Genomic DNA, 72,089 nt, shown 5'->3' on the forward strand with positions numbered 1-72,089 from the left:
CACTCGGGGGTGATGAGCAGGCCCGGGGTGGGGCACATGCTCACAGGCCCACAGCCCATGACCAGGTTTCCCACGAGCTGCTTCCTGGCTGTTCGTGGTGGGCTCTGCTCCCCTGCTGAGGACAGCAGGGAGGGGACTGACCTGAAGGAAGAAGGCCCCAAGGACAGGCCCTGCCCTGTGTCACAGATGACCCCTCCCCCCGACACCAATGTGCCCAGCTCCTCCAGCCTCAGTCCAGGATGGTCTTGAAGTCTGCGGTCAGGGCCGGGTCAGCTGCAGCCTCCAGGGCCTCCTGGTGGACGTCACCCAGGCCCAGCACAGAGGCACCCAGCAGGCTGGGCTGCTGCACCCGCTCGTAGTTGAGCACACTGAACAGCGTCCTGATGTGCGAGGTCCAGGGCTGGGCCTGGGGCACACAGGATGCAGCCTCAGGGGGGCTGCAGAGGGCAGGCAGCCACAAGCCCACCCAGCTTCCCAGGGTCCTGGGAGAGCCCAATGCAGAGCCGGCCCTCAGCCCACTGGCCGGGCTCCTCAGGGTTCCTGTCACTGCACCCCAGGAACCCTCACCCGGCAACACATGTGATCCTCAGGGATGCTAGGCATCCATCCACCTCCAGCTGAGCAGTAGCCTGGGGCTGGGGTCCACAGCACCCCCCACACACACACACACACAGAGGCTAGGTCCTTGGAGTGACCGCAGCAACATTAACTGATGACAAAATCACCCCACCGTGGCAGAGGCACCAGCAGCCATGGGGACAAAGCCACAGAAAAGGCCATGGGGGGCAGGGGGAGCCATGAGATGAGTCCTGCAGTCCTCAGGGGGCAGTGACAGCTGTTCTTCCCTCCCCTCCATGTGGCGCCACGGCAGGATTCCAAGGGACCTGGCCAGCTGCCCCCTGTGGGCTCCCAGGCCCAGCTGGGCACCTCCCCCAGCTCCTCATCCACTCACAGCAGGACCCATCTTTGGGCACACAGGCACAAGCCCGTGAGCTTTTGTGTGGGGCAAGATGGAGGCCAGGTCACCTTCTCCCTGCGGAACATTCTGGCTCCCACCAGAGTCCGGGTTCACAATGGGCTGCAGTCCGCTGGGCTTGGGGATGAAGCGCAGTCTGGTCATGGGCAGGGCTGACCTGGCCTGCTGCTGGACCTCTGCATCCGACAGCTTCCGCAGCTGTACCTGCTCCAGGTGCTGCCTGCAACACATCTGGGGCTGGGGTCAGGGCTGGGGTCAGAGGGGTTCAGGGCCATGGGCAGGGCTGACCTGGCCTGCTGCTGGACCTCCGTGTCTGACAGCTCCTGCAACCGCACCCACTCCAGGTGCTGCCTGCAACACACCCGAGGCCAGGGTCAGGGCTGGGGTCAGAGGGGTTCAGGGCCAGGGTCCGGGCCGACCTGGCCTACTGCTGGACCACTGCATCTAACAGCTCCTGCAACTGCACCCACTCCAGGTGCTGCCTGCAACACGCCCAGGGCTGGGGTCAGGGACAGGGTCAGGGCTGACCTGGCCTGCTGCTGGACCTCCGTGTCCGACAGCTCCCACAGCTGCACCCACTCCAGGTGCTGCCTGCAACACGCCCCGGGGCTGGGGTCAAGGAACCTTGGTCCCTGTGGACACAGCATACTCTGCGGGGTGGGGTGGGGCCTACAGATGCCCTTGCCCACCACAGACACCTCCCAGGAACCCCCACATGGGGGTCTGAGGCTCCCATTCCACACCTGGCATGACTCGGCGTAATCAGTCCTGATCCCTCAGTCTGACTCAGCAGAACCAGGAGCCAGCATCTCTGTCACTCAGGCCCCATCCCCTGATGCCACCCCCACCAAGGTCATCCAGAGGGGATGCCTGTACCCCCAGGTGTCAATGCAGGAAGGGTCTCTGAGACTCATGACCCAAGTCCCTCAGAAGCACCCTGAGGGGACTGAGCCCAAGCATACAGGGCCGCAGGCCAGCACAGGGTCTCTGCAGGCCAGCACAGGGCTACCGTGGGCCAGCACGGGGCCTCACAGCCTGTGGGGAGCCGGGACACAGACACCACATGTGGTACCTGATGCTCACGTTTTGCAGCCCAGACGCTCCTGCGGTAGAAGAGGAGCTGGTTCTTCTGGAATGTGGTCTCCATGACGTAGAAGAAGGACCTGAGCAGCCCCACCACATAAGTATCCAGCAGCCAGAACAGGAACCTAGCCAGGATCCCCTCCCTCAGTCTGTGCTCCATGGTCGGGATGTGGCCACGCCCTGGAATGAGGCAGACCCCGCATGTGCACCCTCACAAGGCAGCCATGGTGGGAGTGCAGGGCACGAGGGGCCCTGCAGTCCTGAGCTGGCTGCCCTGGCTTTGGTGAACATGTTGCTGCACGTGTGCCGGCCCCTGGCACCCCATTGCACATGCAGCTCACGGGCAATGCTCGGGTTGGCACGCAGAGCAGACAACATGGAAAGGGCTCCCACATGCAGTGTCAAACTCACAGCCTACAGGCGGAAGACCAGGGGCTGGCGGGACACACAGTGTGGTTACACAGCTGGACCCCTGGGGGCCCTGGCATCAGACATCGCAGGCAACTCAGGGCCCACCAATAACTGGCTCAAGAGAAACTGGGGAGGGGCTGGAGCGGGGCAGACCCTGACCATGGGGAAGGCGGCTGGGCGAGCAGGGACAGCAGCCAGAGTCCAGGTCCCTGGTCTGGAGAGCCAACAGCACTGGGCCGGGTTTAATGCCCTCAGCCACCCACAGGTGGCTTACAAGGACCCGAAGGCAGAAGACAGCAAAGCCTGGGGAACAGGGACACCAAGGAGGCAGCGACGACGGTGCTGGGGACCTGGAGGCCACTCCTGGCTCCTGGCTTGGGGGCCGCTGCAGGCATTTCAGTGGTGAGCCAGAGGACGGACGCTGTCTCACAGTCTCTGACTCTCAAGGAAATGAGAAGCACACTCAGGCCAGCCTCTCCCTAAACGCTGTCCAGTGGGCTGGAAGTAATGGAAACCTCACCCGTGTGTGTGGCTGAGCACCAGCTAAACCAAGGAACCCGGCAGAGTAAAAATCCAGGAGCAAATGGCACCGCAGGAAAACACCCAGCCGAGGACGGTGCTGTGGAGCCGTCAGCTGAGCCAGGAGGTGGCAGGGCACATGAGATGGCCCCCAGGGCCGAGGGTCCCACCACGCGCCTGTGTGGAGACTGAGAACTCGCCACCCCACGTCACCCCTGCGGTCGACCATGCTGAGCAGGCAGAGCTGGCCCTCGGGAGCCCGGCACAGGAGCCATAGGACACCACCCAGGCCTCACGGTTCATGTGGGGTCCGCGACCTCAGAAGTCACCACAGAGGAACTGGTGCTGTGGAGTTGCAGGTTAAAGGACTGCGTGAAACGCCGGCATTCATGTGAGAGCCGGGTGCCAGTCCTGGCTGCTCCACCTCCCTGCTAATGTTCTTGGGAAAGCAATGGAAGATGGCCCCAGTGCTTGGGTCCCTGCACCCATGTGGGAGGCCTGGAGGAAGCTCCTGGCTTCAGCCTGGCCCAGCCTGGGTGGTTGCAGCCATCTGGGGAGTGAACCAGCAAATGAAAGCTCTCTCTCTTTTCCTCTCTTTCAAAATAAATCAAATCTTTTAAAAAGTAACTGATATCAAAATAACTGCATATTACTACACAAGGTGCAGCCAAAGCAGTACTTAGAGGCTAATGCATCACAGCCACACATCCACCATCAGAAGTTTATACAGAATGACAGGAAAGCCTGAAAAAGGCATTAGGAAGAAGATAAACAGAAATCACTGAAATTCAAAACAAAGGCTCAACAGAGAGGACCCCATGGGGACAACAGAACTCAGTCACTCTGAAGGTCAAAGGGCAATGGGGGAGGGGTGACAGGAGGCTGAGCCAGACACAGAGCCGCACTCAGCGGCCTGGGTAAGGCCATCAGGCCGATGCCGCAGACAGAGCGAGGGAGACAGGGTCCCCACACCTGCAGCGAGAGGGACCAGAAACAGGCCAGCACCAGCAGCACCACCTCTCCCATGTGCAGCCCACACTGGGAAAGCCGGCCCATCATGCCCCATGCAGCAGGAGGCCAGCTGGCCTGGCAGGAGGCAGATCCCCAACCCTGGCATCCCTGATCCCTCTGCGAAGGCAGTAGAGTGGCCACTGCCTGAGCACACAATGTCCGGGTGGGTGCACAGAGCAGTGCTGGGGGTGCCCGGGGCCGATGTCACGCCTCCCGCTGTGGGGGCATTTCCACGACACAAGGACAGAGTGGTCACCGCATATCTCCATCACTGGCCTGGTTTCTTGGGGAGCCTGGCAGGGCATCCACCCCCACAAGCCCTTCCCATCGGGTCCCTAGGGAGGCTGCCATCTGACTCAAGCCCCACCCATCCAGGAGCAGCCCAGGAGGGGGCACCTGCACTGGCAGAGACACTGCCACAGTCCCCTGGAGCTCAAATGGGAAACATGACAGGGGCGCTGGCTCAGCCACCCAGCGAGCCAGGGCAGGAGCCCCATTCCCTCCTCCTGGGCAGCACTCATAGGAAGTCTAACCTCGCTCCTCTCCCCTGCCCAGCACATGACCTGACATCCCCCACCCCACCCCATCAGCAGCTGACCTTCCAGTCCAGGGGGCGTGGGGCAGCCTTACCCACCACCCCCTCAGCTCCCGGCTTGGCACTGGCCAACGTCCGTTCACCTGAGCTCACGAGCAGCCAGGTGCAGTCCTGCACCCTCACCTTCCAGGTCAGCTCTTGCAGGGAGAGTTTGGCATGCTTCCCCAGCGAAATGAACTTCTTTGTATTCCTTGGGAAGCAGAGCTTGTTGGGCCTGGAGCCCCAGAGGCCGGGAAGAGGGGGTCACCAGGCAGCGCAGACAGGCCTGCAGGAACACGTGCACCTGCCACGGGCTGCTATGCTGCTGCAGGAGCCGCACCAGGCGCCAGGCGCCGGGAGCCCGTGTCCTCCTGGGGGTCAGCGGCTGGCCTTGGGGACCATACCTGCATGGCCGGCTCCCACAGCAGGCAGTGCATCCGGAGAAGTGAGCCGTAGGGGCACCGTGTGTGGTTCGCAAGCGGCTTCCGGAACATGGGCCGCATCCTCCAGTAGCACAGGAGCAGCTGGCGCGGACTGCGGCTACCCCCGGGCCTCAGTGTCCAGCCCAGGAAGATGGCCTCCAGCAGCCTCCAGGCACCCACCAGGCTGGGCCGCAGGGAGCTCAGTGGGAAAGACGTGTGCAGCCGCTCGCCGTAGCCCAGGTAGTAGAGGAAGCGCTTGGGCTCCGCATACACTTGAGCCTGCGGATGTGGTGACCACCGGGCGGCAGAGTGGCCAGGCTCCGGCTTAGTCCACTCCCGTGGAAGCCCTGGTGTGGTCTCTGAACACTCTGCAGATGTCACCGCACAGGCCGGGACACACCCACGCCCCGAACTGCAGGCGGGCAAGCCCAGGGGTGCCCAGGCCTCGCCACCGCTGCTGTTCGGAACCTGTCGCGTGGCCGCGGGGCCCACCTGGGTCTCACGCATGGTGCAGGAGGGCCAGGCCTCGGCAATGACGCCGAGCTCGTACAGAGGCGGCCCACACACCTGGTAGGGGCAGCTCGGGGCCACCAGCAGGTAGAATGCGTAGTGCACCAGCAGGAGCATGAACATGTTTCCCATGCGGCGCAGCAGCAGCCCTCACGCGCCGCTGTCGTGCAGCATCTCAGTCACCGTGTTGGGCAGGTAGCTGCTCACGCAGGTGGTGAAGGCCCAGGGCAGGCCTCCGCGGGCACCATCCAGCAGCACGAAGCTGAAGGCTACGGCTCGGCCTGCAGCGCCAGTATCCCATATGGGCATTAGTTCATGTACCAGCTGCTCCAATTCAGATCCAGCCCTCTGTTAATGGCCTGGGAAAACAGTGGAGGATGGCCAAATACTTGGGCCCCTGCACCTGCGTGGGAGACCTGGAAGAAGTTCCTGACTCCTGGTTTTGGATTGGCCCAGTTCTGGCCATTGTGGCCAAGTGGAGAGTGAGCCAGCAAATGGAAGACCTAGTCCGTCAATAATTCTACCTCTCAAATAAATAAGTAAATCTTTAAAAAAATTAAAAATGGAACAGAGATGGCCACAACAGGTTGTTCTAGGCTAGGCCAAAGCCAGGTACTCCATCCAGGTCTCCCACATATGTGGCACAGGTCCAACACTTGGGCCATTTTCCAAACTTGGACCAGAATTATAGAGGGGACATAAATCAACACTCCAATATGGGATGTCAGCACTGCAAGCAGTAGCTTAACCACCGTGCCTCAAAGCTAGCCCCAAAACGATTCCATTTAAAATCAAATGTACAACATCATAAGATAACTATACAGATCTAGTTGAAATTCAGAAAATTCTTGTACAAAATAACTACCCTGGACTTAACACAAATTTATCAGCCTGGAAGTAATGAGGAACAGTTGCCTCAGATTTTGCCCCCTCACCTTTCTGTTTGCATATTGAGGCTGTCCTGTAACAGCCTCCTCACAAAGATGTCTTTATCTCCTGAACCTGTGAATGTGTCAGTTTACGTGGCAAAACAGACTGCAAGTGCGATTGTGTCTAAGTTCTTAGGATAAGAAAATTAACCCAGATAAAGTAGGTAAGACCATTCTCAGTACATGAAGTCTTTAAAAGTGAAGAAGCTTTGCCGGCGCCGCGGCTCACTAGGCAAATCCTCCGCCTTGCGGAGCTGGCACACCGGGTTCTCTCCCAGTTGCCCCTCTTCCAGGCCAGCTCTCTGCTGTGGCCCGGGAAGGCAGTTGAGGATGGCCCAAGTGCTTGGGCCCTGCACCCCATGGGAGACCAGGAGAAGCACCTGGCTCCTGCCATCGAATCAGCGTGGTGCGCCGGCCGCAGAGCGCCTACCGCAGCAGCCATTGGAGGGTGAACCAATGGCAAAAGGAAGACCTTTCTCTCTGTCTCTCTCTCTCTCACTGTCCACTCTGCCTGTAAAAAAAAAAAAGTGAAGAAGCTTTGCCAGCTGTGGTCAGAGGAACATTGGACTGCAGAAGGACAATGAGATGGTGGAAAGAGCCTCTAGTTAAGGAATGCAAGCATCTTCCAGGGGCTCACAAAAGCAAGCAAACAGATTCTCCCATGGAATGTGTAAAGAACTGTGGCCAGCAAAAAGAAACTCAGGCAGTGAGTACTGCCTTGAGCACTAATAATGAGCATTTGGCACCAGGAGTGCTCCCCAGACACTACCATAACTGAAAAGGCCCTCCCAGACTTCCAATGTCCCTGAGGTAGTGCAACCCAGTCCTAGCTGAGAATCACTGCATTCATGAACAGCGGCTTGTCAGAAACATTGAGAATGAAATAATCAGATTCTAAGACAGAAACTAAAATATTCTGATTGATGTTAATAATTACTTTTAATGTACTCATAGGCCTTATTTTCTATTATAAATAAAATATTCAAAATTAACACACATCATATTATCTATGTACTTCAATGAAATATTCCTAACTTTCTGATCAATTTCCTTACCAGGTCAGCCATTCATAACCCATCACTAGAATGGAATCTACACTTATCTTAGCCAAAAGGCTGAGAAGCAATTAGAATGGAATCTAATGGAAGCCAAAGGGAGATATATTTTTTGACTCTAAAAGAATATACGGTGGGAAATGTGGTACCGCAGGTAAAGCTACCATTTGGGACACCTGGTATGTCATATATATTCCTTCTATACCTAATGTGGGGAGGATTTTTATAATAAAGAGGTTTTAAATTTTTTAAGGTTTATTTTTTATTTATTTGAAAGTCAGAGAGAGAGAGGGAGAGACAGAGAGAGACAGAGAGGTCCTCATCTGCTGGTTCACTCCCCAAATGGCTGCAACACCTGGGGCTGGGCCAGGTTAAAGCCAGAAGCCAGGAGCTTCATCCAGGTCTCCCAGGTCAGTGCAGAGGTCCGAGCAAAACTAGGCCATTTTGGAGTGCTGGCTCAAAGTCCTAGCTGCTCTGCTTCCGATATAGGTTTGTGCTGATGCACCTTTAGAGGCAGCAGGTGTTGTCTCAAATGTTTGTGACCTGACCCTGACAGCCACTGCCAAAACCCAGATGGAATTCCAGGCTTCTATCTCTGGCCTGGCCCAGCAGAAGCAGTTACAGTCATTCGTGGACTAAATAAGATGTTGGAAAATCTGTCATTCTGCCTTTCAATTACATTAAACTAAATATTTTTAAAAAAAGAAACACATTCATTTAAAACCATTTAAAATAAATTCAGAATGATGAACTTCACTCTCAACAGTATGATTTTGGTATTGTGCTAAATTATAATTTCACATATGAAATACAAAGTGGAAGATTTTACTGTAGGGGCTGGCACTGTAGTGTGGTGGGTTAAACTGCCACCTGAGAAACCAGCATCCCATATGGGCACCAGTTCAATTCCAGGCTGCTCTGCTTCTGATACAGCTTCCTGCTAATCCACCTGGGAAGAATGAGGAAGATGAATTTGGCCTGGCCCAACTCCTGCTATTGCGGCCATTTGGGGAGTGAACCAGTTGATGGAAGATCTGTCTCTCCTTCTCCTTATGTAATTCTGCCTTTCAAATAAAATAAATAAATCTTTAAAAAAATAGATTTTGTTGTACTCACCTAAGGAGTTAAGAAGGAATAATACTTTGATATTTCAAAGATGAATAATTTTTTTAAATATTAAGTGACATAATATATGTGAGGGCTTCAAAAATTTCTTCAAAAAATGCAAATTGAAAGGGAGGGTAGAGGAGGGAAGTGGCACTATGTCCTTAAATCTGTATATATGAAATTTGTATAACTTAAATTTTTTTTAAAAAAATGCATATTTTTCATAAATGTATTGATGGAAATTTAACTTCTGTTAATGTATTTGTATCATCTTACAATGAAATAATTATTTTTATGGTCTTGCAAATAATGAGACTTTAGGAACTTTAAACAGCTTAGAGGGAAAAGGAGAGTCAGTCAGTATCAGCACTTCAAAACTCTGCCAAAGAAGGATTCCATGAACAAACAATAATTTGGGGCTTGGTTGGCACTTTTGGTTGGTCATTCTGGTTATCTGAAGGTTTTATTTCATTATTAGCATTTGTGACTCTAATACTATACCAATGAAAGTACAGGTAGGAAACAGCATGAGACAGGATCAAAGCATCAGGTCGAGTCAGGAGACAGCTGCAGCTCAATTAGGGAAGCAAAGAGAGAGAGGAAAATTCCAAGAGCTTCAAAAGGTAAAAACTTGTTCTACTTGCTTCATATAGGATAAGTTACTCAAAGTTACCTATGTAGGTTTAATTTTGGGAAACATCTGTACAGTGACATTTCCCAAGGATCAACAGATGTGACAAAACTGCTAATTAAGTTAAATCCTGAGGAACATCTCTTCAGACAAAAAAGGTTATACGAAGATCCTTATGTATCACAAAGATCAAAACAGAAAAGCCCATCAACTAAAACAAACAAAAATAGATGCCTGGGATCCACCTTGGTACTGTAAAGAGAAAAAGCTATGGCCACAATCTTCCATGAGAACTTCTAGAAAAGAGAAATCGGCTCCATGACAGCATCAGCCCACCTTCAAGACTCCTTACCTAACAATCAGCCTTATAGAAACCTCTGCCCCAACAACCTCTAGGATCCTTGAATTCTTTCAAAATAAGTAAATCTAAAAAAAGTTCTTCCTGGCTTACTCTTCTCCCAATCTACACAAATGCACATATCAGTTAAATTTGAGCAAGTGGCTGCTTGAAAGCATGTCTTCAGCCAGTGCTACCTGTCCCTTTACCCTTATTCAAGAACCTGCAGTGCTTATTGCCAGAAACATTTTCTTCTTTATTTACCTGTTTATATAAAGGCCTCTTACAGGTTGGAGAGAGGATGTCTCTCTCTGGTTCAATTGGACAAGCCTCAAAAGATTCTGGCACAAGGAAAACACTAAAAAGATACATAAAAATCAATAAATTAAAAAAATAATTAATAAAGTAATATTGTAAGAGGCTCATCCAAAATATGAAAGGTGAGGCCAGCATTGTGGCACAGTGGGTAAAGCTGCCAACTGCAGCACTGGCATCCCATATGGCTGCTGGTTCAAATCCTGGCTGCTCTACATCTGATCAAGCTCTCTGCTTAATGCCCCAAATACTTGGGCCCCACATGGGAGACAGGGAAGAAGCTCCTGGCTCCTGGCTTTGGACTGACCCAGCCCAACCACTGTGGCCATTTGGGGAGTGAGCCAGTCAAAGAAAGATCTCTGTCTCCCACCCCCCCAACTACACCCCATAACTTCACCTTTCAAATAAATAAAATCTTTAAAAGGAAAAAAAAATGGTTTCCTCATAAGGGTTCCTTCCCTTGCCCTGCCAGCAAAAAGAAACCAATTTCTTCAACTTTGTTATATATCACCAACTACATGCAAATTGTTTTTTGAGAGGACAATTGCTGCTTATTTCAAAAATATCTCCTAGGACAGATGTGTCCAAGTGTAACAATGCAAAGATACGCTATCACTGATCACAAGACCAGATCACCTGGGAATCTTCCAGTGCACAGAACAAACATACAAGGCCATTCCTGAAAAGCCTGAGACTCCTCTTGAATTTCCCCCAGCTTCTGTTCTGTGCCTATGGCAAAGCCTTCCCTAAGCAACAAGGAAACAGGTGGTTTGGAGCAAGAGCCCTTACCTCCTATGCTGGCCACCCAAGTGAACTCCTTTTTGTAAAAACTGGTGTCTTGGCCTTGCCCTCTCATTCAGTGGTAGAATATGAAGAAGACACACAGAAGTAACACCTCACAAAGAGAAGGAAAATAACAGGTCATTAGCTGGGATACCAGGTTTCTGAAAGAGAGAGTATCTTTGGTATCTGTCACTTCTTTGCATCCTTCAATGACACCTTTGTCCATGTCACTGTTTGTCAAGGAAACCATTTGGCAAGTGACAGGTGGGACAAAGGTGAAGGCTGACCTAGATAAATCCTCACCATATGCTGCCATGTTGGCTGGCCAGATGTGGCCCAGAGGTACAAGCAGTCAGGCATCACTGCCTTACAAATCAAACTCTGGGCCACAAGAGGAAACAAAACCAAGACCCCTGGACCTAGGGCCCAGTCAGCCCCCTTGGATATGATTGAGGACGTCACCCCAGACGCTCACACAGCACCCACAGGAAAGGCGATAGTTGTGGTTGCTGACTCACCAGATGGCTTTCTGTTAACAAACTGCCATGATGGAAGCTAAAAACAAACTGGTGTCACTAACTATGCCTTATAAAGAGCACCAGTGAGAGATGCCCTTCATTCAGTCCCACATGGACTCTGACACTGACAGCTTTAAGGCCAATGACTTTTACAAATCATTTTCTCCTAAATAATGTAAGTTGTGATTCAGTTTAAGAGTTTTAGACTTTTAGACTACCTAGCCAAGGAACATCTTTAGAAGAGTTTTCCTGATGCTAATTTCTAACTTATTGAGATATTATGTGAGGATATTTACAGGTAACCTGTATTGATTTGAATTGCTGATTTTCACTTTTCAGATCCTAGGCCTTCTAAGATTCTTTTTTCTCAAATGCCTAAATCTGATAAACTTAACCAAAACATTTTATAAAAGAGAGAACTAATGCTGTAAAAAGATTATACCAAAAATGTTGCTTTTGCATCTATCTGGAAATACGAATAAAATGTAATAAGACAGAATGCTGACACTAGAAAAAAATCTGAAATTTATATCTAACTTTACTACCATCAATGTTCAGTAATTATATCAATCACACATTATTAAACATTATTCTTTCTAAATCCTTGAAGTCTTAACATATCAAGAATTATAAACAACATACAAATATTTATGTAATAAGGACACAAATTTATTGTACTATGACTTTGATTTAAATAGTCCCTTTCCAAATGTTTTATTTTTAATATATAATCCATTTTGGTATACATTTATATGTATATATACATATATAAATGTATATATAAAATATATATGTATATGTACATATACATATATACACACACAAATGCCTGTGAACAGAACTTTTTTAAAAATTTATTTATTTTACTTGAAAGTCAGAGTTACACAGAGAGGAGAGGCAGAGAGAGAGAGAGAGAGGTCCTCCACCCACTGGTTCACTCCCCCAATTGGCCACAACAGCTGGAGCTGAGCCGATCCAGAGCCAGGAGCCAGGAGTTTCCTCTGGGTCTCCCATGTGGGTGTAGGGGCCCAAGGATTTAGGCCATCTTCTACTGCTTTCTCAGGCCATAGCTGGATCAGAAGTGGAGTAGCCAGGTCTTGAACCAGTGACCACATGAGATGCCGACACCACAGGTGGTGGCCCCACCTGTTAGGCCACAGCGCCTATATTATTGTAGAACAACTATGCATGACTCATTTCAAGACTTTACTTTTGGGCTGGCACTGTGGTACAGCAAGTTACATATCTGCCTGCCAGTTTAAGTCCTGATTAGTTTTTTTTTAATATTTATTTATTTATTTATTTGAAAGGCAGAGACACAGGTAGAGGCAGAGAGAGAGAGGTCTTCCATCCGCGGGTTCACTCCCCAAATGGCCGCAATGGCTGGAGCTGTGCTGATCTGAAGCCAGGAGCCAGGAGCCTCCTCCAGGTCTCCCACAGAGGCACAGGGGCCCAAGGACTTGGGCCATCCTCTACTGCCTTCTTAGGCCATAGCAGAAAGCTGGATTGGAAGGAGCAGCTAGGATTTGAACCAGTTCCCATACAGGATGCCGGCACCACAATCAGCAGCTTCATCCACTATGCCACAGCGCCACTCCCTGCTTTGCTTCTGATCCAGCTTCCTGCTCACACACCTGGGTGAGCATCAGTTGATGCCCCAGGTGTTTGGGACCTGCTACCCACATGGAGACCCAGATGAACTTCTACTTTGCCCAGTCCTGGCTGCTGTGGTCATTTGGAGAGTGAACAAGTGATGCAAGATCGCTCTGTCTCTGTACCTCTGCCTCTCAAATAAAATAAATAAAATAATTTTAAGAAAGATTTCCCTTTTCTGTACCTTAGTTGGAAATGCTAGTTTTAAGAGAAATGAGGTAAAGACTGGGAATCATTTGAAAAGAGGTGAATGGAAACCTAAGGAATAACTTGGTAATGTTTTTGCTTTACACTGAAAAAAAATCACTATGCTAAAAAGCTTTTGAATGATGTAAAACTACAGTGATACTACAGGGAAAATACAGGGGAAATATGAAATATGATCATTTATATGATTACAATTATACATTTTTAAGTCAATATGTAAGCATCTCTTCAGGAGAATTTCTATCAATCCAAAGACTGATTGCACCATGAATTTCTACAGGCATGTTTGATAGGCAAAGGGATGGGGGTGGGGAAGAATGAAAGAAAAAGAAAGACAGCTCACATCTCTTGACTCACTTACTAAATGCTGCAACAGTCAGGGCTGTATTTGGCCAGAGCTCTGTGCTGGGAACTCAATCCAGATCTCCCACATGGACAGCAAGGACCCAAATACTTGAGCTGCCTTCCAAGGCCCATACTGGCAGTAAACTGGAATCAGGAGTCAGAGTCTGAATCTGAACTCAGACCCTCCAATGTGGAAAGCAGATATCGTAACTGGCATCTTAACTACTATTCCATTGCCCATCCTCTACATGCATTTTTAGATTTTGCAGACTTTTATCTTTGCTGGATTCTTAACTTCATCACTGCATATTAGGTTACTTTATTAATTCTTAGAATTAAAATAGTACCCAATTTCTTTATAATGTGGTCTTTCAGTTGCATGTAATTGTGTGGGTACAAACTGATGAGGTCTTTACTAATTATATACTGAATTGATCTTCTGTATATAAAGATAATTGGAAATGAAAAAAAACAACCTGGCGTTAAATTGGAAATGGCATAGAAAATTAATTAATTTTTAAAAAATATTATGTAGGATCTCTGTCTTTAATGTGCTGTACACTCTTATTTAATGCTATAACTAGTACTCCAACGGTAGTTTTTTCACTTTGTGTTGCTATATGGGGCAAACTGTTGAAATCTTTATCTAATATATACTAAACTGATCTTCTGTATATAAAGAGAATTGAAAATGAATCTTGATGTGAACGGAAGGGGAGAGGGAGTGGGAAAGGGGAGGGTTGCGGGCGGGAGGGAAGTTATGGGAGGGGGAAGCCATTGTAACCCATAAGCTGTACTTTGGAAATTTATATTCATTAAATAAAAGTTTAATAAATGGAAAAAAATTTCTTAAAACCATTAAAATTTATTAATCCTGATAAACAATCCTTACTAGAAATAAATCATAGTAGGATTATCTTCTAAACATAATCTACCTGAAACATGTGTAAGAGAATAAAGGGTGGGGGAAGACAGGGAATAAAATATCCAAAAGAATCTCTATCAAAAATCAGTATTTTGGGGTCTGGTGTTGTGGGGTAGCAAGTAGCATCACTGCCTGCTATGCCAGCATCACTTATGGGTGCCAGTTCATGCCCCAGCTTTTTCACTTCTGATCCAGCTCTCTATTAATTACCTAGGAAAAGCAGAAGATGCCCAGGTGTTTCAGCCCCTTCCACCCACATGGAAGACACAATATAAGCTCCTTGCTCCTGGCTTCAGCCTGACTCACCACTGGCTGTTGCACCCATCTAGGGAGTCAACCAGCATATAGAAGATCTCTGTGTCTCTCCCTCTTTCTCTGTAACTGACTTTCAAATAAATTATCTTTTTTTAGAAATCCAATAAACCTCAATATTTACATCAATCCTTATTTTGTAAACGAGCCTATCTGACTTCCTGATATCAAGATCCCCTGCCTTATACACCTCAGGTCTCTTTGTAAATGAGTAATATGTAAGGCATTCATTGCCTTGTCATTTTTAATACAGAGAGGGAAATGTCAAAGAGAATGTCCCACAACAAAGCACTTTAGCAGGATCACTGAGCTATTGGATAATATGGGCAAGAGCAGAACTGACCAGAAGCTTCCCATTGGGAGAAACTGACTTTGACTAAGAGGCCTCCAGAGTTACAGAGGGAGGAGTGTTTTGGTTCTTTCCACATTGCTGAGACCAAAAGAGATGAAAACCACCCAACAGCCCAGGGAGCAGTGGTGACTGAACAGAACTGCTTAATTCTTCCACAAACCAACTAGAGGGCTTTAAAAGTTAAGCAGCTAAAAGCAAAAGATGTAAAATATATATACACACTAAGTATATATATTCTCACTAAGTAGAATTATGAAGACAACCAAACTTCTTATATAAACTACTTTGAGGGGCTGACACTGTAGTATTGTAGGCTAAGCCTCCACCTGTGGCACTGGCATCTCATATGGGTGCTGGTTCATATCTGGCTGCTCTACTTTTTTAAAAAAAATTTATTTATTTATTTTTTTGACAGGCAGAGTGGACAGTGAGAGAGAAACAGAGAGAAAGGTCTTCCTTTGCCATTGGTTCACACTCCAATGGCTGCTGCGGTAGGCACGCTGTGGCCGGTGCACCACACTGATTCGATGGCAGGAGCCAGGTGGTTATCCTGGTCTCCCATGGGGTGCAGGGCCCAAGCACTTGGGGCATCCTCCACTGCACTCCCGGGCCACAGTAGAGAGCTGGCCTGGAAGAGGGGCAACCGGGACAGAATCTGGCACCCCGACCGGGACTAGAACCCAGTGTGCCAGTGCCACAAGGCAGAGGATTAGCCTGTTGAGCCACGGCACCGGCTCTGCTCTACTTCTTATCCAGCTATCTGCTTATGGCCTGGAAAAGCAGTGGAAGATGTCCCAAGTGCTTGGGCCCCTGCATTCATGTGGGAAACCTGGAAGAGAAGCTCCTGGCTCCTGGCTTCAGATCAACCCAGCCCCAGCCATTGTGATCATTCGAGGAGTGAACCAGCAGATGAAAAACCTTTCTCTCTCTCCCTCTATCTCTGTATCTCTACCTCTTAAAAAAGTAAATAAAATCTTTCAAAAAATAAACTACTTAAACTATAACACCTTCAGGTTAAACAATATTTCCTTACACAAGGCCAAAATACATTCTGAAATGTGTTATCTATAACAAATATCTACCTTTTCTACAGTATAGAAATATATAAGATGATATCATCATCATATATTTTAAACAGAGTATCATGAAGATTATATAAAGTGTATTATGAAGATTATATAAACTGCAGCATTTAAATAAGACTAATTAATTGATATTTATTTTACAGAAAAATCTATTTAAATTTGTGAAGCCGGCCAGCGCCGTGGTTTAACAGGCTAATCCTCTGCCTTGCGGCGCCGGCACACCGGGTTCTAGTCCCATTCAGGGCGCTAGATTCTATCCCAGTTGTCCCTCTTCCAGGCCAGCTCTGTGCTATGGCCCGGGAAGGCAGTGGAGGATGGCCCAAGTGCTTGGGCCCTGCACCCACATGGGAGACCAGGAGAAGCACTTGGCTCCTGGCTTTGGATCAGCACGATGCACCAGCCGAAGCTGCCACTGGAGGGTGAACCAATGGCAAAAAGGAAGACCTTTCTCTCTGTCTCTCTCTCACTATCCACTCTGTCAAAAATAAATAAATAAATAAATAAATAAATAAATTTGTGAAGCCATTTTAAGAGTACACAATGTTGGCCAACGCCACAGCTCACTTGGCTAGTCCTCTGCCTGCAGCACCAGCACCCCGGGTTCTTGTCCTGGTTGTTCCTCTTCTAGTCCAGCTCTTTGCTGTGGCCTGGGAAGGCAGAGGAGGATGGCACAAGTGTTTGGGCCCTGCACCTGCATGGGAGACCAGGAGGAAGCACCTGGCTCCTGGCTTTGGATCGGTGCAGTGCACCGGTCATAGTGGCCATTTGGGGGTTGAACCAATGGAAGGAAGACCTTTCTCTGTCTCTCTCTGTTTAACTCTGCCTGTCAAAAAATTAATTAATTAATTTTAAAAAAGAGTACACAATGTTGGCAAATTCAGCTACATTTTGTTATAAATGGCACTCATACCACCCTGAAGAGTGTTCTCTCTGGTACAGGATTTACAGAGATCATCCTTGTTATTTTTGGATTTTACAATTCCCTGCATCCTGATTGTCCTCATTGTCATAAGAATATAAACCATGACACTTCTGGCCTCCTGAGATCGAGGATCTAGTTGGAGCATTTGATCTAGTGATTGCCCTAGTGATTAAGATATAGGTTTAAGATGCCCCTGTCCCATGTTAGGTTACCTGAGTTCATATACTGTCTTGGCTCCCACCTCCAGCTTCCTGCTAATGCGCACCCCAGGAGACACCAAGTTAGGGCTCATTTAATTCTGTCTCTGCCACTTACATGGAAGAGAAGGACTGTGTTTTCAGTCCTTGGCCTGTGCACTGCAGAAATTTATATGTAAGTTGGGTTGGAAGGAGGGAGACTTCTCTGTTTCTGTTTCTCTTATCTCTCTGTCTCAAATTTTAAAAAAAAGGTGTCAATTGTCTGTAAGTACCTTCCAGCTCAAAAAAAATTTTTTTTGACAGGCAGAATAGACAGTGAGAGAGAGAGACAGAGAGAAAGGTCTTCCTTTTTCCATTGGTTCACCCCCCAGTGGCTGCTGCAGCTGGTGCACCACACTGATCCATAGCCAGGAGCCAGGTGTTTCTCCTGGTCTCCGGGACTATAAACCAGGGTGCTGGCACCACCGGTGGAGGATTAGCCTATTGAGCTGCAGCACCGGCCACCAGCTCAAAATTTTAACAAGAGTCAAGAGAAGTTGATTGTTCACTAAGCCTATCATCCTTCGCAGCTGCAGATCTTATACAGATCAATGTGCTTAGTCTTCTAATTTCCAGCTTTTCAAATACATCCACAGCTTTTTTAAATTAACACTTTTGCTTTTAAGGCTTACCTATGGCCCCCAAACAACTCAAGTTTAAATATTAAACAGATCAGGGCTGGCATTGTTGCACAGCAGGTTTAGCTGCCACCTGCCCCACTTGTGATCCAGCTCCCTGCTAATGTACCTCAGAATGCAGTAGAGGACAACCCAAGTGCTTGGGCTCCAGCATCCACATGAGAAACCTGAAAGAAGCTCCTGGCTCCATGCTTTGTGTCAGGGCTAGTGGCCCTGGCCCGACATAAGATACAGCAGGCTGAGGCTGTCCCTTATCTAATCCTGTTTCCTGTGCTTATTGTTCTGAAGGCACAAGACTCTTTGTCCCACATTCCTGCAGGCAGGATGTGACTTCTGATGAAGGGTTATGATGTTCTTTGCTCTATCAGCAGAGCTTGTACCCTGATCTTTGCTACCTTGTAAACTTGTTTTGTTCCTGTGCTATGCATGATTGCACACAATGAATGTTATCTGTATGGGGTCTGGGGTATATATCCTTGTCTTTCTGTGTGCTCGGGGCTGGAGGTTGAAAAGTTTCCCCAGGGAGATGGCCTCCAGATCCTCATCACTGGGCCCCCTACCTTGGCCTGGAACACGATGAGGCAATAAATGTGGTGATGAATTGACTGAGTGCTGCATCTCTGTGTGGTTTGTCGGGTGGCCTCCGACAGCTTTGGACTGGCCCAGCTCTAGCCATTGCAATCATGTGCTAAGTGAACCAGTGGATAGACAATCTCTGTCTCCCCTTCTCTTTGTATAACTCTGACTTACAAATAAATAAATATTTTTTAGAAAGCTAAGCAGACCTTAATGTTTGTATTTTTAAAATTATATTAATTAATCTACTTGAGGGACAGAGAGCTTCAGATAGAGAGAGGGAGGGAGTCCCATTGGGTGGTTCACTCTTCAAATGACTATAATGGCCAGGGATGGGCCAGGCTGTATCTGGGAGCCATGAACTCAATTCAGGTCTCCAAATGGGGCAGTGAGAAATCAATGATAGGTGTGCATCAGCAGAAAGCTGGAATTTGGAGAGAACTAAGACTCAAACTTAGACACTCTAACATGGGGTTTAGGTGTCTCAGGTACCATCTTAACCACCAGGCCAAATGCCTGCCCCAGATCCTAATTTAAATCATATTTTGGCTGCTTACTAACAGTGATCATTGATCATAATCTGTACTCTCTTTATCTAGTTCTTACTATCTGAATGAGATAATAGAGGTATAGTTAAGCTCAAAATATGCACATAGAAGTCCAGTCAATAGGTAGTAGGGATGCAAAAATCAAGGTTTTGGCTGAATGAGTTCCAGTTGACTACAGAGTATTTCCCTCTCAGCAGAGCTCACACATGAATGGATCTAAAGTAGCAGACAATGACATGCATACAAGGAGCTGACCACAGGGTGCCTCCACATCTTTCTCATCATGCACTGCTCACAGGCTATATGTAGCTGCCTCCCACTCTGAGATGATCACAGTGCTGTCTTGATCGAGTCCCAAATCCAGTATATCCTTTCAGTCATTAGGCTTATTCTTAAGCGAACAGACCTCTTAAAAAGCACAGTATAGTGGGGAAATTAAAATTAATGGAAAAGCATGGCTATGACATCAAAACAGCATCCAATAACAATGAGTTACATTTATTCACTAAGTCCATAATCAGATCACTTTACCATAGTAGTCTTGAGTCTTGAGAAAAAGAGCTAAAGGAATGTTCTGATTGTGTGTATGTGTACATATAAACCTACAAGACTTATTCCCTATAAATACTCATAGAACTTTCACAGAATCACTTCATAAATCACCAGAAGTTCACCACAAACACTAATAGGGTAAGACAAAGCTTTGCAAGCAGTAAACTCTTGATATTTACCTTCCTTCTTTCTAAAGGAAACACAATGAGTGTGTCCATGGCTAAAGTGAAGTGCTGGAGGCTAATTCAAAGCACATCCATTGAATTCTGCATGATAGACTTTGTCTTTTGAAACACAGGCCCATAGTAGGCCTCCTCCAAGAAGCTAAGCACAGAATTTGAGTCTTACACTAAACTTCCCAAGCTAAAGTCTTTGCCATACAGGAGCCCCTTAAAATTCTACATTACAAAGCTGCAGACTATAAGAGCCACATTTTGTGGGTAATATTTCCATATGTTTAGTCCACATATACAAGTATAGCCTGCCTTTTTTATAACATATATTATAAAAAAGAATGTAGCATCTGTGAGCAATATATAAAAGGAATCTCTTACTGCACTGAAGTATGTAATTCTAATGTAATCTGATTGGAAAGGACATAGAACTGACTCACAATCTAATGTGTCAGCAGCTAAAGGCTCAAAATAGATAAAAACCCTCTTTGGTAGTAATGCTTGTCCAGAGCCCCTTCTTCCTGAAATGTTTGTTAGAATACTACTAATACTAGTCTACTACTAGAATAATAGGATAATAATTCTAATATTTTTATAGATGTAAACTTTTATTAACAAAGCACACTGCACAGTTTCTTGGTGCTTACAGTTTCCCAGAATAATCAGCACATAATATTGAAGAGCAGTGAATGTTGGGGCAGTGTATTCTGGTTTCCTACTATCATTTTAGGGGTGCTGTGTCTCAAGCCCTAGCAACAACAATGAAAACCTGAAGAATACATCTCTTCATTCTGAGACCTCAAAAGTATCTGGGAGATAAGTGGTAGGAGATATGTGGGTCTTTTTGAAGTGACTCCACTTAAGAGCAGGTAAAACAGGATGGACCACTAAGTATGACTTCAAGTGACTTTAGATTGCTGTTTCCAGTGCTGTTACCTGATGTCTGAGCATGTCTACTTTTTGTCACATTCTAACAAGAACATGTGCATTCTCACCAATAAGGCTGTAATATGCCTACAGTGAGGACATTCTGGCCAGGGGCATTCCTGTGCTAAAGACTGTGCTATAGACAAAGGGACATTTACTCTAACACATCATGCACCCTAATGAAGTTGCCATAGGCTTTGAGGACAGATTAAGGGGGAACAGACATGTAAGGGAAAGAGATGACAAAGTGCATGCCTAGTACAAGGCCAGATGAGACAGTACTCCTAGGAGTCTATGTCTCAAATGACTTCTCCATTGCACCTGAAAGTATAGAGCAACTGAGCTAAACTGTTATGTGATACCTGTGTTCTCAGTCTTCTCAATAGACTCATTTCCCTTTCAAAATGAAAACAAAAGTTCTAGGGTCTGATGGAAATGTAAAAACACAGAAAAGTGACAATGGTTTAAGGGCTGGGAACAGGAGATGCAAGCTGGAGGGTTCTGTTTAACCCATACCAACACTGCCACAGCAGCCTTGGCATGTGGAGGGGAGCTCTATTCATTAAGAGTCAGGTGCCATCTACATGTCTATACAACTGAGCACACAAAGAGTCTCTGACTTAGCCTTGTACAATAACCATCTTAATGACAGTCATGGGAAGGACACAGGTGAAAGTCACTTTTCACCAAGAGGAGGGAGAACAAAAGGGGAATGCCCAGGAGAAAAGGAGGACCACAACACAAGAAAGATTGTGACGAAGACTCACCCTGGAGAGGATATGTGTAGGTTTTGGAGAGAAGGCTGTTAAACACTGAGATTCTTCCTTGTAGAGACATGATACTGGGATGTTGATCCCTGTATTCAATGCCAGGGTGTGACTGAATAGCATGAATGCTAGAATACCAGGGTCACCAAGGATATCCTAGTCCTGTCCCATGCATGTATCTGAGCTCTCCAAAGGGCAGTTACCATCCTTGGCCAGCAAGTATATCTGTATGAAACTTCCCCAAACTGCTGGTGTACTTTCAACACCTTTTTCAAACATTCCATTTACCCCTTTCCTATTGTGCTTCCTGCCTCCCTGCCCTGCCCCAGACATGTCTCCTTAGGAAGAGACTGACCTGAAGAAGCAGGGATCCCTCAGAAACTCAGGCCTCAATATCACCCCCACCTCCCTAACCCTTGGGATGAATCCAGCATGAATAAACCAGTGCAGGGTACCTTACCCAGGAAAATTTCAGACAGGGAGTAACTTTCAGCATATCTAGTGGACAAGAGGCACAGCACCATCCCTGCTGCTGCTGCTGTGTGTCAGAGCAAGTCAGGGCCTGGGGCAGGAGCATAGGGCTGTGACACGAGCACAAGAGATGCAAGATTCCTGCTCTGAAACTTTTGAAGAAAGGAAATGGGTACATTTTGGGTTAAGAGTAAAGAAAGGAGGGTGGAGGATAGAAGGTCAGGGAAGGAAATGCACATTTTTACATTTTACATTAAAAGGAAGGTTTGAAAAATTGGCTCTTCACTTAAAGAAAGAGATAATTTGGAGAGTAGTGTTGGAAAGACAACTCACTGTGTACAACGGAACTGTAATAAGACTGTTAATATATTTTTCAGCACAAACTTTGCAGTCCAGAGGGAGTGGTATGGTTTATTCAAAGTCCTAAAAGAAGTAAACAAGAAAATGTGAATCAATGTATTATTTTCAGTGATTATTTTCCAGTTTTGAAATACAGAAAGAAACTTTATTCAAACAAAAAATGATGAAGGTGTTTATCACCATTCACTGGAAAAACTGCTAAAGGAAATTCTTCAAGGGAAAGGAAGAGGATACTAACTAGTATAAAGAAATCAATGTGAGGGGCCGGCATCATGGCACATTTGGCTAATCCTCACCTGCGGTGCTGGCTTCCCATATGGGCACCGCATTCTAGTCCTGATTGCTCCTCTTCCAGTCCAGCTCTCTGCTGTGGCTCAGGAGGGCAGTGGAGGATGGCCCAAGTGCTTGGGCCCCTGCACCCACATGGGAGACCAGGAAGAAGCACCTGGCTCCTGGCTTCAGACCGGTGCTGTGCTGGCCATAGTGGCCAATTGGGGAGTGAACCAACAGAAGGAAGACCTTTTTTTTCTGTCTCTTACTGTCTATAACTCTACCTTTCAAAATAAAAATAAATAAAAAGAAATCATGTGAAAATACAAAGCTCATTAGCCAGTGTGTATACAGTATCAGATTCAAACCACTAATATTGTAATGATGGAGGACTGATAAATTGTATCACTAGTAAAAGGTTAAAAGACACTCTACAGGGGCTGAAGCTATGGCACAGTGTGCTAAGCCTCCATCTGTGGCCCTGACATCCCATGTCAGCAACAGTTCTTGTCTCAGGTTCATGTCTTGGCTGATCTGCTTCCAATCCAGCTCTCTGCTATGGCCTGGGAAGGCAGTAGAAAATGGCTGAAGTGCCTGGGCCCCTGCATCTGCATGAGATACCTGGAAGAAACTCCTGGCTCCTGGCTTCAGATCGCCCCAGCTCCAGCTGTTGTGGCCATTTTGGGAGTGAACCAGCACACAGAAGACCTTTTTCTCTGTCTCTACCTCTCTCCATCTATATCTCTACTTCTTAAATAAATAAAATACTATAGCTGCAATATTTCCTAAATGATACAAAGTATAAGGTGAAAATGTGACATTCCAACATAAAATGTAGGAGGGGGAGTAAAAGGATAGTCTGTGAATGACATCAGAATTAAGGCTCTCAACTTAAAGTAGCAGCTATGAGTGCTCTTTTTTTTTAATAGAAGAATTAGGGAAACCACTAGGCAAACTACTGACGCCATGAACAGGAGTGTCAAATTGTTAAGTCAGCAACAGGAGTCACTGTGTACTTACATCCCATGTGGGATCTGTCCTTAATGTGTTGTCTAATGTGCAGTGATGCTATAACTAGTACTGAAACAGTATTTTTACACTTTGTGGTTCTGCGTGGGTACAAACTGATGAGATCTTTACTAATTATATACTGCATAGATCTTCTGTATATAAAGATAATTGGAAATGAAAAAAAAAAAACACCTGGTGTTAAATTGGAAATGGCATAGAAAATTAATTTAAAAAAAATTATGTAGGATCTCTGTCTTTAATGTGCTGTACACTCTTATTTAATGCTATAACTAGTACTCCAACAGTATTTTTTTTCACTTTGTGTTGCTATATGGGGGCAAACTGTTGAAATCGTTACCTAATATATACTAAACTTATCTTCTGTATATAAAGAGAATTGAAAATGAATCTTGATGTGATTCGAAGGGGAGAGGGAGCAGGAAAGGGGAGGGTTGCAGGTGGGAGGGTAGTTTTGGGAGGGGGAAGCCATTGTAACCCACAAGCTGTACTTTGGAAATTTATATTCATTAAATAAAAGTTAAATAAAAAAAAGTTCAGGAAAATGTGTAATTTCAAAATGCTATGCAAAAATTTCAAAATATTTTTCACCAAAATAAACATATTTTAATTCTAATTTCATTAACTTCTTGAAATACCCTCAGAGATAACAAAAAGATTTTTTAAAAGATTCAAAGTATATCACTATTGAAAGTCATCAAGTCACAAAGGATATAGGCTAGAGATGAAAAAAAGGTGAATTTATAGAACAATAATATCAATAAAATAGTAATAATTCCTCAACTCTTAATAATTATTTTGAATGTAAATGAACTCTTTAAATAAAAGGCAAACAATGGATGGATAATAAAACAAAAAATAAAGATATAACTATATAGAGGGTACAGGAGACTCATTACTTTAATTTTTAAATTTTTTTTTTGACGGGCAGAGTTAGAGGGAGACTGAGGGAAAGGTCTTCTTTTCGTTGGTTCACCCCCTAAATGGATGCTACAGCTGGTGGGCTGCGCTGATTCAAAGCCAGGAGCCAGATGCTTCCTCCTGGTCTCCCATGTGGGTGCAGGGCCCAAGAATGTGGGCCATCCTCCACTGCCCTCCTGGGCCACAGCAGAGAGCTGGACTGGAAGAGGAACAACCAGGACAGAATCCAGCACCCCAAATGGGACTAGAATCCGGGGTGCCGGCGCCCAGGCATAGGATTAGCCAAGTGAACCGCTTTACTTTAAAGGACAATTAAGATTGGAAGTGAAGGGATGGAAAGAGATAATCAATGTAAATGAAAAGCAACAATCAGAGCTAACTATAAGTTAGATCAACTGAATCAGACTTTAGGCCAAAGCTGTAACAAAGAGACAAAGGTCACTGTATAGTGATAAAGTATCAGTTTATCAAGTGGATATAAAATTATACACACACCTAAATTCAGAATATCTCTCTCTAAAACACAGGAATACAGGTAAGAAATCTAAAGGAAAACAGACTATCACACAATAAAGGCAGGGATTTCAAATCCCCATTTTCAACAATAGATCATCTGGATTAAAAAAAAAATAAAACATTGGGACTGCATTATGCATTAGGAACCAATGGTTCTACCAGACATATATAAAACATTTTGGGGGCTGGTGTTATGGTGTAGTGAGATAAGACTCCACCTATGGTGCAGGCATCCCATGTGGGTGCCAGTTCTAGTCCTGGCTGCTCCTCTTCTGATCCAGCTCTCTGCTAGGGCCTGGGAAAGCAGTGGAGGATGGCCCAAGTGCTTGGGCCCCTGAACCCCTGCGGATGATCTGGTAGAAGCTCCTGGCTCTGGGCTGCAGATTGACTCAGCTCTGGCTGTTGCAGCTATTTGGGGAGTGGACCAGCAGATGGAAGACCTTTCTCTCTGTCTCTCCCTCTCTGTAGCTCTGCCTCCCAAATAAATAAATAGAAAAGTAATTTTTTTGAGATTTAAAAGCAAGATTTATTAGAATCAAAGACCTCATGATAAGACTGGAAGCTCCCAAGGACAGGTACTTCTGACCTTGCTAGAGGTAACTTTTGGGATAAATCTAAAAAAAAAAAATATTTTCTCCAAGAATACACAAAAATCAAAAGGCATCCAACGTACACATAGAATATATGTGGTCATACATTAAGCCACAAAAGTAATAACAAATTTAAGATTAAACTCACATCAAGTATAATTTCACACCCTAGTGGTCTGAAAATAGAAATTAATAGACAAAATAGAAAATTTACAAATATGTAGGAACTAAGCCATATACAACCCTAAAAAAAATGACAGGATCAAACAAAAAGTTAAGAGGGAAGCTAAAAATACCTTGAAGAAAATAAGGAAACACAGCATACAAAACATAGGATGTAGCAAAATATAGTACAATATCACCACAACAAAAAAGAAGATATCAAATAAACAATTTAATTACCTAATGTTATAGCTCAACAAATTAGCAAAACACTAAATAAGAAAACCAGCAGGAAAAGGAAATGACAGAGTTTAAAGCAGTAATTAAAAATACATTGTGGGGGGCCACACTGTGGTTTAGGGGGAAAGCTGCTGACTGCAGTGCCAGCATCCCATGTGGGCAGTGGTTCCAGTCCCAGCTGCTCAACTTCCAATCCATCTTTCTGCTATGGCCTGAGAAGCAGTAGAAGATGGCACAGGTCCCTGGGTCCCTGCACCTGCTTGGGATACCTGGAAGAAGCTCCTGGCTCCTGGCTTCAGATCAGCCCAGCTCTGGCACCGCAGCCATTCGGGGAGTGAACCAATGGATGGAAGACTTCTCTCTCTCTCTCTGCCTCTGCCTCTCTATAACTCTGCCTTTCAAATAAATAAATAAATCTTTTAAAAAAGAAAGTTAAAATAAAAGCCTCATTTAAACATCATAAAATAAAACTACTTATGATTGAATTAACCAATAAGGAGAATGATCTGTATACTCAAAAGTGTGACATACGGATAAAGGAAACTGATGACAGTAGAAACAATGGAAAGCTAGTCCATGTTCATAGATCAGAAAAATAATACTGTTAAAATGACCTTCCTACTCACACAAAACAATGTAGATATTTCATGCAATCCCAATCAAAATTTTAATGTCATTCTTCACAGAAACAGAAAAAAAAATTAAAATTTGTGTGGAAACAGAAAAGACTAAGAGCCGGCGCCGTGGCTCAACAGGCTAATCCTCCGCCTTGCGGCGCCGGCACACCGGGTTCTAGTCCCGGTTGGGGCACCGATCCTGTCCCGGTTGCCCCTCTTCCAGGCCAGCTCTCTGCTGTGGCCAGGGAGTGCAGTGGAGGATGGCCCAAGTGTTTGGGCTCTGCACCCCAGGGGAGACCAGGATAAGCACCTGGCTCCTGCCATCGGAACAGCGCGGTGCGCCGGCCGCAGCGCGCTACCGCGGCGGCCATTGGAGGGTGAACCAACGGCAAAAGGAAGACCTTTCTCTCTATCTCTCTCTCTCACTGTCCACTCTGCCTGTCAAAAATTAAAAAAAAAAAAAAGAAAAGACTAAGAATTGCCAAAACAATCTTGAGCAAAAACACCAAAGCTAGATATATTACCAAGCTACACCATGGTGCTGGCACAAAAACAGAAATGCTGACCCCTGGAATAGGATGGAAAGCCCAGAAATAAACTGAAGAATTGACAGTTAACTGATTTTCAAATAAGGTCCCAAGAATATAAAATGTAGTAAGCGTAGTCTCTTCAATGAATACTGCTGAAAAAAATGTGCCATCCACATTTAAAATAAATTGGATACATCTAAATATTTATATGAAATAACTAAAAAATAGATTTCATGCTCAAACATAAAATCTAAAACTGCAAAAGCACTAACAGAACAGGAAAAAGCCCTAAGACATCAGTCCAGAAAATGATTTATTGGATGTGGTGCCAAAAGCCAGGCATTAAAAGAAACACAGATTACTGGGATTATAGGAAATTAAAAAATATTTATACCACAAGATAAATGACAAAGTGAAGAGAAAAGCCACATGTTAGAAAGTAAGAGGCTCACCCTTTCCTGTGCCCTTTTAGAGCTGACAGAGTGCTTTAAGAGGCTAACACAGAAGGGGAAAGTAAGTCTCCATAAAACCCAGAGAAGAGATGGTCGTTTCTTCTTTGGGTCCTGTCTAGAGTCACAAATGCAAAAAAAAAAAAAAAAAAAAGAGGCTAACAACAAATACATATAAGGGAATCTAAGTACTCAAAATAACTCTAAATCAGAACTCAGAGGACCTTGTGGTTGCGAAACAGAATTTCACAGCAACTTTAAATGAAACTGAGGATCAACATGAAGGAGGATAATGACAATAAAATGACTAAAATCCAAGTAAAACTACTATAGCACCACACACGACTGTCAATATGTACAAGGGTATCCAAGAGGGTCAGAGAAGGAAATAGAGGTCAGACTCAGACCAGGATTCGACTAATGGGACTAACCCGTTTCAACAAAGTGTAGACAAAAAATAAAACACCAGCACAGTCAGTGACAACAGAACACAACGAGGATGGATGCACACAGGAGAGCCTACCATGGAGACTGCAGATGCCGGTGTCTGACGTCTGAACAACTCTCCTCAGGACCGGGACCGCAGGACGAACCAGGAGAAGCGCGCAGCACCTCTGCTGACTCCTCCTAGTCCCAGCCTCCGACTTGGAAGGCGCTGACGGACCTGAGAGGCTCAGGCGAGGGCTTCTTCCACCACCACAGCTTTATTCCTGGCTCCAACTTGGAGGCCACCTCATGGAGGCTAACGCAGGAACCTGTTAGGAGGGGAAAGATACCTCAACGCCGGGCTCCCAGCCACTGGACCGCGGCCGCGCCAGCCCACCCAGATCCCAATGTCCCTTTATGCTGGTATCGTCCAATCAGATGAAAGGACGCGTATAGCCTCAGGTCGAAAGTTCATCTGTTTCACCTGGTTCTTCCTAGTTGTTTATGCAGAGTCCATTCTGTTTCATCTGTTTCACCTGGTTGTTTTCATAACACTTGTGGTCCACTGATTGTTGCAAACCATGTAGATGAGGAGGTTCTCACAGGTGGCCAGCCTGCAGTTCCCCACACCCTGAATTATTACGTCTCTTCCCTGGTTGGCATTCCAGCTCTCTACTCCACCTCATCCCTCCTAAGGGCTCTCAGTCCCACGCTGTATTCCTAGTCTTCTGTTTCGTGTGTAGCAGTCTAGAGCCAGGCAGTTCTGGTCTCGTGTCCCCTGAATATTACAATTCCTGCTGCACTGTGGGGCTGGGAGACAGACAAGTGCACTGAGGGAGGAGGGGAAGCATTTATCCTCTTCAGAAACTCAACTGAAAAGAGGGTATTTATACATGTGGGCAACACAAAAACACTGCCTGCCTATACTTCATCTGGAGGTTTGGAAAAGCTGGGAGTAGTTATATGGTCATTTGCGGGGTGGGGGTGCCCTGGAGATCTCACAAGGGAGGGACTGATTCGAATTAGGAAAGGGTTGAGGAGAAACAACTGCAGCAGGCAGTTCCTCAAATACAATCTAGTCTAGTTGTACTTTATGCTGGCATTGTGGCCCAGCAGGTTAAATCTCTGTGTACAATGGGTCCTGGCTGCTCCACTTCCAATCCAGCTCTCTGCTAATGCACCTGGGAAAACAGAAGATGGCTCAAATATTTGGGACCCTGCCCTCCATGTGGGGGAGACCCAGATGGAGTCCCAGGTGCCTGGGTTCAGTCTGGCCCACACCCAGCTGTTGTGGTCATTTGGAGAGTGAACCAGCAGATGGAAGAGCTCACTGTAACTCTTCCTTTCAATGAAAGCAAGAAAAGGGGGAGAGGGGTGAGAGAGAGAGAGGAAGAGGGGAAGGAAGAAAGAAGAAATTTGTCATCATTAAGTCAAGTTCTTTGAAAGACGATGGCTTGGGATCAGAAGATGTGCAACAGAAGGGCCAGTTTAAATCCTTTGCTGGAGAATGTGGATACTCACATACTTCAGGGACTCAAATCCTATGCCTAAATAGAATTACACCTTATAAGGTGGCTACTTGCTTACCAAATAGGATGAAATGGGTAGATTTGGGTATGACTGGGGAGTGTCACCCAAGCATGGGAGGCTGCTGTAGATTCCAGCATCACATCCCTGTACAGGGTCCTCTGAGCATTGTCCAGATGCTGTTACTCACATTGGGTGGACATAACAGTCTGGTCTTATGACACCAATATCTTTTACAGAGCATTTGTCTTCAGAATTTCAGCTCTGGGTCACAAAACAGGCAAATAGGGAATCCATTCTCTTGGTGTGTTTTACATGTCTCTAATGTAAGATGAAGCCTATTTTGTGCTCCATATGCTGACAGTAAGAAAAATCACAATGAAAATACATTCCATCTGTGTTAATTTTGTAATTGCAAATATTCTATAAAAGTTTTCCTTATATACCTAGAACTAACCTTCCCCGCAAGAAAAGGAACAATGGAATTCTGACTGTGTAAAGAGATCACAGTGATGGGCTAGTGGGGCCACCATGCGGCTGGCCAGGAGCGCACCAGGGAGCAGTTGGAAGGCTAGCCTCAGTGCTGCGGGCATCTGTAGGTGCCTGCATTGACAAGGTTGTGGCCTTTGGCAGTTGGGAGCAGGAGGGTGGGGCAACCATCCAGCACCTTTGACTAGGTGCTGCTGTAGTTTGTGGTGTGCCTCCTGTCCAAGAAGCTGCTCAGATTTGAAGCATCAACAAATGAATTGATTAATGAAGAGTTGGGAATAGCCTATACTGTCATTGATGGGATTCCTAATAGGATACCACAGGCACTAAGGATGATCTATCAGGATAAAAAGAAACAGAGCAGTACTAGATCATGATTTTTAAAAACCACAGCAACTAAATGTTGTTAATACCGTATCCATTTTAAGAGAAAGTGACAGGTAGTAAGTGGGAGAAGAGAATGTTTCTGTCTCTTCCTATGCTAACTGTCCTTGTTCCACTGATTTCTCCTGAAGGAGCTCTCTATTTGGCCTCTGAGGAATAAAACTTCCCACAGGGCTGTACCAGCACCTCCAGCCTCAGTTTCTACCATCTGCTCCTGCAATGACCTTACCAGTGTGTATGTGCTTCCACCTTTGGACGTGGGTGGCTATTAAACTCTTCAGGAATAACTAAGTCAGCCAGAGCCAAGGTGGTATATAGATTCATCATATGTCTTGGGCATCCACCTCTGAAAGTTAAGCTAGGTAGAAATGCTGGAGACTCATTGTATTTGCTGAAAAGATGGTTTGCCTAACTTCTCAAGAGGAGTGGTGCTACAAGAGATGTAAGTTGCAGAAGCTTTTTTTATTGTACCCCAGTTCTGACAGCCCTTGTATTTTGAATGTTATGACATAACTGTCAGAAGGAAACTTTTAACAAAGTGTCTTGCTGGGGTTGGGCCAGAGCAACTTTTCAGAAAGTGGAATTAAAGATAAGTTCACCTGACTAAAAACATTTTTAAATCCATATGGACCCAGGTCCAGCATTGTGGTGAGTGGATTAAAGCCCTGGCTTGTGGCATTGGTATCCCATATGGGTACCAGTTCAAGTCCTGGTTGCTCCACTTCCAATCCAGCTCCCTGTTAATGCACCTGGGAAGGCTGCAGAGGATAGACTTGGGCCCCTGCACCCACATGGAAGACTGGAAAGAAGCTCCTAGCTCCTGCCTTTGGTCTGGCCCAACCCCAGCCGTTGCAGCCATTTGGGGAGTGAAGCAACGGATGGAAGATTTCTCTCTCTGTTTCTCCCTCTCTCTCTCTAACTCTTCCTTTCAGATAAATAAAATAAAGCTTAAAAAGTCCATATGGACACTTTTTTAACTTTTAATATTGTTTATTTATTTATTTGACAGGCAGACTGACAGACAGTGAAAGATCTTTCATCTGCTGGTTCACATCCCAAATGTTGCTAAGGCTGTTATTTTGTCCAGGCTGAACCAGGGAGCCAGGAACTTTACCTGGGTCCCTCACATAGGTGGCAAGGCCATCTGCTGTCTTCCATGGTATACCACCAGGGAACTAGATCAGAAGCAGAGAAGCTGGTACCCAAATGACACTCTGATATGTAATGGCAGTGTCCCTAGCAGTGGCTTTACCTGCTATGCCACAATGTTGTCCTCATCAATGAACTTCTCAAAAACTCCTTGTATGTGTGGATTTCAAAAAAATTCTTACAGCAAAACAATCTCATCTTTTATTTCAACAGTGCAGTGGCCCTACCCACTATGCCACAAAGCCAGATCCCCAGCACTTGGTTTTAATTTGGGCAGCCATGTAGACATTTGAGGAATAAACAAGTGGATGGGAGCTCTCTGAGCCTCTGTATCTCTGTTTCTGAAGTAAATACAATTTTTGAAACTCAAAATTTGATGAGCCCAACAGAAGGTAATTAAGGGAAAACATAGGAAAATTCTGATGTGACAACAGAAAATACATAGCCATACTATCATCTGTATGATCAATAAGTTTCTGTTTCAGACTTCCACAAGAACCTAGAATATTCTCCTCTAAGCATCAACTTTAAGCATCCAACAATTATTTCTTTTTGATATGGCATCAGAAAGAACAGAGATGGTAACAGTGCAGAGATGTGCTTGAAATTTAGACAATTTGTTTTTAAAGATTTATTTATTTATTTGAAATTCAGAGTTACACAGAGAGAGGAGAGGCAGAGAGAGAGATAGAGAGGTCTTCCATCTGTTGGTTCACTCCCCAATTGGCCACAATAGCTAGAGCTGTGCAGATCCAAAGCCAGGAGCCAGGAGCTTCTTCTAGGTCTCCCATGCAAGTGCAGGGGCCCAAGGACTTGGGCCATCTTCTACTGCTTTCCCAGGCCATAGCAGAGAGCTGGATCAGAAGTGGAGCAGCAGGGTCTTGAACTGGTGCCCATATGGGATGTCACCACTGCAGGCGGTGGTTTTACCCGGTATGCCACAGTGCCCGCCCCTAGACAATTCTTTAAAAAAAAAACTATCTTGGATTGAATACAAATACATCACACTGGAATTAGGTAATGAAGAACAACTGCCTCAGATTTAGCTGGATTGGAGGTTGGAGCAGCCGGGACTCGAACTGGTGCCCATATGGGATGCTAGCACTACAGGTGGCAGTTTTACCTGCTATGCCACAGCACTCCATCCCACCCCCATGGCTACTCCACTTCTGATCCAGCTCTCTGCTATGGCCTGGGAAGGCAGAAGATAGACCAAGTCCTTGGGCCCTTGCACCTGTTTCAGACAACTGGAGGAAGGTCCTGGCTTTAGATCAGCTCAGCTCTGGTCCTTGTGGTGATTTGTGGAGTGAACTAGCAAATGTAAGACCTCCCTCTCTCTTTGGCTGTATCTCTCTCTATAACTGTCTTCAAATAATTAAAATAAATCTAAAAAAAAGTGAAAATTCTTCCTGGCATATGTAACAGACAGCCTTTCCCTTGAACATGTCTTAATCCTCTGAACCTGTGAACGTGTTACCCTATATGGCAAAATAGATTGAAAGTGTGATTGTGTCTAATTCCCTGAAAAAGGAAATTCACCTGGAGCATATAGGTGGGACAATTTAAATTACTGGGGTCTGTAAAAGTAAAAAGTCTTTCCCAGTTGTGCTCAGAAGGTGGCATGACTACAGAAGGAAAATGAGATATATTTTTTCGGGGCCAGCACTGTGGCGCAGTGGGTTAATGCCCTGGCCTGAAGCGCCGACATCCCATGTGGGCACTGGTTTGAAACCCGGCTGCTCTGCTTCCAATCCAGCTCTCTTCTATGACCTGGGATAGCAGTAGAAGATGGCCCAAGTCCTTGGGCCCCTGCACCTGTGTGTGAGACCTGGAAGAAGCTCCTGGCTCCTGGCTTTGGATTGGCACAGCTCTGGCTGTTGTGGCAAATTGGGGAGTGAACCAATGGATGGAAGACCTCTCTCTCTCTCTGCCTCTCCTCTTTCTGTATAACTCTTTCATATAAATAAAAAAATCTTTAAAATAAAAAAGAGAGATAATATACCAGAGCCACCAAAGAGAAGAGTATTTAGATTGGGAAAATGTTAAAAGGCAAGGGAAATGTGTGATTATTTATATGTATACCAGTTCTCATTTAAATGTGATTGTAAAATGGTAATTAAACAAGATTTTAAAAAAAGAGAGAGAGATTCTTTCTGTCTCTAAAATGGTGGGAAAGTCCTCTAGCCAAGGAAGGTGGGCATCTTCCAGAGCAGGATTTTTGGGGAATGGGAAGCCCTCAGACCACATACAGCCCATCTAATCATTTGGTGTGGCCTGGCCAAGGCAACCACATGAGGGACTTGAAAGTCAATAAATTTACAGCAGGCTAATTTTTACATTGCTAATTATTCATGTCCTATGAATTATACATATCCAAATGGCTCATGGCAAAAAAAGATTCCCACTCCTGTGAGGCTGGTAAATCAAGAGAATAAATTTGTAAAATCTCTGGGAAGAAATGCAGCCAAACTCTCACCTAGATATGAAACTCATGAGGTCTTTATTGGACTCCTACATAACTACAAGGAAATCAATGTATTTCTTCAAGGTATCCAGTTTGCAGTAACTGGTGACAGCAGCAATAGAGAATGCATGAAGTGCAGGACTGTCCTGGGCACTGTCTGATAATGACCATCTAGTGCCAGCAGTGCTCCCCAGTCACTGTCATAAATGAAAAGGCCCTCCAGGAGTTTTCCATACCACTGAGGTAGTGTGACACCAATCCCAGAGGAGGTTCATTAAATTCATTAACAGTGAGTTGTCAGAAAAACTAAGTATAGGGGCCTGCACTGTGGCATAGCAGGTAAAGCTGCCGCTTGCAGTGTCAACATCCCAGATGGGCACTGATTTGAGACCTGGCTGCTCCTCTTCTGATCCAGCTCTCTGCTATGGCCTGGGAAAGCAGTAGAAGATGGCCCAAGTCCTTGGGCCCCTGTACCCATGTGGGAGACCTGGAAGAAGTTCCTGGCTCCTGGCTTTGGATCTGCACAGCTCTGGCTATTGTGGCCAATTGGGGAGTGAACCATCAGATGGAAGCTCTCTCTTTCTGCCTCTCCTCTTTCTGTGTAACTCTTTCAAATAAATAAATAAATAAATCTTTAAGAAAAAAAAAAGAAAAACTGAGTATAGGGGCCAATGCTGTGGTACATAATTAAAGCCCCAGGCTACATTGCTGGCATCCCATATGGGTGCTGGTTCGAGTCCCAGCTGTTCCATTTCTGATCCAATTCTCTGCTAATATACCTAGGAAAGCAACAGAGGATGACCCAAATCCTTGGGCCCATGCACCCATGTGGGAGACCCATAAGAAGCTCCTTGCTTTGGATTGGGTCAGGTCCTTCCATTGCAGCCATTTGGGGAGTGAACCAGCAGATGGAAGACCTCTCTCTCTCTCTCTGTCTCTACCTCTCTCTGTAATTTTTTCAAATAAAATAAAATAAATCTTTAAAAAAAAGAAAAACTCAGTATAAAATAATTGATTCTAAGACAGAAATTAAAGATTTGGGGCTGGCACATTTGTGACATAGTTGGTTAAGCTGCCACCTATGAGGTCCTCATTCCATATGGGCAACCGTTTGTGTTATAGCTGCTCCACTTCCAACCCAGCTTTCTGCTGATATGCTGTGGGAAGCAGAAAAAGATGGCTCACTCCACTGATATGGGAGACTGATGAAATGCCTAGTTTCTGGCTTCATCCTGGCCCAGCCCTGGCCATTGTAGCCTTTTGGAAAGTGAACCAATAGATGGAAGAAGTCTCTCTCTCCTTTTTTTTTTTTTTGACAGGCAGAGTGGACAGTGAGAGAGAGAGAGAGAGAGAGAGAGAGAAAGGTCTTCCTTCCATTGGTTCACACCCCAATGGTCACTGCAGCCAGCGTGCTGCGGCTGCTGCACTGTGCTGATATGAAGCCAGGAGCCAGGTGCTTCTCCTGGTTCCAGATGGAAGAACTGTCTGCCTGGCTCTCCTCCCTTTGAAATGTATCTCCAAGAAAGAAAGAAAGAAAGAGAGAGAGAGAGAGAGAGAGAGAGAGAGAGAGAGAGAGGAGGAAGGAAGGAAGGAAGGAAGGAAGGAAGGAAGGAAGGAAGGAAGGAAGGAAGGAGTCTATCTTTGACAAAAGAAATTAAAGGTTTTTTTGATTAACATGAAACTTTATGTCTGATACATGTGTAAGTCTTATTTTTATCATAAATAAACTTGTCAGTAAAAATCATTTCCACTATGTTATTTATACCTTTCAGTAAAAACTCTGGGTAAAGCAATTTTATCTCCAACTTTCTGATGAATCTTTTCAAATATCGCCCTGTGTGATTCTACTATAAAATAAGATTCATAAACCAGAGTTAACTAAAATGTTGGGGGATTAATAAATCTCCAAGACATTCACAAGAAGCTGTGGTGCTTGTTGCCAGAAACCCATTTCCTCTTTATTTATCTACCTGTATAGAGGTCTCTTGCAGGCTGATGATAAAAGGCCTCTCTCTGATTCTCCTCTGCATGCCTCAAAAGGTCTGGCTCAGGGAGAACACTGAGAGATGTACTCGATCAATGAATTAATAAATAATACTTCTTTTTTTAAAAAGATTTATTTTATTTATTTGAAAGACAAAGTTACAGAGGGAGGTAGAGACAGAGAGAGAGGTCTTTCATCCGCTGGTTCGCTCCCCAGATGGCCACAATGGCCAGAGCTGCAAAGCCAGGAGCCAGGAGCTTCTTTCAGGTCTCCCATGTGCGTGCAGTGGCCCATGCACTTGGACCATCTTCTACTGCTTTCCCAGACCATAGCAGAGAGCTGGATGGGAAGAGAAGCAACTGGGACTAGAACTGGCACCCATATGGGATGCTGTCACTACAGGTGGAGGATTAACCCACTGTGCTATAGTGCTGGCCCAATAATACTTCTTGAAGTAGTATTCTCACAGGGTCCTCTTAAACACAAGAGGTCTAGCTCCTCCATTAAATCCCCTTCACTTGTCTGGCCAGCAAAAGGAAACCAGTTTCCTCAATACTGTTATAATCATTAAACACAGGCAAATTGCTTTCTTAGAGGAAAGTTGCTGTTTCTTTCAAAAAGTAACCCTCAGGACAGATGCACCCAAGTCTCACAGTGGTAAGTTTTATGATGTTGATGATCACAAGAGCAGACCAGCTGGGAATCTGCAGGTGCACAATGAGAAAAGCACCAAGACCACACAACAAAGCCCAAGTCCTCTCTTGAATGAATGTCCTCCATCTTTTGTTTCTGTATCTATGGTAAGCTTTTCCCTGAGCTACTGGGAGAGTTGTGGTTTGGAGCAGTAACCTTACCTCCTATGCTGGCCACACAAGTAAACTCTCCTTCAGCAAAACTTGGGCCTTTATTCAGTCCATATGACTAGACACTGAATGTTTTATTTGTAAGATAGACAACTTGAAAAGGCATTTTCTACTAAGTAATGTATTTGTGTTTTATTTTATTTTATTTTATTTTATTTTATTTTATTTTATTTTATTCTATTTAAGACTTATTTATTGAGTTGGTGCTGTGGCATCATCGCCTGCAGTGCTGGCATCCCATATGGGCACCAGTTTGAGTCCAGCTGCCCTACTTACAACACCTTTCCTTACTAATCTGCTTTAGAAAGCATAAGACAGCACAAGTCCTTGGGCCCCTGCACCCATGTGGGAGATCCAGAAGAAGCTCCTGGCTCCTGGCTTTGGCCTGACCCAGTGGGCCACTGTGGCCAATTGGAGAGTGAGCCAGTGGAGGTAGCTCCTGCCTTGGTGCTGTTGCAACTGGTCCAGCATCCCTGCCCCTCAAGATATCCAGTAAATACACTGAGAATTTTTGTTTAAAAAAGTCTCAGCAGAGATAAGTGCCACTGACCACTGTTGTATGGCTATAAATTATATTTGAGTGTGGTCTAGAAATGTCCATGCAATGCTAGATTCTGGAATCTGAAGACCCTCACCTACAAGATAAAGCAATGCCCTAGCATGAGGTTTGACTAGCCAATTTTTTAAAAAAGATTTTATTTATTTTTGAAAGTCAGAGTTACACAGAGGAGAGGCAGAGAGAGAGAGACAGAGAGAGAGAGAGAGAGAGAGAGAGAGAGAGTTCTTCCATCTGATGGTTCACTCCCCAATTGACTGCAACAGCCAGAGCTGTGTCGATCTGAAGCCAGGAGCCAGGAGTCTCCTCTGGGTCTCCCATGTGGGTGCAGGGGCCTAAGGACCTGGGCCATCCTCCACTGCTCTCCAAGGCCACAGCAGAGAGCTGGATCATAAGTGAAGCAGCCTGGTCTCAAACCAGCTCTCATATGGATGCTGGCACCTCAGGTGTTAACCCACTGTGCCACAGCGCCCGGCCCCTGATTAGCCAATTTGAGGTAGGCTACACAAGCAGGTTAGAGTCCTCTTGGCAGATTTTGCAATTGACAAAGCAGGGCTTGAATCCTTCCAAAGGCACTAGGATCCTTGTTAGCATCTGTGATTTGAGAAATTGTCAGAAATGCCTGGCTCTTTTTCCTTCTGCTTTTCTGTTTGATCAGGCTGGCCTCAAAGGGAAATTCTTTCCCCATGTTTCTTTCCCAGTACACCCATGCTCGGAACCTTTGCCCTCCATCGTATTTTCCTTCTCTACTCAACTTGTACAATCTTTATGATTGCATTTTGTGTATCTTGTTTTGACATTTTGATTTATTTCTTTTTTTTTTTTTGACAGGCAGAGTGGACAGTGAGAGAGAGAGACAGAGAGAAAGGTCTTCCTTTTGCCGTTGGTTCACCCTCCAATGGCCACCGCGGTTGGCGCACTGCAGCCGGCGCACTGCGCTGATCCGATGGCAGGAGCCAGGTGCTTCTCCTGGTCTCCCATGGGGTGCAGGGCCCAAGCACTTTGGCCATCCTCCACTGCACTCCCTGGCCACAGCAGAGAGCTAGCCTGGAACAGGGGCAACCGGGACAGGATCAGTGCCCCGACCAGGACTAGAATCCGGTGTGCCGGCGCCGCAAGGCGGAGGATTAGCCTAGTGAGCCACGGCACCGGCCCATTGTTGTGACATTTTTCTAAACTGTGGATTCAGAAAAAATCTTCCCAGAGGGACGTTTTTCTCCTAAACTCCCTTGAGGCATTAGCAACCACCCTCCTATTTTCATTAAACTAAAATCATGGGGAGGCTCTCCACCTGAGTTGTTCTGCCCCAGATTTGATTCCTGGCTTTAATCTTTGGGAATTCCTGGCTACCTGAGAGCCAAATAAAGGCACTCAAAAAGCTGCTTATTTTTACATTTCAGAAACTGCTATGAACAGTTCTGTGTGAAAGATCAGGTCAATATCCATATTCAGATGGACCTGGTGTCAGGATAGCAAGATTTGTAGTTTGACTTTGGTAAAATCTTGCCATAGCTAGGTACCTAGTAGAAGCTCCCCCAGAGGACAGGCATCATGAAGCAGAAGATTAAGGTGTTACTTGGGACACATGTATCCCACATTAGAGTGTCAGTCAAGTCCTGGTTAGGGTCCAGGTTCTAGTAAATATGCCCAGGAAGCAGAGGATGATACCTCAGGTGGTTGTGTCTCTGCCACTCATGTTAGACCCAGCTGAATTCCAGGTTTTTGGCTTCTGCATGATCCAGCCACTGCACTTGTGACCACTTGGGGAGTGAATCAGCAGATACATCTTTTTCTCTCATGTAACTCTGCTGTTTGATGAAAACCTGGAGTCCATCACTAAAAATTACTTCTGCAGATGAGAGCCATAATCTCCAAGCATCAGGCCAATAATAACTCATTAGGAATTGTTCTTGGTACTAGGCACAAAGTTCAAAAGTCTGGAGCTGGCACCGCGGCTCACTAGGCTAATCCTCCACCTTGCGGCGCCGGCACACCGGGTTCTAGTCCCAGTCGGGGCACCAGATTCTGTCCTTGTTGCCCCTCTTCCAGGCCAGCTCTCTGCTGTGGCCAGGGAGTGCAGTGGAGGATGGCCCAAGTGTTTGGGCCCTGCACCCCATGGGAGACCAGGAGAAGCACCTGGCTCCTGCCATCGGATCAGCGTGGTGCGCCAGCTGCAGCACGCCAACTGCGGCGGCCATTGGAGGGTGAACCAACGGCAAAAGGAAGACCTTTCTCTCTGTCTCTCTCTCTCACTGTCCACTCTGCCTGTCAAAAAAAAAAAAGTCTGGGACACTTGAAATAAGAAATTTTGTTCACAATTTTCAGAGATGCCAATGTTTGAAATTGTAATAAATTTCACCAGTTCATTGAGTCTCATATAATTATTTTCTCTTGTTTTATCTCCATCAGCAGTTTCACACATCTGTTATTTTTCAGAGTTCTGGAAATTTTTGGTTACTCCACTGACCTTTCATGAGAAACCTGTCTTCTCAATGTTGATGTTTGTTCCATCTCACACATATCCATGAATCCAGCAAGGTATGTGACATCAGTTTGAACCTTGCTGCTGATTCTGATCCAACACCACATACATATCTTCTTTACCTCCTCTCCAGTCAATGTATACTTGAGTCTATTTCTCAGGAAGATGACAAGAGGGAGGTATCCCTTAGGTTGTGGGAAACTTATTTCAGATTCTGAGCTGTCCAGGCATCCTTCTGAGTGCTCTTGTGGTGAGAGAAGTTCACAGAGTGGCAAAGGCTGAGCCTCGTGGGACCTCTATCAGCAGCAGACTGGAGAAGCTGTGTTTGGCTGCATGAAGAAAAAGATTTCTGCCTCACTTCCCATCCAGCTCTTTGTTATGGCCTGGTTAAGCAGTAGAAGATGGCCCAAGTCCTTGGGCCCCTGCACCCACGTGGGAGACCTGGAAAAACCTCCTGGTTCCTGGCTCTTGGCTTCAGATTGGTGCAGTCCAGCCATTGTGGCTATCTGGGGAATGAACCAGTGGATGGAAGAGCTCTCTCTCTCTCTCTCTCTCTCTCTCTCTACCTCTCCTCTCTCTGTGTAACTCTGACTTTCAAATAAATAAATAAATCTTAAGAACAAAAAAAAAAAGAGAAAATACCCCTCTCTGGATCTTAGGCTTTTGAATAAAAATCCACCTGGGCCGTATACTGGCATAAATAATAAATACTTCCTGTTAAAGGCTTTGGTGTCTCATCTCTGTACAAAAATCTCACTACAGGATGGACTCTCACATCTGCTTCAAAGGCCTCTATGGGACCCATTTGCCAGGCCCTCTGGACCCAAGGTTCTGTGTGTGTGGCTCGTACTAGAATCCTGCCCCAGGGTGATATGGCATTCTGGGGTGGTGTTCTGGGGTGATGGAGGGGACTATAACCTTTCTGAGCCTGTTTTCTTATCTGAAAAATAAGAATACCCTTCACAGGGGTGTGTTGAGGATTAAAAATGATGTCTGCCAATGCAGCCTATCTGGCCCTCCGGATGGCGATTACATCATTTTAGTGGAAAACTCAGAGGTTTCACTTCATTAAGCCATGCAGAACAGCTTCTCCAGAAGTCCTCACGGGGGCAGATTTCTGAAGTCTCCACTGGAGGTGGACCTAACCCCCACACAACCCCGCTCTCCAGCAGGCTTCCCTTCTTCAATGGCTTCTTCCCCAAGAGGTTTTTGAATTTGAGTAAAGATGTGGCTCTGATCTTTATTTTTTCCAGTGAAAAGCAGCAAACAAATTATAAGGCTAAACACTGTTGTACATAAATAGATCATGATGTATCAAATAATAGGCTTAGTGGGGGAAAGGCCAGACACAAAGCAGAACCTACTTGGGTATTGGTAGTAGCATTCTTGGATGATGGAGGTACTGCTTTTTTTTTCCTGATTGATCTTTTCAGCATTTCCCTTTTTTCCAAAATGAACCACATTGTATTAGATTAAAGTAAAAAGAAAAAAAATACCCAAGATTTTGTGAGCTTGGTAAGGTATTTTTCTTTTTTAAAGATTTATTTATTTACTTGAAACTCAGAGTTACACAGAGAGAGAAGGAGAGGCAGAGAGAGAGAGGTCTTCCATTCTCTGGTTCACTCCCCAGCTGGCCGCAAGGGTTGGAGCTGGGCTGAGCTGAAGCCAGGAGCCAGGAGCTTCTTCTGGGTCTTACACACAGGTGCAGGGGTCTAAGGACTTGGGCCATCTACTGTTTTTCTAGGCCATAGCAGAGAGCTGGATTGGAAGTGGAGCAGCCAGGACTCGAACTGGAGCCCATATGGGATGCTGGCACTGCAGGTGGCAGCTTTACCCTCTACGCCACGGTGCCAGCCCCCAAAGCCACAGCTTTTATAGTGTTGATCCCTTTTCTTATCCTGATTTTTACACAGATATAATGTATCTGCAATGTTTTATCCTGGCTCTTAAAAATGTTTACTATTTATTTGAGAGACACAACAGAGAAACAGAGCACTCTCATCCACTGGTTTACTTTCCAAATGCCTGCAACAATGCAGGATAGGCAGGGAGAAAGCAAGAAGCCAAGAACTCATTCCAGATTTCTCATCTGCAAGGATCGAATTACTTAAATGATCACCTGTGGCTAAGGAAGCTGGACTAAAGAGCTAGAGTGCAATTTGAACCCAGACACTCTGATATGGGATGCAGGCACCTTAATCACCAGACTAACCACCACTTCATGTCATACATTGATAGTTTTTGGGAGCATTTTTTTTATGACTGTGATGTTCCATTAAATAGATATGTGATAACTTCTTAAACAAAGGTAGGTTAAATTTATTGGCCACTTAGGTTGTTTTGACATTTTTGTCATCATAAAGCCATTCAATAAATATTAATTGAGTATCTATGTGATAATACTAGATGCTGGACATCATCTTAGCACTGTGATATAGCTCCCAGGGAAATAGTAAGGCCACATATTACCATGTTTCTACTTTTTCTATTCTTTAAGCTTCTTCCTTAAGAGTCTGAATTGATGAATGAGTTCAAGTTGGGAAAAATGAAAATATTTCATTGATGAACAGTATCAAACTTCACTGATGAGCAATAAAGGTATTGGAAGCCATTGAATGTGATGACATCATATTCCATCACCAACTACTCCCTCCCTCATGCTTTGAACATTTTAGTAGCTGACTTGTCATTCTATTAACTACCACTTCTGTCAAATTCTTGGTTTTCTAAAATGTATGTGAAAGGTTGGAGGCAGGGAGAAACAGGCAAGACTTGTGTCTGCAGAGGCTGACCTAGAGCATGCAAAAGGCCACAGCCCTAGGGAACAAGACATGCCTACACAAGAGATGGTTTAGGCTACCTGACCCTCAACCCTGACCCATGTAAAGCAAATAAAAGTATATGAACATTGAAAGGCAGGGCTCAGACCTGTGAATCTGCAGTCCCCTGGCCCTCACATTTTTTCTACCTGAATGTGCCCCTGAGTAGATTTTTATCTGCCAACACACAGGGGTGGCTGGACCAACCTGGCAATCAGCAGAAATAATTCACTCCCTAAATGCCTGCAGCAGCCAAGGATACTATGGGCTGAAGCCAATAGCCTAGAACCCTACCTGGGTCTCTTACATTGATGCAGGAATCCAAATGCTTGGCCCATCTTCTGTTGCCCTTCCCATCCCCAACCCGGGGAAGCATATTATCAGGAAGCTGGATTGGAAGTGGAGTAGCTGGGAATCAAATCACTACTCTAATATGTGATGGTAGCATTGCTCACAGCAGCTTACCTTGCTGCACAACAACACTGGCTACATCTGTTACTTTTAGATGAAGGCTGTTATGAACAGCTTACACTAGCAGTTTGGAATGCTACAACTTCTCCATGAGAGCAGAGTTTACATGTAAATTATCTCTAAACTCTTCTGCATAGGGTTTTTATGCTCTATCATATGTATTTATGCATCCAGTTGTTTCTGTAAGTGTAGATTTATAGATAGCTATTTTATATCTTGGGTATATTCCAATGATATTTCATTTACTTTCTTATGGACATATTCCGACTTTGGCCATCAGGAGATTTTTCAATTGGTTTCTGTATCCTTGACCATACTCACAACCATTTCTTTTTAGCACTTCTTTACTTCTAGTGCTGCAAGATGTTCCTGGCTTATTTTGTATATTACTTGCCTCATCTTAGTCATTCATCTGAAGAATTTGGGTGCCTTTAATTGGAGAATGGCATAAAAACTGAGGATCAGATTATGAGGTATGCATGCTGCTACAGAGAAGAAGTTACTTTTAGGCCCACTCAGCTAATAGCAGGAGTAACCATATTAAGTAACCTATGTGGATACATGTTATTGCCATTGTGTAGAAACAAACAAGACTCTCACTCAAACTTTGGATATTGAGAACAATGATTCCATGTGTGCACACACACACATAGACTATGAGAATCTGTTATGCATTATTTCACACAAAATGAATTTCTGGAGAGAGAAGAGTGGCTTCCCAGGAGGTTCAAACACATAACTTGAAATAGCAGGGAAAGGAGATTTGTTTCTGGTTTTGTAAGGGTTACAGTTTGGGCTGGGATAAGGACCCTGTGTTTGACTTGAACTCATACTGGTGCAAAGAAGGAACACTTGGGTTTTCTTAACAGCCTCCCTAGATGTAGAAAAGTAGTAGAAGTCACTTGGGTGAGGCTTCAAAGATGCCTCAGTTAAAATAAAATAAAAAAAAAACAGAATCTTACTCTTCATCATAACACACATAGCAGTAAAGATTTTACATACAGCATTTTAACTGTGATAGTAGCCCAAATGACTCCATTTTGCTTTGTAAAAACTGTTGTATTTGTGACTAGACTTATGCTTAAGAAACAAGTTATGCCTGCTTGAGGATTTTAGAATATGGTCTTGAGAAAGTCAGCTGAATTTGAATCTGTATGACGCACAATTTAATCTTTAGACCTTATAAAAGAGATGGCTAACATTTTTCTGTAACAGCATAGCCAAAATAAGAACTTAAATAATAATCTCATAGCTAGATTCACTTCGCCATCAGCAAAGTATACAGTAAGTAGAAAAAACATCCCTTTCAGACCAAAGGGAAAGTTTTAAAGTGAGAATATAATTTTCCTCATGGGCATTGTCTACCTTAGAAAAACTACTACAGAACATGCCTGTGACTATAGACTTGTAGTTCAGGCCACCGAAGATTAGAGATGAGACTTGGGCACTCCCTTGCCTAGTATCCTCTGGTCTGCTTTAACACAAACCAGGAGGAAAAGAAAGCTAGGCATCAGAAGCAATGGGTGGCAGACCTATTAAGGGCTGATCTGTACAGTGATCGGCCCTCAAGCAGACCCAACAGGCCAGTCCACTGCAGTGGCTTTCAATGTGGTAAGCCTGGGCTTCAGCAGAAGTCAGCTTGTGAAGAGCCCTGGCAGCTCTGCCAAGAGTTGGATCACTGGAAATGGACCTGCCCTGGAGTCGAAGGATGCCCAGGTCAGAGCCACAGATCTTATTGGCTCTAAGCTGAAAAGCCCTTCACTCAGCCCAACTTCCAAAGGGACCACTGCAGCTGAGGGGATGGTCAAGTAGGGTCAGCAACATTGCAGGCAGAACTGTAAATTTATTGTTAGAGATGCCCCCTGCCTTTACCTGGCCAGCTCTCCTCCCAGACCAGCTAAGTAATGAAAGTCAACAGAGGGCCTTCCCCTAGGAGGTTCACACCTCCCTTAGGATATACCCCATGTGAAGAGATAGGTAGGTCTGGGCCTCTTAACTTACAAGGCCTAAAGCCCACCAGATTATTATCAAGCCCCTTCTATCAGGTTCTATTTGCCTCTCAATCAGAAAACTTAATTGTAGCTTAGACAGCACCTTTCTTAGCTCCTCTAATAATGACTCTGTCCTTTGTTCTAGACCCTGTCTAGCACACTTGGGCCTCATTCCTTTGTAATCATAACCTCTACTCTACCCCCAATGGCTCTACTCCCAACCTGTGTGTACTGATGGTCCTCTTCCCCACTTAATGCTGTATAATTGTTCAAACCTGGTAAATACCACTCTTACGATCATTGGTTACTATCCTCACTCTGTCTTTTATGACCTTGTCTAAATATGATCAGAGTCAGCAAACTTGGAAGGCTTCCATAGCCTTGGCAACTCATGACGACAGCCTAGGGTGGTTACTGGCACCATAAACTAGAGTGTCAATTTGTTGGGTCAACAACAGGAGTCACGGTGCACTTGCTCCTCATGTGGGATCTCTGTCCTTAATGTGCTGTACATTGTGATTTAATGCTATAACTAGTACTCAAACAGTATGTTTCACTTTGTGTTTCTATGTGGGTGCAAACTGTTGAAATCTTTATACTAAATTGATCTTCTGTATATAAAGAGAATTGAAAATGAATCTTGATGCAAATGGAAGGGGAGAGGGAGCGGGAGAGGGGAGGGTTGCGGGTGGGAGGGAAGTTATGGGAGGGGGAAGCCATTGTAATCCATAAGCTCTACACTGGAAATTTATATTCATTAAATAAAAGTTAAAAAAAATGAATTTGCCAAGTAAATAGCCTACCCCAGTCAGCAGGACCAGAGGCTGGGATTTGTGACTACAGGCTCAAATTTAACCTCTTTGACTCTGACCATCCTCCTTATTTTCTGGCCGGAGCCCAACATGCAGCAGGGCCTATCACTGATGCCCCTTAGTCCTGATTCCCCATTCTGGTCTCATCTGAGACAATCCTGCTACCCTGAGATGCTGCGATAGTCTTGGTGACAATCACATCCTCCTTCTCCCAACATTTCTGGCTTCTTGAATTAACCTGCTTTCATGCATCAGTTCTTGGCTCTTAAATATTGGTCTGCAAGCAGAGAGAAACTTTTCCTTGTTTTTGGTAAAATATCTATATCAAGAAAACATGAATTTATACTATATATTTAGTTCAATATTACATGCTTCATTCTTCCCTACTCATCATCTCTACTCCCTCCTTAACAGTGAGAATCTTGATTCCCATCACATAATAATTCTGCTTCAGAATGTATGTATAGTGATTTAGAATTAACAAGTGCAGCCAATAATGCAGCCATATCAACTACCATATAAAATGTACGCAAACTCCTTTTGTCATTGAGTTTGAAAATGCCACTCTTTTCCTTCTTAAAATATTTATTTATCTATGCATTTGAAAGGCAAACTTATAGAGTGATAGGGAGACATAGAGAGATAGAAATCTCCCTCAGCTGGTTCACTCCACAAATGGCCACAATGGCCAGGGCTGGGCCAGACTGAAGCCAGGAGCCAGGAGTTTCATTCAGGTCTCACATGTGGGAGAAGGATCAGAAGTAGAGTGGCCACAAAGGAGCTAGCACCCATATGGGTCTCTGGCTTTGCAAGCAATGGCTTAACCTGCTATACCACAATGCTGGCCCCAGTAACACTCTTTTCCAAGTTTTTAACATTGGAAGCTTATACCTCAGGCTCTTTAGTAAAGTGCTTCATGCTTCTTTTATCCTCTTATCACAATTAATTAGTGCTACTTCTACCCTCTTATTACAATATGCAGATGTTCAGGCTTTGCTCTACCACTGTATGTAGGAAGAGGGTCCTCAAAAGGTTTACATATATGCATATTATTAAAAATTAATATTTCAAACAATTGTAATTAAAAAAACATGTATTTTATTAACTTTTCTTTACTCAGATTGTTAAATACTAGAGCATGACAATGTGTTTTGACATTTACTTTTTTTAAGAAATATTTTGTTTATTTGAGAGAGTTACAGACAGTGAGAAGGAGAAACAGAGAGAAAGGTCTTCCATCTGCTGGTTCACTCCCCAAATGGACGCCATGGCTGGTGCTGCACCAATCCGAAGCCAGGAGCCAGGTACTTCCTCCTGGTCTCCCATGCAGGTGCAGGGCCCAAGGACTTGGGCTATCCTCCACTGCCTTCCCCAGGCCACAGCAGAGAGCTGGACTGGAAGTGGAGCAGCTGGGTTTTGAACCGGTGCCCATATAGGATGCTGGTGCTTCAGGCCAGGGCGTTAACCGACTGCACCACAGCACCAGCCCCTTTGACATTTACTTTAACCTAGTTTTCTTTGTTGTCAGTTCAATCTTTATGTACAAACACATAAAAAATTCAAAATAGGGATATTCAATTAGTGTGTAGATTGTTTTTATTGTGAAGTATAACTGCAACAAAATGATATTTTATAATATTTTTTGTCTCTAATATGAACATGAAAGAGTTGAAAATCTGTGTTGGGAAACACTCTTAACTATACTGTGAAACAAGAAATTTTAACAGCTAGAAGGATCAATTAGAGTGGATTGTGCCAAAAATACATATTCAAAAAAATCTCTATATATGTATGTATATAATTGAAACTATGATTGTTTATCTTATCAATTATCATTGCACTATGGAAGAAAGAATCGGAAGCTTCAAAAACTCTTATTGGAGAGTTGGGAGTTAAACACAAGCAACACAAACTTCTGACTTAAAGGAGGCTATAACAAACAATTCAGATATTCTTGTCCTATTCTCTGTGATGTCTCTAAACATAATTTTTATTTGAGAATAAATAAATACAGTATATATATATATATATTGAAGATGATCAGAGAATTACAGAAAGCCATGTGCCCTGAGGGCCTGGTTTCCACCACTCAACCCCAATTAGTATGGCCTGGATACTCACACACCTGGGAGCTATTAACCTCCATTACAGAACTTCTAAGAAAACAGTCACCACATGCCAACGTGACAGTTACTGACAGACTGCATATACAACAGTGGCCATCAGAGGATGGGACTGTTACTGTCCATCATCTAGTGACATTGCAGTGCACGCCGTGTCTAGGAGCATGCAGTTCACACAAAACCATGGCCACCAGGCAGGACACGTCACAGAGGGAATGGAGGGCCCAGGGCAGTGTGCAGCCAACGACCAGGCGTTCCTTCTACAGGACACGTATTAAGATTTCCAGATGCCCTTGAGACTTGTCTGATCTGTTTCTAGCTTATTTCTACCAAGGTGGCCGCTCTAGGAGAACTATGACCAGCAGTAAAGTTAGATTCAGTGTGAGTCAAGGCAACTCAACCACATCTATGAAGTAGTAGAAGTTTACTACTTAGAGATGTCAGAAGAGGGCCCTATACCCCCAGGTCACTGGTAAGGAAAAAGCTCTCAGAGGGTCAACTCCATGGAGTCCACGGGACAGGTGAAAGTGAAAGTAGGAGGGGGACGACTGAGACCAGGAGGAAGGGGCGGGGCCGGGCGTGTGACGCAGCAGGTGCGATATCACCAAGCGGCAGAAGTAGCAACCACGAATTCTGGACGTTGGCGGAGGCTGAGTCCATGAAGAGTGGGGCTGCCCTGAAGAGTGGGGGTGGCAGCCGCAGCCACAAAGAGTAGGGTGGCCCCGAAGAGTGGGACGGCTGCGACAGTGGCAGCCATGAATCCTGGCAAGGCTGCAGCATTGGAAGCGAAGTGTGGGGAGGAGGCAATGTTGAGCGTGGGAAGATGGCGGCCGCGGTGGTCAAGCAATGGGCCTTGAGCGTGGGCCCAGCGGCGGTGGGGGCGAAGTTAGACCTCAGGCTTCTGTGCAGTGAGGAAGCCTGGGGCTGCCGAGGGGAGCCTGGGGCTGCAGCAGAGGTGGCGGCCACGGCGCTGGCCTGAGGAGCTCACTGGTGATTGAGTTTATCTTTGAGGCAGTGACAGATCTGGGGCCTACCTCAGTGGAGTGCAGTCGCAGCACCTGCTGGCAGCAGGCCTCTTAGGGTCCCAGCAGCAGAGGCTCAGACGTGAGGAGGAGCAGAGACTGGAGTCGGCCGGGCCCTGGAGGACACGGGGCTGGAGCTGGACCTGAAAGTGATACCGAAGTTCAACAACGACGTGCTCCTCTCCGAGTTTCAGATGCTGCTCGGCATTGGCTTAACCTGGCCGCCTGTGCCTTCCTCCTGGACAGGAACAGCAGGTGAGCCAGTCTGGCCGGATTGACGCTGTCAGCAGCCTGGGGGCACCAAGGTTAAGGGAAAGGACCCCCAAGCCCTGGAGGCAGTGAGGTGGGCCTCTGTCCTGCAGCAGAGAGGGGCCGCAGGTATGGGGAGAAATCTGGGGTCCAAGGGCACCTAGAGGAGAATTAGGGGCCACAGAGACAGGAGGGGAAGAACGGATATTGGGGACTGAGTTTCTCTGGGGTTCTGCTGGGAATCAGGGGCCGAGAAGACTTGGGTGTTGCGGCATGGGAGGTAGACCTGGGGGGAAAGTCGTGTGCTGTTGACAAAGAGTAAAACCCCAGCACTTCTGGATTTGAAAAACTGAGAAAAAAGGTCAGGGTTTAGAGTTCAGGACCAAGGTTGACAGCACTGGAGGGAAACTCTGGGGGAGGGTTAGGTGCCTTGAAAGAACTGGGGGAGGGGAGAACATGTAATTTGTGTGTGTCTCCATCCGAGGATAGATAGGAAAAGGGAAGAATATTATTGCTGAAAGCAGATGACTTTTGCAAGAGCTGTAGCAGGGATTCATGGGATATGAGATGGGGCCTGTGGAAAATCCTTAGGAAAAGTGGGGGAAAGGAGAATTTGCGAGGAGGGACCTTTCTGAAAGGACTGGAGCATGAATGCAGTGTTAATTAGGAAACTTCAAGAAAGGTCTCCAGGATATTGGGATTCGAGAAGGAGCTTACCTGAAAGAAAACTGGGTTGATAAGGAGTTTGAGAAAATGGAGAATTTGACTCAGGCTGAGAATGAAACATTTTTTGGCTTGTGATCACTTTGTAGGACTGAATTGGGGCAGAACACTCTGGCTCACTAAAGAAGTGTTTCTTGGCTTTGGAAGAGTTATCTGTTATTTGACAGCTTTTTTTCTAATTACTTTAAATAATGCCGGAGCAACATTATTGTACTTGAAAAAGTTTGTGGGAAGTAAAATTGTATGTTTGTTTTGGTATAAAATTTTTTTGATAATCTATGCATAGCTTTGTCATGATACATATTTTCCATAAACATTTTACACATGGTAAGTTCATATTATCTAATATTCTGAAGCTTTTTATCATGTTAGAATTTATGCTCACTTGTGACTAGAGGAAATTTACTCAGGGTATGTCTGTCATGTCTTAACTGAGAAGTAGAGATAACCATAGTTACAGCCCCAGAAAGCTGTGATGAGGATCAAAAAGCTTAAGGTGTGTAGATCCCTCAGCCAAGCACCTGGCATAAGCCTGCAAGAAGTGCTAGTAAGGACCACACTTTTTACTATAGTTGTGCATTACCAGATTAACCCCTGAAAGAGGTAAATGTTCCTAAATGTAAATTCATGAACTTTTGACATCTTAAATTCTATAAAAGGCACTGGACCTACAAGTAACTGTGCTTTCATCAATTATTGAAGTATGTCGGTTCAAAATTGTTTACTAAGCTTTTGTTAGAAATTAAGTTACTTAGAATAAGGAATAATTCTAACAAGTATATGGTAACCAAAATTAAGAGAAAAGGTTAAAAAACTGTGATACACAGACATACTTTTAGTGAAGTTATGGAATATAAGAGATATGTTTTAAATAAAGGAAAAAGTAATATTTGTCCTAAAGTACAATGGTGTTTGGCACAGAGAAAGAGGAACAAAACAGGACAGTCAGCTGAGGAAAATATAAAGTGTTGTAGATTTGTGGTAGATTGGCTGAGGTTATCATGGAATTGGCCACATGAGTTTCTGAAAATTGAGCATTAATACAAAAGGCACATTGACATGAAGATAGAATTTGGTCCTACATATTAATGTTAAAACAACCAGGTTTTCTGTTGGGAAAAAGTTGACAAGAAGTTTTGATCTTTGACTTTTGAACTCTGCTCTTAGAGTTTTTCAACCCATATTTGATTGTAATTTCCCATGTTGCAACTTTTCTTTTTTTTTACAGTTTGCATTTAGTTGGAAACTTCCTCAGTTTGTCAGTCAGCTCCTGCAGCTTAAAAGTTTAGAGAGCAGGGTGATTTGATTCTGACCTCTAGCTTTTCTTGAGGCATTTAAATTGTTCTAAGTAGTAGGGCAAATATGAGTCTAATTCTATTCAAGAGTTTCTTCTTTGCTGTTTTAGTAACTGAGCTAGGAAATGAGAACTTCATGTGTAGCATATCTTGGATTCTCTGTTTTTTTTAAAACTTATTTAATAAATATACATTTCCAAAGTACAGCTTTTGGATTATAGTGCCCCCCCCATAATTACCCTCCCATCTGCAATCATCCCATCTCCCACTCCCTCTCCCATCCCATCCACATCAAGGTTCAGTTTCAATTATCTTTATGTACAGAAGATCAGTTTAGTATATACTAAGTAAAGATTTCAACAATTTGCACCCACACAGAAACACAAAGTATAAAGTACTGTTTGAGTACTAGTTATACCATTAACTCACATAGTACAACATATTAAGGACAGAGATCCTACATGGGGAGTAAGTGCACAATGACTCCTATTGTTGATTTAACAATTGACACTCTTATTTACGACATCAATAATCACCTGAGGCTCTTGTCATGAGCTGCCAAGGCTATGGATGCCCTTGAGTTCACCAACTCTGATCTTTTTTAGACAAGCTCATAGTTAAAGTGGAATTTTCTCCTCCCTTCAGAGAAAGGTACCTCCTTCTTTAATGGCCCATTCTTTCAACTGGGATCTCACTTGCAGAGATCTTTCATTTACGTCTTTTTTTTTTTTTTCCCAGAGTGTCTTGGCTTTCCATGCCTGAAATACTCTCATGGGCTTTTTAGACAGATCCGAATGCCTTCAGGGCTGATTCTGAGGCCAGAGTGCTGTTTAGGACATCCGCCATTCTATGAGTCTGCTGTGTATTCTGCTTCCCATGTTGGATCATTCTCTCTTTTTAATTATATTAGTTAGTATTAGCAGACCAGACACTACTCTTGTTTATGTGATCCCTTTGACACTTAATCCTATCATTGTGATCAATTATGAACTGAAGCTGATCAATTTGACTAGTTACATGGCATTGGTATATGTCACCTTGATGGGATTGGATTGGAATCCCCTAGCACGTTTCTAACTCTACCATTAGGGGTAAGTCCGATTGAGCATGTGTTGAACTGTACATCTCCTCCGTTTCTTATTCCCACTCTTATATTTAACAGGAATCACTTTTCAGTTAAATTTAAACACCTAAGAATAATTGTGTGTTAATTAAAGAGTTCAACCAATGGTATTAAGTAGAACCAAAAAAATACTAAGAGTAATAAAGTAGTAAGTTGTTCCTCCACAATCAGTACAAGGGCAGATAAAGTCATTGTTTCTCATAGTATCAGTTTCACTTCAACAGGTTTCCTTTAGGTGCTCAGTTAGTTGTCACTGATCAGGGAGAACATAAGATATTTGCCCCTTTGGGACTGGCTTAATTCACTCAGCATGATGTTTTCCAGATTCCTCCATTTTGTTGTAAATGACCAGATTTCAAAGTTTTTTACTGCTGCATAGTATTCTATAGAGTACATGTCCCATAATTTCTTTTCCAGTCTACTGTTGATGGGCATTTAAGTTGATTCCATGTCTTAGCTATTGTGAATTGAGCTGCAATAAAAATTGAGATGCAGACAGCTTGTTTACCAATTTAATTTCCTTTGGGTAAATTCCAAGGAGTGGGATGACTGGGTTGTATGGCAGAGTTATATTCAGGTTTCTGAGCAATCTCGAAACTGACTTCCGTAGTGGCTTAACCAGTTTGCATTCCACCAACAGTGGATTAGTGCCCCCTTTTCCCCACATCCTCACCAGCATCTGTTGTTGGTAGATTTCTGTATGTGAGCCAATCTAACTGAGGTGAGGTGAAACCTCATTGTGGTTTTGATTTGCATTTCCCTGATTGCTAGTGATCCTGAACATTTTTTCATGTGTCTGTTGGCTATTTGGATTTCCTCTTTTGAAAAATGTCTGTTGAGGTCCTTGGCCCATTTCTTAAGTGGGTTGTTTGTTTTGTTGTTGTGGAGTTTCTTCATCTCTTTATAGATTCTGGTTATTAATCCTTTATCTATTGCATCATTTGCAAATATTTTTCCCATTCTGTCGGTTGCCTCTTCACTTTTCTGACTGTTACTTTTGCAGTACAGAAACTTCTCAATTTGATGTAATCCCAATTGTTAATTTTGGTTTTGACTGCCTGTGCCTCCGGGGTATTTTCCAAGAAGTCTTTGCCGCTGTCTATATCTTGCAGGGTTTCTCCAATGTTCCCTAATAATTTGATTGTATCAGGTCATGAGTGGATTTTTGTGTAATGTGTAATGCAGGGGTCTTGCTTCAAGCTTCTGCACATGGAAATCCAGTTTTCTGATCACTGCTTATTGAATAGACTGTCCTTGCTCCAGGAGCTGGTTTTAGATCCTTGATCAAATCTAAGTTAGCTGTAGATGTTTGGATTCATTTCTGGTGTTTCTATTCTGTTCCATTGGTCTATCCATCTGTTTCTGTACCAGTACCATGCTGTTTTAATTACAGCTGCTCTGTAGTATGTCCTGAAATCTGGTATTGTGATGCCTCAGGCTTTGTTTTTGTTGTACAAGATTACTGTAGCTATTCGAGGTCTCCTGTGCTTCCATATGAATTTCAGCATCATTTTTTTCCAGATCTGAGAAGAATGCCTTTGGTATTTTATTGGTATTGCATTGAATGTATAAATTGCTTTTGATGATATTGATTCTTCCAATCCATGAGCATGGAAGATTTTTCCAGTTTTTGGTATCCTCTTCTATTTCTTTCTTTAAGGTTTTGTAATTTTCATCATAGAGATCTTTTACGTCCTTGGTTAAGTTTATTCCAAGGTATTTGATTGTTTTTGTAGCTTGTGAATGGGATTGATCTTAGAAGTTCTTCCTCAGCCATGGCATTGCCTGTGTATACAAAGGCTGTTGATTTTTGTGCATTGATTTTCATATCCTGCTACTTTGCCAAACTCCTCTATGAGTTCCAATATTCTCTTAGTAGAGTTCTTTGGGTCCCCTAAATAAAGAATCCTATCATCTGCAAAGAGGGATAGTTTGAGTTCTTCCTTCCCAATTTGTATCCCTTTAATTTCTTTTTCTTGTCTAATGGCCCTGGCTCAAAATTCCAGTAATAATTTTAATAGCAGTGGTGAGAGTGGGCATCCCTGTCTGATACCAGATTTCAGCAGAAATGCTTCCAACTTTTCCCCATTCAATAGGATGTTGGCCGTGGGTTTTTCATATATTGCTCTGATTATATTGAGGAACGTTCCTTCTATACCCAATTTGCTTAGAGTTTGCATCATGAAAAGGTGTTGTATTTTATCAAATGCTTTTCTGCGTCTATTGAGAGAATCATATGGTTTTTCTTATGCAGTTTGTTAACATGGTGTATCAGATTGATTGATTTGCAAATGTTGAACCATCCCTGCATATGAGGGATAAATTCCACTTGGTCTGGGTAGATGATCTTTCTGACGTGTTGTTGCATTCTATTGGCCAGAATTTTATTGAGGATTTTTGCATCTATGTTGATCCGGGAAATTGTTTTGTAATTCTCTTTTGATGCTGTATCTTTTTCAGGTTTAGGAATTAAGGTGATGCTGGCTTCATAGAAAGAATTTGGGAGGATTCCCTCTTTTTTTATTTGTTCTGAATAGTTTGAGAAGAATTGGAGTTAGTTCTTCTTTAAATGTCTGGTAGAATTCAGCAGTGAATCCATCCGATCCTGGGCTTTTCTTTGCTGGGAGGGCCTTTAATACTGATTCAATTTCTGTCTCAGTTATGAGTGTTTAGATTTTCTGTGTCTTCATGGTTCAATTTAGGTAGGTTGTATGTGTCCAGGAATCTATCCATTTCTGATAGATTTCCCTGTTTGCTGGCAAGTCCTTGTAGTAATTTCTGATGACTCTTTTTATTTCTGTGGTGTCTGTTGTTTCATTCCCTTTTTCATCTCTGATTTTATTGATTTGGGTCTTTTATTTTTTTAGTTAGTTGGGCCAATGGGGTGTCAATTTTTGTTTATTTAAAAAAAACAGCTCTTCATTTTGCTGATCATTTGTAATGTGTTTTGGGATTCAATTCTGTTGATTCCTTTTCTAATTTTAATTATTTCTCTTCTCCTACTGTAGTGGACTCCCACAAGGCATGAAAAATAGCCCTGCCATTTGCCAAAGACACATTTCTCATGCGACCAGCACACTTAAAGATCAGTGCTTGGTCATACATTATATGGATGATATCTTACTTGCTCACAAGAATGCATCAATTCTGAATGCCTGTCTAAGTGAGACAGTAAGAAATTTAAAATTCCTGGGTTTGTCTATTGCCACAGAAAAAGTACAACATTTTCCTCCCTTTCAATTCTTGGGTTATCAAATCTCCTCCCATATATCTCCACTGGGCCCAAACCTAAGTCAAGCATGAATACTCAGTTAATGAACTTCAGCAACTATGTGGCCAAATCAATTGGCTGAAGCCCTTCCTTCCCCTAACACCTGCAGAACTTAGACCGCTATACGATTTATTGACTAAAGGAAACAGCCCTTCCTCAAAAATCACATTGACACCAGCGCTCAGATCGACTATAGAAAAGATTAACACCCAGTTGTCAAATTTAGAAACCTTTAGATAGATCCTCAGGTGCCTCTATTTGCCATACCATATCTACCTTCAAGGCCCCCTTAGGAGTTATTTGGCAACGACATGGACCACTTTTTTGTGTGCACATAGCCTGGAGCGATTGTCATAAAATAGTAAACAAAGTAGATGCCATCCTTATGATGGGACTTAAATTAAGATATTATACCAATAAGATATTTAATGCAGAGCCAGACATAATGGTCCTACCACTATCACAATTGGAACTGTCAACATTGATGCAGAACAGCATGCTCTTTCAAACTTTAGTGATAAATTTTCCAGGACAGATCGACAATCACCTGCCAGCAGACAGGCTACTCCAGACACTAAAAACCTTAGAAATAGACTATCCAAAACATGCTTTCCCTGCTAATCAACCTATACCCATGGCACCATGTGCATTTACGGATGCCAACAAGTCACTCTTTGGAATAGTGATCAAATCTTTAACAGAAAAAGATAAGATCCATGTAGAACCCCATGGGGGATCAATAAAGTTGGGAGAAATAAAAGCAATAGTCAAGGTTCTACTCCTTAGCCAAGATGGACCGGTAAATATATTTTCAGAAAGCAAATACTCAGTACAGGTAGCAAGATGATCCCTTTTGCAATCTTTAACCCAACCAGTAAGCCAATTGACTAGATGTTCACCACACTTAAAGAGGTAACTGAGAACAGAAAATACCCGTGGTATATCTCACACATAAGATCACATACTGGGTTACCTGGCTTTATTTTCCAAGGCAACAGAAAGGTTGATCGTCTTATCTCCCGCAACACGGCTTCCATTGGACACTTAGAACAAGCCCGTATTTTACACCAAAAATTTCATATGTCAGCAAGCAACATAAAATTGCTTTTCCCAGAGCTAACAATGAGACAATGCAAACACCTAGTGCACTCTTGCAAGAATTGTGCACCCCTCGCCCCATTAGGCCCACTGCAACAAGCAGGAGTGAACCCACGAGGCCTTGTTCCTAATAAACTATGGCAAGTGGACATCACCCACATTAATTCCTTTGGTAAACTTAAGTTTGTCCATGTGGTGGTAGATACTTACTCAAAGGCTGTATTTGCAACAGCCCAATCCAGAGAAAAGGCTAGTAATGTGATAAAGGCAGTTAAATCAGCCATGCTGGTCCTTGGTGTCCCCTGGACCATAAAGACTGATAACGGGCCAGTGTATACATCGCAGGAATTTACTTCCTTCCTGAAATCTTGGAACATACAGTCTGCTACAGGTATCCCATACAACCCACAGGGACAGGCAATTATTGAAAGAACTCATAGGATGATTAAAGATCTCTTACAAAGGCAAAAAATAATCATATACCCTCAGACCCACAGCTTGCTTTGACTGAGGTCCTTTTCACTATCAATTTTCTTACTTTTGATTCCCAAGGGATCAGCCCAGCTTATAAACACCGGGGATCCTTTCCATCCCAGACCCCAGCCCCTATGGTTAGGTAGAAAGATCCCCTGACAGGAGAATGGAAAGGACCACACCCTCTGCTAACCAAAGGTCGAGGATATGCTTGTGTCTTTCCAGAGAATGCGGAACAGCCCATTTGGGTACCAGCCAGAAACATCAAGCCTGCAACTGACAGCCAACCAGAACCAGCTGAACAAGACCGAGACTCTGCCTTGTTAGCAGACGCACCTGCCCTATCATCCTACCCTGAGAAACTGCCTAAAGCCATATCTGTTACTGTTGTATACCCCACTAGCTCTGGTCAGCCACTCAAATGGCCCACAGCCTGTGTGTGGTCATGCCATTCCTGATAACCGTTATTCCTCATTCCTACCCCTATCTGAGCAAGCAATCCTATGGTCTCTCAATTTGAGCGCTGGTTAGCCAATGACGGGTAAGATCCCCTGGGGAACAACCTAAGACAGGCACAGCTGCATACGGAGACCACATGGAAACGGGGTCAACAATGGTATGGCCAAGAATCATGCCTCCCGTTGCTCAAAAATAAATGAAAAGGGGGAAATGTAGTGGAATGAGAAGGCCATGACAAGGTGGCCACTGGCAAGTGAGCATCAGTTACTCAGGAATGGCTTTGAAACCCACCTGGCAACGGAGCCTGCCTGGCGACAGGCTGTGATTGGATGGCTTTGGAAACTGCCTGGCAACAGGCTGTGATTGGATGGCTTTGGAAACTGCCTGGCAACAGGCTGTGATTGGTTGGAGCATAGACCACCCCCTGACCAAATTGGCTGGTCTTCGCTATATAAGCTGTTGTACCAACTGTAATAAACAAGTCTGTGGGCTGCTCGCCTCAAGCCTGCTTTCACCCGACTCCCGGGGTCTGTGTGTTGACTCCGCGCCTCTTGCCCCCACCACGCTGTTTCTCTCAGAAACGAATCCACTGCAATGTTGTTGAGAATTCAACGGCAACATCCTACTAGTTTTGGGTCTGGTTTGCTGCAGTTTTTCTAGATCTTTGAGAAGCATTGATAGCTCATCCACTTGGTGCCTTTCCAGTTACTTGATGTAGGCCCATATTGCTATAAAATTCCCTCTTTTTTTATTAAACTTTTATTTAATGAATATAAATTTCCAAAGTACAGCTTATGGGTTACAATGGCTTCCCCCTCCCAAAACTTCCCTCCCACCCACAACCCTCCCCTTTTCCGCTCCCTCTCCCCTTCCAATCACATCAAGATTCATTTTCAATTCTCTTTATATACAGAAGATCAATTTAGTATATATTAGGTAACAATTTCAACAGTTTGCCCCCATATAGTAACATAAAGTGAAAAAAAATACTGTTGGAGTACTAGTTATAGCATTAAATAAGAGTGTACAGCACATTAAAGACAGAGATCCTGCATAATATTTTTTTAAAAAAATTAATTAATTTTCTATGCCATTTCCAATGGGGCCGGCACTGTGGTGTAGTGGGTAAAATTCCCTCTTAACACTGCTTTTGCTGTATCCCAGAAGTTTTGATATATTGTGTTGTTATCCTCATTTACTTCCAGAAAGTTTTTGATTTCTCTTTTGTTTTTTTCTATGACTCACTGTTCATTCAGGAGCATGTTGTTCAGTCTCCATTTGTTTGCATATGCTCTGGGGATTCCTGTGTTGCTAATTTCCAGCTTCATTCCACTGTGGTCTGAGAAGATGCATGGTATGATTTCAGTTTTTTTGAATTTGCTGAGACTTGCTTTATGGCCTAGTATGTGGTCAATCCTAGAGTAGGTTCCATTTACTGCTGAGAAAAATGTGTATTCTTCAAGTGTAGGATGAAAAGTTCTGTATATATCTGTTAGATCCATTTGGGCAATCGTGTCAATTAAATCTGTTGTTTCCTTGTTGATCATCTGTCAGGTTGATCTGTCTATTGCTGAAAGTGGAGTGTTGAAGTCCCCCAGTACTATTGTATTGGAGTCTAAGTCTCCCTTTAAATTCCTTAACATATCTTTTAAATAACCCGGTGCCCTGTAATCAGGTGCATGTACATTTATAATAGTTACATCTTCCTGTTGAATTGATCCCTTAATCATTATATAGTGCCCCTATTTATCTCTCTTAACAGTTTTTGTGTTAAAGTTTATTGTGTCTGTTATTAATATGGTTATGCCAGCTCTTTTTTTGGTTTCTGTGGGATGGAATATCTTTTTCCAACCTTTCACTTTCAGTCTGCATGCATCTTTGTTGGAAAGACATGTTTCTTGTAAGCAGAAAATATATGGGTTTTGTTTTGTAATCCATTCAGCCAGTCTGTATCTTTTAACTGGAGAGTAGAGGCCATTACATTCAATGTGGCTATGGATAAGTAGTGACTTTGCCCTGCAATTTTTCAAAGATTTTTTTTTGGACAGGCAGAGTGGACAGTGAGAGAGAGAGACAGAGAGAAAGGTCTTCCTTTTGCTGTTGGTTCACCCTCCAATGGCTGCCTCGGTAGGCATGCTGCGGCCGGCGCACCGCGCTGATCCGATGGCAGGAGCCAGGTGCTTCTCCTGGTCTCCCATGGGGTGCAGGGCCCAAGCACTTGGGCCATCCTCCACTGCACTCCCTGGCCACAGCAGAGAGCTGGCCTGGAAGAGGGGCAACCGGGACAGGATCAGTGCCCCGACCGGGACTAGAACCCGGTGTGCCAGCGCCGCAAGGCGGAGGATTAGCCTAGTGAGCCACGGCGCCGGCCAAGATATTTTTAATATGTGCTTTGAACTTCCTGTGATCTTTTACTGGAAGATGTTTTTCCTTTACCTTCTGTCATATTGATGGCCATGTTTCTGTGTGTAACACATCTTTAAGCATCTTTTGCAGGGCTGGACAAGTGGTGACAAATTCTTTCAATTTCTGTTTGCTATGAAAGCTCTTTATTTTACCTTCATGCACAAATGAGAGCTTTGCAGGATATAATATTCTGGGATGGCAGTTTTTCTCTCTTAGTACCTGGGCTATATCTCGCCATTCTCTCCTAGCTTGTAGGGTTTTTGATGAGAAGTCAGCTGTGAGTCTAATTGGAGATCCTCTGAGAGTAATCTGACGTTTCTCTCTTGCACATTTTAGAATCTTTTCTTTCTGCTTCACTGTGGTGAGTTTAATTACAATGTGTCATGGTGAGGATCTTTTTGGGTCTTGTTTATTGGGGGTTCTATGTGCTTCTTATATTTGGATATTTCTTTCCTTCTCCAAACCCAGGAATTTTTCTGCTAGTATCTCACTAAAAAGGCTTTCTAATCCTTTCTCTCTCTCCATTCCTTCAGAAACTCCTAGAACCAAAATGTTGGGTTTTTTAATAGTATCCTGTAGACTCCCAACAATATGTTTTAGATTTCTAATTTCCTCTTCTTTTCTTTGGTTTAACTGTATACCTTCCTGTGCTCTGTCTTCTAGGTCCGATATTCTCTCTTCTTCCTCACTGATTCTGTTTTTAGGCTCTCAAATGTGTTTTTCATTTGTTCTATTGAATTCTTCATTTCATGTTCTATTAAATTCCTCATTTCATTTTGATTCCTCCTTAAGATTTCATTTTCATGAGAGAGATTTTCTGTCCTGTCCTGAATGAATTTCTGTAGTTCATGCATTTGTTTTTCATTTTTTTTTGACAGACAGAGTGGACAGTAAGTGAGAGAGAGAGTCAGGGAGAACATTCTTCCTTTGCCGTTGGTTCACCCTCCAATGGCCGCTGTGGCCTGTGCACTGCAGCCAGCGCACTGCACTGATCCGGCAGGAGCCAGGTGCTTCTCCTGGTCTCCCATGGGGTACAGGGCCCAAGGTCTTGGGCCATCCTCCACTGCACTCCCTGGCCACAGCAGAGAACTGGCCTGGAAGAAGGGCAACTGGGACAGAATCCAGCACCCCGACTGGGACTAGAACCCGGTGTGCTGGCACTGCAGGCAGAGGATTAGCCTATTGAGCCACAGTGCTGGCCACTGCATTTGTTTTTGATAACTTCTAAATGTTCTTATCATAAATTTTTTGAATTCCATATCTTCTATTTCTTCTATCTCATCATCTTCATATTCTTGTATTGAAGTGTCATGTTCATTTGGGAGCTTCATGATGTCTTCCTTTTTCTTATTTCCTTGGTTTTTGTGTCTGTTCTTTGGCATTGTGGATATATTCTTTGGTTTCTTCTTTTTTTTCTTGCTGTGGTGGCTTTTTCATTATACTATGTCTCTAGATTAAGTGGACTATCTGCTTTTCATAAATCTCTAGAGGCTTGTGATAGGTGTGGCCAGAGAGCACTGTTCAGTTCTTCAGGGTTAAGGGTGTGCCAAAGGTGACACACCCAGGTTTGGTGTGGTAAATCTTCTCTCCCTCTTTTTTTTTTCTTTTTATTCAGAAGGGAAGTAGTTCTGCTCAGTTGAGCTCTTCTCCTTGGTAGCAATCAGTGCCTGAGCACTAGCCCCTGTGGGTGCAATATTCATCTGCTCTGTCCCAAGGACCACACAAAAAATCTGTGCAGTCCTCACTGTAAGCTCAGATTCCCCTGCAATGTCTTTCACCGGGTAGCCAGTGTGGCCCATGCTTGGCATCTCCCACTAAGACTACTCAAGTCTCAGCCACACTGTGAGTTATACCACACACACACAGGTTTTTCTTCACTGTCCCAGTTCATAAGCTCCACACATTCACTAGGTCTTAGTCTCCTGTTATTACTCCCCACCAGAGTAAGGTTTTTCTGTTTGGCTGATTGCTGGGTGCAGCCCCAAGCTGGCACAGCTGTTACATATGTCCAAAATGGTGCCTGCTCTATTGGCTCCTAGGCTTTTGTAAGGTGATTGGAGAGATAGAATCATGTCTGTACTGTCCCTTTTATTTTTTCTCTCCTCTAGTTAAGCTGGTGTTTTTCCCCCCATGGGGCTTCAAGCCTTGTTCCCTTTAGGCTCTTCCTGCCACTTTTCTGCCAGTGTCTCAGGCTACTGTGGTTTTATCTCACCTCTCCTTCCAGTGCAGGTGCAGAGCCTCTCAACAGCTAGAGTCCCAAGCTGTGGGTACTTGTGCCCTCCACATAGGTCAACTGTGTCCCTCTAATTATGCAAGAGTTTCCTCTGTTGTTTTTTCCTAATTCTTCCCTGAGACTACACTATCTTCACTTTTATTAATCTGCCTTCTCCTGGTCTTTCAGTAAGCTACCTTCTTTTTACTCCATCTTGGCTCCTACTGATTTTTTAATATTGAACCATCCATGCATACCAGAGATAAATCCCACTTGGTTGGGGTAAATGGTTTTTCTGATGTGTTGTTGGACTTGTTTGGCTAGAGTTTTGTACAGAATTTTTGCATTTGTGTTCATGGGAAATTGGTCTGTAGTTCTCTTTCTCAGTCGCGTCTTTTTCAGGTTTAGGGATTAAGGTGATGTTGGCTTCATAGAAAGAACTTGGGAGAATTCCCTCCATTTCAATTATTTTGAATAGCTTGAGAAGAACTGGAATTAGTTCTTTAATGTATGGTAGAATTCAGCAGTAAAGCCATCCAGTCCTAGGTTTTTCTTTGTTTAGAGAGCCTTTATTAATGATTCAATTTCTGTCTTGGTTATGGGTCTGATTAGGTTTTCTGTGTGTTCATGGCTCAATTTTGGTTGGTTGCATGTGTCTAGGAATCTATCCATTTCTTCTAGGCTTCCTAGTTTGTTGGCATACAGCTCTTTGTAGTAATTTCTGAAGATTCCTTTTATTTCTATGGTGTCTGTTACATTCCCTCTTTCATGTCTAATTTTATTAATTTGGGTCTTCTTTTTTTTGCTCGTTCAGCCAATGATGTATCAGTTTTATTTTTTTCAAAAAATCATCTCTTCATTTTGCTGATATTTTGTATTTTTGTTTCAATTTTGTTAATTTCTTCTCTAATTTTAATTATTTCTTTCTCCTACTGGTTTTGGGTTTGGTTTGCTGTTTTTTTTTTTTTTTTTTGAGATCCTTGAGATGCATTGATAGCTCATTTATTTTTTGTTTTCCCAATTTCTTTATGTAGGCACCATTTGCAATGCCACAATGCTGGCCCTGGAAATGGAATTTTGAAATCCATATATACAACAAATTTTTGAATTTTGTATGAAATATTTATGCTATTAAAATTATAAATGGATTTCAAAACACATCTTTAATTCCATTCTTCCATGCATTATCCAAAGTACAATCATATATATGTATTCTATTTTTTGCCATATTTTCAATATTGCGTGCTGATCAGTGATTATAACATGCACAAAATTTGTTTTGAGGAACAACAGATTTTTTTCTTAGTACTTGAAGGTTAACTAGTAGAATCTTATTTTATAAAACTTTTTACCATGTTTGATCTGTTCATTCACAGTAAGAACATTCCAAATTTATCTGTCATAGTATTGTTTTTGTAATATCAACTTGTTTTCATCAGATTAGTTCTTGTGAATATGAGACTGCTGTGAAAGTATATAAAAAAAATCACAGCTATTTTATCTTATTTGTGGACTGTAACTTTATGAATAAGGTATCACTCTTTTTTATTAAAGATTTATTTTATTTGTTTGAAAGACAGAGTTACAGAGAGAGGTAGAGACATAGAGAGAGGTTTTCCATCTGCTGGTTCACTCCCTAGATGGTTGCAACTGCTGGAGCTGAGCTGATCCAAAGCTAGGAGCCAGGAACTTCTTCTGGGTCTCCCACATGGGCACAGGGGCCCAAACACTTGGGCCATCTTCTACTGCTTTCCCAGGCCATAGCAGAGAGCTGGATCAGAAGAGGAGCAGCCGAAACTAGAACTGGCAACCATATGGGATGCCAGAACTTCAGGCCAGGGCTTTAAACTGCTGCACCACAGCGCCAGCCCCAGGTATCACTCTTTATACCTTTTGTCTCAGTTGAATTGAATTATATTTTATTTGAGATTTATAGCAATATAGTAGCATTTTTCTTTCTGTAGTGATCAGCTGACATAATGAATGACACAGTACTATTTGTACCAGGAAGTTCATGACTAACTGACCACTTCAGAGGGAACAAATGGTCATTGACGTGCTCCACTCTGGGAAGGCAACTGTTCCACAGAGATTTGGGAAAAACTAGCCAAAATGTGCTAGATAACTCCTGATGGCATCTTTGTATTTTGTTTTAGAACCCATTTTGGCGGTGGCAAGACAATGGACTTTGGTATGATTTATGATTCCTTGGATTATGTTAAAAAATGAATCCAAACATTGACTTGCAAGACATGGCCTGTATGAGAAGAAAAAGACTCAACACAACAGCAACAGGAGTGTAACAACACATTGAAGAAGTTCAGGGGAACTGCCAAAGCCAATGTTAGTGCTGGCAAAAAGCTGAAGGAGTAAAGATTTTGTAGTACTTTATGGTGATTTTGTGAATTTTTCATAAGAATTAATAAACTGTAAAACTTTAAAAAAATAAATGTATGGAGTGAACTGTGGGGTACTAGTGCTTTACTCAGTTAAATGATGCAGGAGAAACTACAAAGAAGAAATGATGACAGTCTACAGTGACTACTTTGTGCTGCAAATACTAGAGTGTGGGGCAATTATTAGCTCAATCTCAGGCACAGCCATGTTCTAGCTTTTCCTTTTCCTGCACTGTTTATTCTAGCAAATTGCACTTGGATGATGAAGTCCAACCAGTGGTTGGAATACTTTTTTTCTATAACCCAATCATCCCCTCATGGCAGCAGTGCTTTAAAGAAAGTTTTCCAGGTTCTCTGCCAAGCATACCTTGAAGGATCTTATCAAATAATAAAACTTTTATACATTTCTTGTCAAAGTTGAGTCACTGATACCATTATTCTCATAAAAATATTACTAATCTTATCTTTGAATTTTATTTTGTATTTCTTCTTTTGGCACCACAGTTTTTATTTGAACCTTCAAAGAATATAAAGAGGTGATGACATCTGATGCCAAACCATGCCAGTGATAATAAAGGAACAGCAAAACAATTAACAACAAAAAGAAAATTATTGGCTGGCGCCGCGGCTTACTAGGCTAATCCTCCGCCTTGCGGTGCCGGCACACCGGGTTCTAGTTCCAGTCGGGGCGCCGATCCTGTCCCGGTTGTCCCTCTTCCAGGCCAGCTCTCTGCTGTGGCCAGGGAGTGCAGTGGAGGATGGCCCAAGACCTTGGGCCCTGCACCCCATGGGAGACCAGGAGAAGCACCTGGCTCCTGCCATTGGATCAGCGCGGTGCGCCGGACGCAGCGCGCTACCACGGCGGCCATTGGAGGGTGAACCAACGGTAAAAAGGAAGACCTTTCTCTCTGTCTCTCTCTCTCTCACTGTCCACTCTGCCTGTCAAAAATAAAAAATAAAAAAATAAAAAAATAAAAAAAATAAAATTATTTAAAAAACAAACATGTCACATTTTGCAGCAGTGCTCTGGCAGCATTGGCAAGTATTTCTGGTCAACTTCTTCAAAAATGAAGGATTTGAACAACTCCCTGATCTGAGCAAAGGTACTACCACATTTGCCCCCGAGAGTTTACATTCTGAGTCACTACATGTCACACTGCTCTACTCAGCAGACTTTGTAAACTTGATCTTCATAAGTAACTGTATTGTGCATGATTACAATGAGAATAGACTAAAAACACAACAGATAATGGCAGAAAAGTAAACCAAGCATCCTGTTAGGCATCAGGAGATCACTGCTGGCCAGGTCCTTCATGTTATCAGCTTCAAGAAAAACTCTGATATTCATTTCTCAGCAAACCCAACATTCAGAAGCTTACCGAGCAGGTTCAAGTCAAACGTTTTAGAGATAGTCTTCCCCTTCTTGCCCTATTCTTTTTATTTTTATTTTTTGGTAAATATTTCAGACAAAACATGAAATCAAACTCTGCTTTATATAAAAACTGAATTTTTTTAGACTTTTATTTAATGAATATAAATTTCCAAAGTACAGCTTATGGATTACAATGGCTCCCCCATCCATAACTTCCCTCCCACCCGCAACCCTCCCCTTTCCCACTCCCTCTCCCCTTCCATTCACATCAAGATTCATTTTCAATTCTCTTTATATACAGAAGATCAGTTTAGTATATATTAAGTAAAGATTTCAACAGTTTGCCCCCACATAGCAACACAAAGTGAAAAATACTGTTGGAGTACTAGTTATAGCATTAAATCAAAATGTAGAGCACATTAATGACAGAGATCCTACATGATATTTTTTTTAAAAAATTGATTAATTTTCTATGTAATTTCCAATTTAACACCAAGTTTTTTTTTTTCATTTTCAATTATCTTTATATACAGAAGATTGATTCAGTATATACTAAGTAAAGATTTCATCAGTTTGCACCCACACAGAAACACAAGGTGTAATAATACTGTTTCAGTACTAGTTATAGCATTAGTTCACATTGGACAACACATTAAGGACAGATCCCACATGAGACGTAAGTACACAGTGACTCCTGTTGTTGATTTTACAATTTGACACTCTTGTTTATGGCATCAGTAATCTCCCTAGACTCTAGTCATGAGTTGCCAGGGCTATGGAAGCTTTTAGGGTTCACTGACATCAATCTTATTCCGACAGGGTCATAGTCAAAGTGGAAGTTCTCTCCTCCCTTCAGAGAAAGGTACCTCCTTCTTTGATGGCCCTGTTCTTTCCACTGGGATCTCACTCACAGAGATCTTTCATTTAGGTCTTTTTTTTCAAAGTGTCTTGGCTTTCCATGCCTAAAATACTCTCATGGGCTCTTGAGCCAGATCCAAATGCCTTAAGGGCTGATTCTGAGGCCAGAGTGCTATTTAGGACATCTGCCATTCTATGAGTCTGCTGTGTCTCCCACTAAAATGAATATTTTCAATAGTAAAATATATATCTTTAAATTTCTGTTTAAAAAGACATATAGTAGCAGTACTAGAGAAGATTGGATTTAGTCCCTCCACCCACACAAAGATATATTAAGGCAAAGGCTCCAGGAAAGGCATGTCAATCCTGAATGTGGACTGGAGATGGAGGTGAACACATCTGCTCCTCATGGGGTCAACAGAAGGGTTTCTGCCACACATTCACTTAACCTCCTGCATCCCAAAGAAGACTGTTTCAGCCACGTTGATGAACAGACCTGTGTCCACCATGCCTGGGATCATTTTGATAGCCATGTTCACTTGACTATGTTTGTGTATACAAACTTCCAGTCCAAGATAAAGTTCCTATTATCTGTCACCATAGGACTTGCCTTTGGACAGCCATTCTTAGTTGAACCTCACCCCAAACTTCTAGGTCACTGCTAGCCTCACATTTCTAAATTTTTGATGTTTAAAATTATTTTACAGCCATATGCAATTCTACAAATTACATGTCTGATAAGATTATTATAGCAATAAACATGTACTATTACAGAACAGTGATATAAACTTGTAGACAAATACATATGAAGGTGTTAAATCTCCCATCTAAGACTACAAAAGTTATCAGTCATTAATTTACATTAAAAATATTTATGCACACAAAATCAGAACATTTACAAGAAAAATTTTGTTTTATAATAATTTGAGAAATTTAGCACATCTACAACCACTGTCTAATCAAAATTTTATTTTCATTGACTCAATATTTGTTATTTACAGATTTAAAATAACATTTGATGGCAAAATGTTTATTCTGTGCAAAATAAATTGATACAATACAGTTCTGGCTCAAAAGTTGGCAGAAAAATCAATCAGATTGATGATAGAACAGCCTGGTAAGTGTTGTCAAAAAGATCTGCCCAGAGAATCACTGGTACAATGGAGAGAACAAAGGGGTCAATCCACTGAACTCTGGGCAAGGAATCCGTGGTTACATCCTAGCTCAAGGAAGTCACCAAACCATGTTTTAACTGAGTTCATCTGTACACATTGGAACAATGAAATATCGCTCATCATACAACGTCCTTGGGAAAAGCATTCCTATCCGAGTCACACTCACTCTGCACCAGGTACTGTATTAAGGGTTCAGAGAAACAAAGCACATCCCATAGGGTCCCGGTGTGGTTAGAAGGTAAAAGGGCTGAGGATTGTTGGATGTATCATCACTTAGCACTGACCTCTCTATCAATACATAATTTCCTAAAAGGATCAAAGATTTTAAAAGTTCCTCAGCTGCATTTCAGAAGGTGAAACATCCAAAGTTTTGCTATCTTTTGTCATGGATGTTTGGAATGAGATCAGTGCGCATCAGAATTACCTGTGATGCTAAGTGCACATGCACTGCCTCACCCAACACTTACTGCTTTAGAAACCTCTAGGAGCCTGGCAGTTCTGAAGTAACTCCCTAGTCAAACTCTTTCATTTCAAAGACTGCTAACAAAAACTTGGATCATTCTTAACAGGAACACACACATTGCCATACCACTTGTATTTTTTTACCATAAAACAATAAGTGTCACAAACCTTTTTAAAGTTCTCATTAAAAAGACTTCTAATCAAAACACAAGAGCAACAACAAATGGCCCACAGCAGTGCTGACTTCAGCTGACACTATGCATAATTTGTGTGCATGCATACATGTGTATCTTCTTCCAGGGAAACAAGAGTTGGGCAAACAAATAAAGGTTATGAATCCTTGACAATATTTTCAATATTAAACAACTAGTTTTTAAAAGAAAATCTGAACACTGTTACAAATGGGGTAAATTGATACAGCTGTTTGCCTGAACAGACATGTCCAAGGGGTTAGATCACAACCATGTTTTCACTTATTACACCTGTAACATGGGCACATTTCTCATCTGGGTCAGTTGCAGCACCTCAGTAAAATGGAAGTAACAGGACTTCATTCCCAGCTAGTATTACATGAAAGAAATCAGAAACTTATAAGTAACACAAAAACATTATCTATCTTAAAATCTAGTACAAGTTCAGTCTCAAAACCCTCTCATTCATATGTAAGTTTTACACTACATCTGGAAGAATTACTTAATATTAAAAACTTAATTCTTTCGAGTAAACGAGCACACTGGAGTGCTGTTTTTAAGGATTCATGATACAAATATTGTGTTACTTTAGGCACCTTGCATATAAATTAGGGAAAACAATCTTACCAGAAAATGATTTGACAGTAACATCTGTTGACTCTCTTCAGTCTCAGGATTTATGGTTCACACTGAAGTTACACAAATCTAGCTTTTTTCCCTACTCTGCAAGGTTAGAAAAAGCAGGAAGAGAAAACAGGTGTGTTTCAAGCATTTCCTATCAAACAGAAATATTATAAGCTTATGGACAGGTTGGGTGGGGGAAGCTGATAAAAAGCTCCAATGGGAAGTGTTGAAGGAAAAAAAGTTAGTTCATCCATCTTGGAGTCAGTATTTGTTCCTAATGTGGAAGAAAATACAGAGGGGAAATAATCTATTGGTATAGATTCTGTGACATACAAAGCATGAGGATGAAGGCAGGTGCGGCCTGCATGTCTAAGATCAAAACCTGCTGCACCTTTCCAGACAAGAGACAATCCTAATGAAGAGGCAGAGATGTATAAGGAATACCTGTAACACAATCTCGGGTCTTCGAAGACGAAATAAAAACCAGCAGCCAGGAAATGGGGCCAGCCCAGCATTGTGGTATAGTGGGTAAAGCCCCTGCAGTGCCAGCATTCCATATGGGCCCCGGTTCAAGACCCAGCTGCTCCACTTCTGATCCAGCTCTCTGCTATGGCCTGGGAAAGCAAAGAAGATGGCCCAGGTCCTTGGGCGGCTGCACCCATGTGGGAGACCTGGAAGAAGCTCCTGGCTCCTGGCTTCATGTTGGTGAAGCTCAGGCTGTTGTGCCCAACTGGGGAGTGAATCAGCAGATGGAAGAACTCTCTCTATCTCTCTCTCTCTGCCTCTCCTTCTCTCTGTAACTCTTTCAAACAATATAAATAAATCTAAAAAAAAAAAAACAAAAAACCTCGGCATCCAGGAACTAACAAAAAGTCCCCATACCTACCCAGGACGGCAGCCACTGCCGATCCAATCTCAGGCGTTCTGTTCTGTGGCAAGGCTGCACAAATCAGCACGCGGGCGAGGGTCCCCACTTCTTTTCTCAAGGCTTCCTTAGCGCCTGAGAAATCCATGCGACAGGAGGCCCAGCAGAGGCTCCTGGCGCCCAGCAGTCCTTCCCCACTGCCCTTGGCTCAGAGCTTGGATCACAGCCACAGTGTCTGCTAGGCTTTATGACGCTCTGAGGCCTCGGGTTGCGTCACTTCCAGCCCTGGCGTACCAGGGGCCACACTGTCCGAACCCTGGCCCACACTCAGGGGCCCAGATGGACCAACTCACTCCCATGAGCCAATGGCGTGCTCACCCGCCCTTCTCCAGGGCGACACTGAGCCTGGAAGAGGAACGTTGGCCTCTTCCCTGTTACAGGTGCAGTGATGGCACCAGGGTCAGAGATGCTGACAGTTAACACGCCTCCGTCCCTGTGACTCCGGCGGCACTCCGGGGCCGCCCTCCTCTCCAGTATCTTCCCTGCACCTGCCTACTATAAGAGCGGGGCCTCGCTGCTTGCTGCTTCCCAGTCATGGACCCTGTCTGAAGGCCGCTTTGGCACCAAGTCCTGAGGTAAAGTTAGAAGACAGTGGGGCGAGCCTGATGCGGAGCCCAGGCAGGCTGAACCCGCACCTTTTTTTTGTGCTATGGGGGCAGCCATGGCAGTGGTGGGTGCTGCACAGAGAGCCGGGCCACTCTCCTCACCACCCGGAGCCTGGGGGAGTGAGGGGCGCCCTGACCAGCAGTGACCGTGTCCTCCTCAGATGCCACCATTCCCTGTGCCGGCCCCTCTTCTCCGAGGAGACTGTTCGGCTGGGCCGGGCTCCCCTCCTGCTTCTCCACTTTCTCCTTTTGGGCCTCTCCGTATTCGCTCTTTCAGTCACTCCCCAGCTTCTTGCCCCACCAGTTCTTCCTGGCCCAACAGCCACATTGTCTGAAGGGGAGCTTGAACATAAAGTGTTTGTAACTTCTAATTAGACGTCTTACAAAAAAAAAAATCACTGTAAGTTAAACCAATGATTATTTGTTGTCCTTGTCATTGGTAGCCTTTTTTAGATTATTAGCAAATGTATAATATTATATTATTGATTGTTTTCTATTAGTGTGCATTTTGAATGAACAATAATCGTTTAAACACATTTGACCCAGGTAGAGGGGATGGTTAAGGATAAATAACTTCTGGCACCTTCAATGATAACAAGAAGTAAGAGACATGAAATAAGCCTTCAGCACTCTCTGCTGGTGGGTCCTGGCCCCGCAGCCTGGGAGGAAGTGGGAATACAGACAAGATTTAGTTGCTCCTGTTTCACTCTCAGCTGTGGAGACAAAAGCATATCCGAGGTGTTTCACTCTCCTCACTTTTCTTCTTGTCACCAGTATATTTGCTCAAACCCTGCAGAAGGGACAAAGTCAGTCTCCCAGGCCCAGCAGCGCATGCTGCTGTATGGTTTAACCCTCAGTGACCTGGATCACACCCAGAGAGGCTGCCTGACTTGGGAAGATCGTGGCAGGCTATGCCAGTCACTTCATTGTGATCGCTGATTTCAGGAAAGATTCAGAGTGTCAGGGATTAGTGGCATAAGGGAATTCCCATCGAGGTCATCCCAATAATTCCATGGTCTACTTTCTTACCTTAACTAGATTTGATCCTGTTTGGA

At 43.8% G+C, this 72,089-nt stretch overlaps 1 non-coding gene and 3 pseudogenes across 1 annotated transcript; 3 read left to right on the top strand and 1 right to left on the bottom strand.

Annotated features, from left to right (window-relative positions):
• Positions 1–229: 229 nt before the first annotated feature.
• On the bottom strand, positions 230–5,629 carry LOC133755169 (telomerase reverse transcriptase-like; annotated as a pseudogene).
• A 21,936-nt stretch (positions 5,630–27,565) lies between these two features.
• Positions 27,566–27,686, top strand: LOC133755356 (small nucleolar RNA SNORA26). Its single transcript, XR_009865375.1, has one exon. It is a non-coding gene; the product is annotated as a small nucleolar RNA SNORA26 (small nucleolar RNA).
• A 2,770-nt stretch (positions 27,687–30,456) lies between these two features.
• LOC133755322 (phosphatidylinositol N-acetylglucosaminyltransferase subunit Y-like) lies at positions 30,457–30,671 on the top strand (annotated as a pseudogene).
• Positions 30,672–48,917: 18,246 nt separating this feature from the next.
• LOC133755170 (small ribosomal subunit protein eS24-like) lies at positions 48,918–64,799 on the top strand (annotated as a pseudogene).
• Positions 64,800–72,089: the final 7,290 nt, after the last annotated feature.

The sequence above is a fragment of the Lepus europaeus genome, unplaced genomic scaffold (genome assembly GCF_033115175.1).
Source record: "Lepus europaeus isolate LE1 unplaced genomic scaffold, mLepTim1.pri SCAFFOLD_3_1, whole genome shotgun sequence".
Lineage (NCBI taxonomy): Eukaryota > Metazoa > Chordata > Mammalia > Lagomorpha > Leporidae > Lepus > Lepus europaeus.